Here is a 72,089-nt window from a genome sequence, read left to right as displayed (position 1 = left end):
TGGACTTATATTGAGGTATTCAACAATGCAAAACGTTTTCACCGCTTCAACGCTTTCGTAATTTTGTTGGCACTGTTGCACAACACAAGAGTCAATAATTAAGTTCTGCTAGTTGGTATTAAACGCTTCACAGTCACTCCAGTATCGCAAGGGTCACTTTGCACTTGAAAAATGGTACCCGCCATGAGGCGTATTTCAACTTCTTACAAAACCTATTTGAGTGCGAAAGATATGTGTGTGTGTACAGTCTTGCGGAAAATTATCTAAAAAAGGTGGTGAAACGAGTCAAAAGTAAATTTTTCGCCATCGGCAAATTGTGGTCCATTCTGCACTTTTTAGTTTGGCCTCGTGTCGGCTCCATAGCTTTCCCCTCGACTGTGATTGGCTGCTGTCATATATTATTGTAGCTAGCTGCCCTCAACGCTGACGTGACCCACGTCACTTGTCGGGTCCAGGTCAATCCGGGATTTCCGCTTGACTAAGATTCCACAAATGAAGCCTCCTCGTTAAACCCTTGTGTACTCAGCTGCATGCCGTTGTTCCCGAAGAAGGGGAATGGTTCCGCGTGTCTGTTTTTTTTACTTTTCTCCCATTGCAAACAGCCTTGTTGCAAGGCTATTTGTGTTACATTTGTAGGGATCTCTCCGGGCCTCGTCGTTTCTTGATGCAAAAAAGAAAACAGAGTAAGCCTGCAGCTCTACAAGCACCCCGCGCTTACTCCTCGACAGAACGGTTGTCCATATTTTTTTACGAATACGGCCGGAAAAACTGGACTAGATTGCCGTGGCATGACGGCGACCAATCTTGTAGTTTACAATACTAATTGTGAGTCTACGTTCTGGCGTTCGTTAGAGTTGGACCATTATTTGTTATGCATGGCTGTGCTCCGCACTTTCAGGGCACAAGGGAAGGAGAAACGGGATGAAGTAAGTTTATTGTTTTTAATATTTATTTATTTTTTAGTTTATTTATGTTCGACCTAACAATATATTTATTGAACCCTCAAGGCATACACAATTTTAGATGAGAAGTGCTTGCATATAATAAAAATCAGTTTAAATGAAAGCGACAAGTGTATCTGATATATACCACACAAAGAAACCCAATAAAGTTTAGGAAAAAAACGTAGAAGAGCAAGCGCAATAAAAACCGCTATAGGCGCACTGAGATCCTGTGGAAGAAAAAAAACGAAAGATAAATGTACTTCATTCGCCATACACCAACAACGTTAACATGTACAGACAAAAAAACGGGTCGAAGCACGTTTACAATAGACTGCCAAAAAAGGGGGGGGGGATAACACTACCGCCTGGTTACTCAACGGCAACCATAAAAAGACTACAGTAAATTTAAATTTGATAGTGCTTCCCGTAAACATTCGGGGTTAATAAGGCAAGCTAATGTAGCAGGCAGATGGTTTTACTGACTGCGGGTTTTCGGAAAAAAACGGTAAGGTAAGGTGACACTGTTTTGTTGCGGGATATGGACTTCAGGTGATGGTCAAAGCTTTCATATATATAGAAAATTCCTGTTGTATCCAGCATGATTTCAGTACCTGATTATTGTGACAAACGTTCTGATGTGGGCACAGACGGGACAGCTGTATACATGTAGCAAGGGGAGGTTGGTTCAGGTTAGATCTTATAGATGTTACGCTTGATGTGCGGTCAGAGTTAAAAGTATAAATTTCACACAGCAGTTTTCAACAGCTTAAACTTGGTTGGTTAGACTTCTACAGCCAGGACCTATTGTTGATAAAACTATTGTTTTAGGTCAGTTCGTCTTAACGCAACTTTATTTTCGTTTGATACTGTAGGAACGCGTAGACACTTTCGATGACTGCATTAAAGTTTAGGTGTAACAGAAACCATTCACTATTTTGTGTTCAAAGATAACTTCTCAAATGCTCGTGTTGGGGAAATATATGTTTCAGGAGAGCCATTATTTTATCTATGCCAAAGACAAGAGAAAAATAAGCAGAGACTTATTATTTCATGTTGTGCAGGTATAGTTTTTTTACGAGGATATTCTTCTGAGTGTTATTCCCGCGAATTCGGCAGTATTTAAAATGAAAATATCAGCATGTGTTTTAACAATGATATAAATATTACAGTAGATATAAACATACATATACTGATCTAATCCCGATCGCGTGTTTCAATTTCAGTTTCAGATTTTTATCCTTTTGCGTGTGTATATGAGCGTGCTTCACACATATAAGGCAGCGATTTTTATTGTCCCCATAGAAACCCATTCTTTATGTTCCAGGATGGTGATCACCGCTCGCCACTCAGAGGCAGGACATGGGCGCGGCGTGAAATATGAGTTGAGGTGGCCCATATAAAATTCTACTCTCCAACGGAGATGAACGCCCAATTGTCATGCTTTACGAACATGATCAAACGACACAATGCTTTCGGTTTTTAGGTTTATTTATTCTGCATGCATTCGCACACAATCGCAGACCAACGCATGAACTCCCTACGTCGATACACATTCCCATTGTTATCACGCAATTTTTCGAAGTTCACAACTACGGAGCTTCGATTTCAAGGAGGGCACAATCCGTTAAAAATGTTGTATAGAGTTCAAAAGTGTCGCGAACTGGGCCAGTTGGTACAGATTTATAGTGGTGAAAGAGCGCGCAAAAACCAGGGCAGAAAGAAGAGGACAACAACACGAGCGCTGAGTTGTTGTCCTTTTCTTTCTGTCTTGAGTTTTGCAGGCTGTTTCACCCCTATGTTGTATAGAGCTGCGGTAAGTTATTACATGCATTCCGAAAGTTTAAACTCGACCTCCTGTTTATAATGGTCGTTCAAACCCAGGCCTAATAGACACTGAGGAAGCTTGTGTTACGACAATTAAGTATCCTAAAAATTTTTGCCCTTGCACCCTGTTCAAACATTTCAGAACGTGGATGTCCCTCTCACTAAGCTACCCATCACGTATGTTTGCTTGATGAAAAATTGAAAAATTGCGATTGAACCGCTGTTTAGTGTGCAAACCGACTAAACGTCAAAATCACGGCACTGTCTTAGGCATTCCCCCATGAGACAAATAGTTTTTTAGAGCAAGTGGTACTCGCAATGGTTGGTTTTTAAAAGCCTGCAAATACCACATATGATTTGATGGCCTGGAAACCCTATGAACAAAGGTTGACGGCAGCAGTTCTTACTTGGGTGCAGCTCAGACGCCGGTGTTACGACGTTGGCGCTTTGAGTGAGGGGGAAATAACTCTCTTACAAAAATTCCATATATGGCCTATATATAAATTATATGTGGCCATATATAGCTATATATGTGTTCATATATGGCTACCACCTGCCATATATGGCGGCAAATAGGGCCATATATGGCGAGGTCGGCCCATATATGGCCCAGCCAACCCATATATGGCGACATGTACAGCCGTATATGTCCCGGCCAATCCATATATGCCGCCTTGTTCCGCCATATATGGCGCTAGATGTTTCTTTATATGAGATGAACAACACCTGTATAACACCATCAGATTTATGTATTACACGAAATGCAGCCAGATATGCGTCCCCTTACTAATATATACAATTGATTCACGCAGTTCTAAGGCAATATACAGGGTGTGCCAGCTATCATGAACCCAGATTTAAAGAAAGAACAATGGTGTTACTCAAAGAAAACCTAGTGCATAATATTTGCAGTACTGTGGAGAAGCGGACAGTATTTTTCCGTTAATGATGCTTAACTAAATAATTGTAATTAATTATCTAGCTCGAGAATTACTGTTCTAATCCCTGAAGTGCCAATGAGGCAATTGTAGGTACCCACGAGGGGCGTCTAACTGCGGTATTTTCAGCGACGAACTAGTTGCGTACTCATTTATTCTGACTGATAAAGAAAATCCGTGAAATATACAAAATACCCCGTGACGGCGCTTCCGCGTGCATTGTAAAGCAGCCTCCCCAAATAAGCTGATTGAAAGCAAATTCTTCCCATGTCACCCGCCCGAAGAGACAGTGCATCCCTTCGATAATGGCATGCTTGGAAGCAGCACCAACAGGGAGATTCGCGGAGCACGTGTGCAGATAAGATACAAACGTGTTCGCGATTTCTTCTTTATTTCTTGTGTTTATTTCATTCTGGCTAACTTAGAGGCAGCTTGTTTGAGGGCATTGCTTTACAATGCACGCTAATGCGAGCGGAGGTGCCGCCACGTGGTATTTTTTATATTTCGTGGGTTTTCTTTATCAGTCAATAAATGTGCACGCAATTAGTTCGTCGCTGAAAATACCGGAATTTAGATGCCCCCCGTGGGTACTTGCAAGTGCCTCATTGGCACTTCAGGGATTAGAACAGTAATTCTCGAGCTAGATTATTAATTACAATTATTTAGTGAAGCATCGTTAATGAAAAAATACTGTCCGCTTCTCCACGTCCGGCTGCAGGGTGCCCCTGCTGTCCTGCAGATTCGGCTTCCACAGCGTGTCTTTTTCCACGTGCGTCTCTTCGCCGACGAGTCGCTCGTTTTTTGCGTGTTTCTGTGAGTGTCTGCGCGTCTGAAAATTTTGGCAATGTCACAGGAAGTACGCTGAGATGCCGTGCAAGTGCTGTGTATGACGATGCCGCGACGACTACACGCGACGGCTACACGACTACACGACTACACCGCGACGACTACGCGAATGTACACGTGTTCAAGTTCCCGAGGGAAGAAAGACTGAGGCATGCATGGATACACGCGGTGCGGCGAGAAAGCCTCACTGTCACCGAGAATTCCAGGGTTAGCTTTTTTTCTCATTTTAGTATAGAATTGCGCTCTCATTTCAAGAGGATACGCCTGCACGTGTAACTTTTGTATGTCAAGCACCGAAGGCTTTGCTTATCGGAGGTAATATTTTTTGTAGGTTTGCGAATTTCACTTCGCGGATGCGGATATATTACCCGTGTAGCCACGCATACAGATCAAGCCAGTGGCCTTCGCTCTCGCGGGTACAACAAGTATACCCAAACAACTGTTGTCCGAGCCTCGATCGGTAGAAACACGCTAGAACCAGTGGAACCGGCGTTTGGTTCGAGACTCGCTTAAACTGGGTGGCGCGTCTGAAGCGTTCTATCAATCGAGGCTTTACGCTTCCGAATTCTCTCGAAAAGTTGCCGCGGCAACCCTACTTGTTTTAATAGAAGCACTGTTTTACAGCTCACCCTCTCCGTCCCCTTTTCCGCTGAAGAAAATTGTATTAACGTTAGGACTTCTCGGTAATTTGTCGTGCGCGTACATATGTGCTTCTGGTTGTAGCTAAGGCATTTCCAAAAGTTGTAAGACTGGTGACGCTTAGTTTTCTTCAGAGCTGTTATCCTGGAAACTCAGTGTTTACCTGTTTTCCTGCATCTATTTTTCAAAAACTTAGTGCGGGCCACCAGTTCACCGGAGGTACAGTCGAATGCTTTGCGCCAGTAAACACGGAAGCGCGCGCTGCTCACTGCATGCACAGCGCTTTGTTGGGATGCTGACGTGCCCTCGCAGTCTGTGCGCTTAGTTGGCACTCTACCTGAAACCGCTTTATCGTGCGGCTGCATGCGGCATTAGTTATGTCACGTCACGGAAGTTAACGCATTTTTTATCACTCAATCGGGCAGCGAAAGTAAACATTCTGATGCGTTCGCTGGGTAATTCACGGGAACATGAGAACGTGAATAAACCACAGCATCGCTTATTCGGCAAAACAGGTTTGCGTTCGTATTTATTTGAAGGATGCGGTCTTTATCTGGTGGCTTTTCACAGCTCGGATTAGGATGAAGTTTTCACAGTGTCCAAGCACGGAAGGGCGTTTTCTGCTTGTGCTGTTTTAGATGTCGGGAGTTTTTTCAAGTTTCTTCAAAATAATGTTTTCTCCTAAAATTTCTTTATTTTGCTTTTATATGCTAGCTTCCTAGTTCTGAGCCCCGTGCTAGCCAGATATTGCTTCATTACAGCCGATATAGCACACGGCCTAATGTTTCAGTTTTGTTGTGAAAAGAATGTGCCCCTGAATTGAAACGTGACCAACCAAAGTAAGTATTAAGTTCGCTACAGCTGAAAATCCGCTAAATTATCGTTCGTTATAGCGTCGTTCATCTGTACTCCACTGGGCATTTAATATAGCTCACACATCTTAAAATAATATCCACGGGGCTTTCACTTATACTTTAAAGAAAAGTCGGTGAATATAAATGCATGCTAATAAAATTTTAGTAGCACTACTGCCATGTAAAATCTGCCCGAGAAATGTGCCCCTTGCATGACATTGCTCTCCTGCTCAATTTTGTTGATGAATTTTCGGTCATTTCTGTTTCTTATTTTCGGTGTTAGAACTACAGTGGGGTGGAATAATGAGGTGCTTTTTTTCGCTCGTTACATTCTCCAGAAAGGGATTAAAAGTCAACTGTTTGCACATTCCAGCCATCCAGCAGACACCTCTCCATGCAGGAATTGATGCCGTTTTGGGCCGCTTCTTTCTTATCTACATCAGCAGAAAAAATGCTCTGTGGGCTGCAATTTGCATTTACATTTGACGAAGTGATTAGCTGAAGTGCATTTGTTTGAACCTCACACTGAAAAGTCCAAATTAGGAGTTCTTGATTTATAACCAGAAAATTGATAATATAAAAGTTGCATGAAGGTTTTAACATGGACCATGGTGACAAAATTGCAAGGAATTACCTTTCAGCATCATCAATAACAATTTCGCTCTGCATCCTGTTGTGAAGAGTGTAATGCAGAATAAAAGTATTTCCAAGGGGAAGAAATCGATTCAGGCCCTCTTGAGGTGGTGACAGTAATTTTTATAGAAATAATTTTCAGCATTAATGAAACAAGACCCTAACATTGACTACTGATAATTCTATTTGTTTCATTTCATTTGCAGGGTTTAGGAAAGCCACAGCTAAATACAAGAGGTAAATATAAATAAATGCAGAGAGAAACTTGTGCTTCCATCAAAGGGGGCCAAGCTGGCCAAGAAGAATGCAGCCACTAACCCGTCACCATAACAAAGCAACCTGCCGCCACCTTAATTCGCCTGCACGCGCAGCAGTTTTTGTAATAAAATGTGCAAGGTTTGCGATGAAGTGTTTGTCAGCACTTGGGGTACAGCACGTTTTGCTGCTGTTAGCTGAAGTTCATTATATATGCCATCCACCAGGTCACAAGCTCAATCCATATATAGCCATATAATATATTAGGCCACCATGTATGGCTTACCCATGTATGGCCAACCCATATATGGCCATGTCAGGAATTGGGCATATAAGGCCATATATGGCACATATTCATATATGGCGTCACCCATATATGGCCACGTCAGGAATTAGGCATAAAAGGCTATATATGCCCTATATGGCACACCCATATATGGCCATATATGCCCAATTCCTGACGTGGTCATATATGGCAATTTTTATATACGGCCATATATGACATTTTCGTAAGGATGCATCTGAGAACCACATTTTCTTCTCCTCTGAACTGAAACCTGCTTTTAATTTGAAATGTTGCGCTTCTCAGCGCGCGAATTCTGGGTTGATACACCGACAGACCATATACCAATACCAAACATAAGAGAATGGGGAAAAGTGGAATGTAGCAGTACTTACATAGGCAAAAGTGACTTCTTTAAGGATGTGTACTGGGCTTTTCGCACACGTGTTTTACAGACTGACAAAACCTAAGTCAAGATTGTAGCTGGAAATATATTATCGGGAATATATTACCACCCGTTTTAGGCAAGGAAAGTCCAAAAAAATTAGCAGTCGATTACATTGGATATGCCAAGATATACATAGCGTGAGCTAAGGTTCAGTTGGTTATTCTTAGTTTTCCTGGTTGTTTAGGATTAGCTGATTATCATGCTGACTACTGCTAAAACGATTTCTAGTCCAGGGCAATCCGGTCCAATCCAGTCGCGGCGCGGTGGTGGCGACAGCTCTGGCGCGCAGCTGTGCGTCGTGAGACAGTACTGCTCCTCGCTCATTCGCACCACGGCTCTCTCAGGAGACACGCGAAACTGCTCAACCTCAGCCAGTGTAGCTCACGCTACAAAAACGAGTGAAAAAAACCAAAAGAGCTCCGTTTCGCCGCCAGGGGTGCCCGGCTGCGGCTGCAGTTGGTGCCAGGACACATCGGGCTGAGAACAACGAATGGACGGGGATGGTGGACGCCGAGGGCCACGAGCTTCCACCTCTACCACGACAGGCCAGGCAATGGCAGACGACGCCCGCCTGCTCATCCAGCGACACGTGCGGTCCGAGAACCCGGACCCGCGTCTGGCAGCTTATTGTTTGAACGTGTTTCCTGAGTGCACTCCTGTTTGTGCCAGTAATACAACTGAATATTCAATTGTATGCATAATCACTGAAATTACCTTCGTCATGCCGTGTCGTGTAAATTGGTCAAGCCGCACGGCGTTTAAATGCACGTTAAAGAGCATACTGGCTCAATCAAGTGTGCACCCCCTTTCACCTTAACTCCACTCTTGGAGTGCGACAGCGTACCCGAATTCTGTCGGACAGTAGTTGTTATGAGGCACAAAAGCGAGCGGATCCGGAAAATTTCCGAACCATATTAAAGTATAAAAAGCAGAGACATGTGCGAGAACCTCCCTTTAATAGGCACACTGGATGCGAAAGTAGCCTTTGTAGACAAATTGTGTGTAGGTGTTTGTGTCAGATAGCTTTTGGGGTCCTTCCTGTGTGTTTTAGTAGCGTTGGTGGGGGGGGATTATTGATAACTCTTCTATGTTTCCCTAAATAGCCTTTGTTTTGCTAATACCAAGCAGTTGTTTGACAGCCACCTGGCGTCTCATCTCTTCTTGCCCTGCGTCTTCTTTTCGCACTGGCCAACATGACTATATTGAGGCTCTCCAAATTCACTGCCCTATTTCCTGAAATACGGCAATAGAAAGAGAGAGTGATGTTGAAAGCAAAGAAGGGTTCGGTGCACGTGGCGTGAGATGTGAAGCTAAGGGAGGTGAACAACGGGAGATGTGAAGATAAAACCCGAGAAGTCTACGTTGACGGGCGTTCAGTATTTGGCTGCTTCGGTGAAACACGGCGGCTGAATAAAACTAAAAACACAAGTGCGCTTCACTTGTGTGCGTAAACCCACGTCCTTTTCCCGCCTACCGTCAGCAATGTTCCGTGAAAAAAAACCAAGTAGTCCTATTTCAAGCTCTGGTTAAAAATTGAAGACTCAGTGAGGCTTCACCGAAACCTCCTACGTTGTAAGCCATGCACTACAAGGGCTCTGCTCCATAAACGGGCCGGAAGATGCATAAACAGTCTCCGTATATTAACAGAACACCACATACCCCCGAACTGTTTTGTCTGAAAAGTAAGCGACGCGGTCTGTACAAGTGCTGCTTCTTCCTCCGCTACTACAGTGCTGCTTTAGCAAAGGATTTAGGCCTGTGTGGTCAGCAACCTCGATGTATCAATTCGTCGCTTCATTCCGCAAAAACAAATCTTAGCAGATGCAATCAAAACTCCCATTTTTGATGATCATACAGGGTTTTATTTCTTTTGCCCGAGAAGTCATCTTATATACTACGTTTATCGATTGCTCGCTTCGCCGATAAGATTCTTGCCGAAATTTGCGTTGAGAAGTCGGTTCAGGAAATCACAAATCAGCATTTTTAACATTTTAGGTCAATTTTATTATACAACGTTTCTGTCAATTTCCTGCCCTCACGAAGCTTTCGGGATGAGTGGTGATAGAGATCTTATATCTCTGAAGAGGTTCTGTCTCAGCTTGCTTAAATAGCTTTACTGTTCTGATTTCTATCGAAACGTAATACTCCGCCAATCCTTTCAATATTACTCCCACGAACGTTTTTTAAATCGTCCATACATCTTTCAGAACGACCATCTTGCTGCTTATTGGTTCACCTAAATTATGTACTTAGTAATTGCTTATTATTTCTCCCCTTTTTATTAGAGGAGTATATACCAATGTTATTGAAAAAAATGTCCCTCTGGGAACGAAAATAACACTTTTGAAGACGCTTCTCCGGATCTCCGCTTTTCGAAAGGTAAAAAAGAACTGCGTTATGAAACCAGAGTCCAGATCTTAAGCAGAGAATATTTTGTGAAAGCTAAGGCTTAGTAAAAAGTACTGTTTGACTTAAAGGGGTCCTGAAATGCCTTCCGCCGATGCATGGATGTACATGTAACCAAATAAAGCAATGTATTAGCAATCTCCTCCTGCAAGAATTTTGTTAAAGCGATGAGTATTAGCTGAGAAATCGTAAATCAAAAACCGCGAATTATCGTCGCGCCGTATTTCCTCCTCCTTTCAACTGTTTCTTCGCTGTTGGCCTCCCCTCCCATGATGCTCCGCTCCTCAGCGGTGACGTACTTCCGCTATTGCGCTCCCACAGACTGCCGTCTGCTACGGGCCAGCTCTTTCGGCTTTTTCATCTCTGTAGACACCATGGAGACAGGCTGGAAAAGCGAACGAATGACCTGGCCGCATGTGTGCGGACTGGCCTTGCCCTTTCGCGGTGTACGTAGCTGCAGGGCTGCAGTTGGTATCGGCGGCGAACTCGCAGCCGCGTGGAGAGAATCGTGCGCTCGTTCCCTTTGGTGCACCGCGCACTGTTTATCCAAAAAGCGCGCTCTCAGATGTGGCCCCGCTGGTGCCGGGTGTTATTTTGCGGTGGTTGTAATTCCTACTACCGGCGGCATGTGAAAAAAGAAATTTTCAACCGACACGGAACCCGTGCACAAAACGCGCCGGATCGGATCGCTTTATCAGCGGCGATGAACGTGAAGGCGAAGAGCAAACCAACGCTGCACTCGATCAGCGAGAACCCGTGTTCTGACAAGCTGCACCCATGTGTTGCATTCAACACTGACGGGAAAGCGTTTGTTTGCACTTGTTTGGATAGTCGTAAAATGTCCAAACACTCCGGCACTCCCCTAGCAGATCAGCCGGCGAGACATTTCGGAAAACATTTGACAGATGGCGCCGTATGCATTAGTGTGTCGCTACGCAAAACTGATGAGACGCTCTACTAAAACTCCCATCGCGGTGTCACGTAGCGGGACGCAAAAATTTAGCGTTTAGCGTATGCAAGGCCACAAACGCTGTACTAAAACTCTATTAGCAGCAAAATAGCGTGCGTATGTGAAACCGTTTGCGTTTACAAAGCTGCACGCCGATCGCGTACGTTTCAAACCTAGTGACATCGTTTAAATACACTGGCAAGCACAGTGTAACGTAGTCAGATATCAACCGTATGCTCAGGCGACAAGCAAGAGCTTGTTTTATGTGGGGCGGAGATTGCGCATAAAGGCCCGTTCGCACTTGCGACGAAAGCGAGTGAGAGCGGCAGGAATTCCGTCGCTTTGTCGCGCGACGATCGTTTTTGTCGAATGGTCGGGACAAATTTTGGTTGCGCGACAGAATTCCCGTCGCTTTCGCTCGCTTTCGTCGCAAGCGGGAATGGAAAGTTCTGCCGCTGCCGTCTGCTACGCAGCTCGGAGGTAACCGCGCGATCTGCTCGGGCCGGATGAACGCGCACACTCCCGCACGGCAGCGCCCCAAGCGGCAGACGGCCGCGTACATCGCTCCTGGCGCCCGCCTGGAGCCCGCCCTCGGCACACTAGCCAGTATATTTCAGGCACTATAATGGAGGAAAGATTTTTTGCTTCCGATGAACCTAGTTCTTTGTCCCTGTGTTTTTAAATACGTGAAGTGGTTAGCACGTCGTCCTCACGCAGCTCTGTATCGTCGTAGCATCGCTGATTGTCCGAACGAAGCTTGCAGCTAAGCCAATGCAGCGACCGAAGCTGTGTGTGTGTGTGTGTGCATCGCCTCCTGTGTGTTGGGGACGCGTTCGTTTCGCGATGAAATGCGACATTGTATTTCTGCGGGTGGATAGTGCTTCCCATGGTCTGGATTATCTTTCTCGAACGACGTACCACTCAACCTCGCATGGGGTATGTGCAGTGTGTCTGGCTAAAAGCCTTCTCGCTTGCGCGCCAGAGTTGTGACTTGCTGCTCGTCCCCGCAAACCGGGTGGAGGTGAGTGCCGTATTTACGACGGGCAGGAGGAGGCAACTCATCGTCTGTCAATCGCGGTTCAGACTTGCAACGCATGTTGTGACGTTGCGTTCGTTCGAAACGCATCTCTGGATTGTTTTGAAGTTGCATAAAATGTACGCGTAAACCCGGGCATTCGGCTCAGGGCGTTCTCTGCGATTGCACCAAAGAAGTGCCACGGGACTTTCTTTATGGTACGTACTCACGTAAGATAAAATCCACGTCGTGTTATGGCCGTGTTGCATTCAATACAAACGGTTAAGCGTTTGTTTACACTTGTTTCGTTTGTCGTAAAATGTCAAAGCACTCCGGCACTCCGCTTGCAGATCAGCCGGCGAGCCGACGCTGAGCAGACGACTCATCTCTTTGCCGGAAGTGCGTGAAAAAGCCGCCCAATAGCAGGATGTCTAGCTCATGACGAACATCTGGGAATCGATGATGTAGACATGTGAAGATGGCGGCGTCCAAAAACACGAAGGAAAGGGTGAGAAAAAAGCGACAAACTTTGTAACAAAAGTGTGAGCTTTCCGCTGCGCGTAAAAGAGTAATACTTGGCACAGGTGACGTTGGCGACCCAATCTAGCGATTGCGCTAGTTCATTTAGTGTGCTCAAAATGCCTTTCAGGGCCCCTTTAACAATTTTTTACGTATATCGCACCTAACCAGTGCGTGCTTGAACTGCATCATCAATGCAACCAAATGATGTAGGTTGCATAAGATAGCACATTTGCAGACAGGCGAACACCATTTGCATGACTTGGGAAACACAAAACTTAGGCCCGGAAGACAATTGCGGAAGAATAAGAAGCAATTGTTTTTAATATTGCCATCGGCTTTGAAAACAACTTCACACCGCGCCTCCTGCCCCATTTTGTTTCAATATCTGCATAGTCAGACGCTGGCGCTCCCTAATCGCAGAGGTCACAAGTTTGGAAAGCGTGGATGCAAAGGGTCGTTTTCTTTTCTTGCAGTGATCTACGAATATGAAGCCAACTTTCGGGACTGCTTAGTCGTGCTTAGGCGAAAACAAAAACGACAGAGTGGGCCTGAAAATCAATTTTCTTGACGATGATTGCTGAGATGAAGGTATGTATTTCCGCCATCCGCGTGGACAGCAAACACGCCAAACTGTCAAACCTCCACGACATCGAATATACCCTGAACGCGACGTAATACATACCTCCCACTCCGCGGGAGATATGAGATGTACTACCAATGTTACGAAATGAAATTGTTAAATAAACAGTTTCGTGGGAATATTGAAAGTATACAAATCAATCCTTTGGAAATCTCTTTCATCGAGTGGTTCTATACAGAGCCGACATTTTAAATTCAAAAGCTGTTTGGTGCGGCCACACCAGAATAAGTTTGCTTCCGATAAGGGTTCTGCTACACCCATGCGGGTGGAGCAGAACCCACAAGGTTATTTTCTATCAACTGACTTAATCGGAGTTTGCGAGCTCCCTTACGTACCCTATACGTGATCCGTAGATATATAAAATAAAGCATACGTGTATGCTTTATTCCCGACTGCTACTAGAATCGCGACTACTACTGCCTAATATCACGGATGACCAAACGGGCCCACACTGTTCCAAAATACGTTTACTGGAAAACGCACCATTTTAGGTATCAGTTTGCAAAAATGCCTCGAGGATTAGTTTGCGGGGAAAACGAGTTGTCACGCAGGTGTTTGATATAAATGATTACCATATTGCCGCAAGATGTCAAGTAGTACGTCTGACATGGTCCAATAGTCAAGAAGCTGCGTCTGGTACTGTCATTCACTATACATTTCACATACCCGAGTGTCCGTAATGAGAAATTGGCATGATTTATTCGTTATCCTAGGATGAAGTACATAAGGGACTAGGTTTTTTATATTGTCTAAGCACAATCACATTAGGGTGGTAACAAAAACTTGTGCAGCAGAGACGTCAGCAGTAAAACACTGTATTGACAAAGATAACAAATTGATAGCCCCTAAGACCAATGCGACGGCAGGGACCACATATATAAATCCTGTGAACGTAGCAGTAGAAGAATAATTACAGTACAAGTTAGGTAGGAAGAAGCCCTGGCTTCCACAGAACAAACTGTGTTCTAAATTTTCGTTTTGGTTACAAACTGCTATTTTTTTCAGTAAAGTTTACTCATGCAATACCTCGAATTTGAACTTAATAATCGATGTTGGGCCTGGTAAAAAAGACGCAAACAATTCACTTTAAACTTGTGTCATAATGTTATGCTGAAACACCTCACCAGCTGTCTAATCGGCAAAATGGAGATTAGTATGACTATTTGCCTCAGCCTCGGAACTATTTTGGGTATTTCAGTGGTGCGCACAGAGATATTTTCGTTTTTTTCCCACATCCTGCGTTTGCACTTGTTTGGAAATGTAATTGGGGTGAACACATCAAATGGGAGGTTCAAAAATACCTTAAAAATACTGTCGAGGATCTTCATGACCGGTAAAAATGGTAAGGTGTAAAGCAATGCTGTCCAGTTGGCTAAGGTAAAATGTTCCGTGAATGCAAAAATGTATGTAAAATATGGTGTTTCCCCTGATCTAACCTTGAAGACGTCCTTATTCAGCTACAAAATAGTGTGGTTGCTGGGTGTTCAACGACAAGGGCTTTCACGCAATGCCATTTTTCTTAACATACACTACCTGGGCATTCAGGTTACCTGCTTCACGTTTGCAATATATTCAGTATTGTCCAACACCGAAGTACGTAGTACAGGGGGCGTCGGAGCTATTTTTTCTGAGAGAAAGAAGATGAGGCGATCATACTCACGATATTATTTATCATCATCATCATCATCATCATCATAATGGTTATTGTTAAATATATAGTATCTCATGACCATTTATTTATTTTAGTAATACTGCCGAGCTGTAGAGTGGCGCTACAACGACTAGTGTACATAATCAATCACAGTCAACCCAGCAACGCAAAATCAAATCAAACCCAATTAAATATTCATTCAACATTACAAATGACGCGGAGAGCAGTAAAAAATAATAATAGATTGATTGATTGTTGATTGATTGTAGCGTTTAACGCGCTGACGCAGCGCAGGCGATAAGGCGCGCCGTAGTGGAGGGCTCCGGATTAATTTTGACCACATGGGGATCTTTAACGTGCTCCAAAATTTCCTACGCACGGGAATTTTTGATTTTCGCCTCCATCAGAAAAGCGGCCGCCGCGGCCGGTAATGGAACCCGCGACCTCGTGCTCAGCAGCGCAACGCCTTAGCCACTGAGCCACCGCGGCGGGTAAAAAAAATCGAACATGGTTAAAACGCGAAGCGTTTTTCTATGGGGCATGCGTCAGGGTGAAAGACCAAAATCCAGACTTCTTCGGCCATGGCGGATGGCGCAATCGGATAGACGTCAGCTTCGTAGCGCGACTGACCCCGTTTCGATTCAGAACACGTGAAGCATTTTATAGCGAAACTTTAGTGTCATCGCTGATGGTGTTGTACGTCAATGCGCCCTGTAGGAAATCCAACTTTCTCTGACGAAGATGAATGGTTGTTGGGCAAGTGAAAGAAAAAAACGCTTCCCGTTTCCGGTATCAAACTTGGGCGCCTCACGTTATGAAGCAAGGGTATATCTGGTTGCTGCATTTCGACATGGTTGAGGCGAACGCCAAGCTGCAGCTACCGAACGTGCTGTACGCCTGAAACACAAACGTTGGGTGTACGGAGTGCAGACGCAAAGGTTGCTGTGGGTGTTCTAAAAAATTGGTGCGTACTTCCAGAGTAGCATATACTCACGGTAGTAGCATATACTACACGAACAAAACCAAATTACGGCTGCTGCAAAAACAAAAGAAGTAGAACATTTACATATAAACTTACTTTGAATTAGGGTGTGACAAATTGAAAAAATTGGAGTTGAAATCGACAAACAATTCAACAGAACGACGCCTCGGACAAATTATGGCATTCAAATGCTGCGTCACACCCTTCCTTCTCTTTTAGACAGCTTACCCAGAAATAGATTACATATCCATTCATGCTCCCTATCAGACCTGCGTACTGCTTGCTTAAACTTGAAGCCATAACGAAATGTATTGACCTCTTTTTTGTTGCTTTTTCAGAATGCTATTTTATTGCGTGTATTTCTTTTTTCTGCATTTTCATTGTTGCATCTGAATTGAATTGAATTTTTGAATTTGATATGCTCGCATGTGAATAAAATTGTGGCATTTTTTCAATGTTGCTATTCGAAAACGCTGTTTTATTACATGTTTTCGCGCCATGACGCTTTTCTCTGTTGTGCTCATTTTTGTGCTTTGTTTATCTACAAGATGGCGATTTTACGGTGCTATTTGCTATACCGATCTGTTCTTTTCCTTCAACATTGTGTAAACGTTATAGTACTTTGCGTTGTTATAATGCTTTGTAGCATAGTGATGTACTTTTTTCTATTGGCAATGCAGGGAAGATGGTGATTGCTACTTTTTAAATGCATGCTACTGTACTCGGTGGGGCTCAGGAACATTGTCGAGCTATCTAGAGCTTTTATTTTCGAGCCTACTGCTCCTTGGAATGGAATTAAACAATTAGAAATCGAACATAAAACCCGGGTCTTCAACAGCAACTGCCAAGTGTGGTAACTACAGCCCTAACCCTGTACCTCGGCATGACGGAACAAGAATTATCCGGATGCGTGCAGCATGACATGTGAACCTGACCGCACCGCAACCACGATGCACCACCAAAGAAGTATTCAGTAATCGCTGGGTTTCGCTTTCAAATGCGTTTATAGACTTAATTGACCGATAAATATGTCTGTTAACACTGAAAACAATGTAAATGTTCATTGCTGCATCAGAAAACTCCCAGCGGAGCCTCCACTCGTAAAATCTGCCATTTCAAGGCATTTTATTTCAGAAAGTGTTTTTTTTTTCTGCAGATTGGTGGCATCACAACTAATTTCCACGGAGCATCTGTTTTTTATTATTATCCTGGTCGAAAAAACTGCGAAATTCAGTTTTTTCTTATGCTTTTTTGTTTTATTCTTCCGCTCATCATTTCTATAGCGGGGGGGGGGGGGGATCGGCCAACCCAATATTCCATCGCAAGAAAGCTTCGCGTTCAACCGTTGTCGGTGTTATACGGAGGGGTGCATGATTATTTTCTTGGGGTGCTTGATGTGCCTTCGCTTATCATCATGATAATGATGTGAAACCCATTGCGCAAAGATGGATCCTCTGCATCCCGTTTGGCGCGAGGAATGACGACATCAGGCAGGCACTGGAAGCTTCACTTTAAAGGGCCAGTTAGTGACATCATGGCGACTGTGCACTCTACACGACGCAATGGCATCCTATACGATTGTATGCCTATATATTTATCAATCCAAAAAGGCAGTGTACATATAAATGCACAAACATTAAAAAGAAGCAACACATACTTCCTGTACATTTATATACACGCCTCCGAACCGCGAACTAGAACAGATGCACTTTCACACTTCAAAATAAACCCTTACACAATGCATACTTAACGAAGCAGAAGAGTTCATACAAAGATAAGTTGAAAATAGAAGTTACGTAATGCATTAAAAGGCACTTGTGAGGTAGGTGTAATGAATTTGTAGTGTTGCCGTTGAGTGATCGGGGAATTCGAAATTTACCCTTTGTGTTATGTTATTGGGGTAAGTGTATGTACAACAAATCATTTGTTTTATTATGCACGAATTAGTGTTTCCGTGTGTCTACTTTGACAGTGTTCTCAGAAATTAAAAGGTCGTAATACATGGATGCGTCTAGATTTCGTAGTATATAGCTGAACTGCAAATATTTCTGCTCACAAATTGTTAGAGCGTCAGTAATTATGCAATTGGTGCAATCTGCTTAGGAAAGCTTGGTTTTCTAAGAAATCTGAAAGGGTTAGCATAACGAGATATTGCTGATGCTGTCAAGAAAAGCTGGCTACTGTCATGATAGTATAAGTGCGACACTAAGGGCAAAGCCAATATACCACAGTTTTTTTATTGAAACCGCAAGCATCAAATATTTGAGACGGAAGATTATCCTGCCAAATGTTTTATACTAGGCCTTTAAAGTATGTATATGCTCAAGGCTGCGAACGTGAAAATAACTATTCATTTAGAATTGGGGGCATTCATAAAGGCGAAAATTGTTTAATAGTTACCAGCGCCATCAGGATTTCAAAGAAATTTCATGATGCTTAAGCATTTTGCCTTCTGCAAATAAACCTAAGTTTTTGGGAGCCGTGTGGCGCTCAGCAGAAGTATTTAGGTTTTCCTTGACTGGGGTATCCGTGCTACCCCATCTGTAAAGAAGAGTTAGTCATCGCTCCCTCGGTACCCCCTCTTCCTACGTCCCAAGGTCTTAAAGTGCACAATTTTTCAAACAATTTGATGTACGCATCACTTCAAGTCAACATTGTGCGAGGGACCTAAACAACGACTTTGACTGCTTCATAAACACAGGTCACATGTGCACATGTTCCGTCGATGCCGAATCCCAAGAGAGGTGAGGCTGTGACGCGTTTTTAATGTCGCACAGTCACTACTGAGGCTGGTACACTACATTTTAAAACCAACCCTGCAATAAAATCACTTTGAGATGAAGAACTATTAACAGTGTCGCTGTGTGCCTGATAGAAAAATGATGCGCGACCGTAAAAATAATAAAAGAATGCCTGACACGGCATGCATTTACGGTAACGTTATTGAAATTTTTTTATAGCCCCTGATAGAAGGAGGCTAACAACCCTTATTATTCACAGGAGAAGAGAAATCGGGCGACATTTGCGGGAAATAGCACGATTTTTTCTTTGCTAATTAAATTTTTTGTTTCTCGTTCAGGTATTTCGTGCCTTCGAAAGAAAACTAGCAATTTTTAAAGCACTCTTTTCGACCGACATTATTGACTGCCCAAACGTAACAGGTAAAGTGGATGACATATAGACAGGAAATTTGTTGTGGTTGAAGCCAATAGGATAAATTGGGGGCGCAGATATTTTTCATTTTATATCACCGGGGATAGCGGCTGCTGTCGTGCTCAGGAAACCGCCCTACAAGCCTGACGTGTATTGCTTTCCTCTCACGCGATCAAGGGACATGAAAATATTCTTGCTCCTAAACTGACTAAGGCGTCTGGCTTTTCAATTGGCCGTCGTCCGGGTGAAGTTCGTTTTATTAAGGTGGTCCTGCCGTATATAATGATGGCAAAAAGTGCACTCCATGCTTGATGTTCCAACTTTGAAATTATTTCTCTGTACAGGGAGTTGAATCATGAAGACTAAACACCACAAAGTGATTTGACAGTAGGAAAAAAAGTAAGACATGTTTGGCAATTACACCATGTTCATCTGATTTATCAACCAAGGTAAAAAGAACGGCCGCGGTGTTTATCCTCAGTTTTATCCTGCGGCTACATCAAAGTGTTTTTGTATGATGTTGGGCAATGTTTTGTTCCCCTGTACGCGACCTTTTATGCCGAGCAATGGAGAAGCAACCACGCTTCGCTAGGCTATATCACAAATCTTGGTTAACTGCCGCCTATACCGCTTCGCAAAACCACCGTCAATGGACTAGCTGCAGGGTCGGCCATGCGGTAACGCTGGCGCTGAGCGTTCTGTGCCCCATTTACCCCAGAGATGGCCGCGTGGTGGCGGCGGTCGGCTTACGGCGCAGTTCACGACCCCATGCTTTGTACGTGACCTTTCATCTGTCCTTCCTCCTTCAAACTCCCCGCGGCGGTTATCAACCAGGCTGCGCAAAGTCACACCCACTTTCGCCGGCAAAAGCACCACAACTTCCCTTTCCTCTTGCTCGCTTACCCTAGTTTCCTATGCTCTCCACGCCGATGCTGGGAGAGTGTATATACGACATTAACGCGTGCTACTCCTAGGTGAAAGATCCGGACACTCAATCTTCTCTCGCCCCAATTTTCCCAAAGTAGGGTTTTTTTTCGCACATTTGCACCGAGTCCGGCAAATGGCTCGCCGGCGAACGGACGGACGTTCCGCCTTGGCACACACAGCTTCCCTGTAAATGATGTGTTTAGCCAGTTTCGGCGAAACGTTTATAATGAGTTGTATGGCGTCTTCGTGCATGCAGCATTAGCAATTTGAAAGTAAGCAGGAATTTAAGAATCGTCTTGAGCCAAATTCAGATGCATGTGCCCATAACATATATTTTATATGACGTCGTCTAGCAAGCAGTGTTTTCGCGTTTGCATTTTGTGGTTTTCTATAACCAAGAGACGCTCTACTTCGCTGGTAAAAAATACCTTTAAATATCTTCTTGCTCATAACAAACATGCTACCAACTGTAGACAACCATTGTACCCGACTTAAACGTTCTTATGCCAAAGAAGCAAGATTACAAATACATCTCGAGGTGAATTTGTGGCAATGGAAATACAGCGTTGCAGCAGAGGCACAGAGATAGTGCTTTCTTTATCTTATAAGGACTGGAGTTGGCAGGAAAAGAATTCCGGAAGTTATGTTTCCGGCTTCGAATCAGTAATGTGCTCTTTCTGTAGACAGTTAACAATATTTATTATTTAAATTTCTTGTTTATTCTGCGTATACTTTTGAAGACATTTTGTGAAGCTGCGCATCGTCGCTTCACGGTCTCATTTCTCTAGCGGAAGTTTACTAGTTGCAATCCGCATAAAGTGTCTTTTATACTATGGTGAGAAAACAGGCACGAACTCACACCGAAAGCACCTCGTTAACATCCTCCCAACTCACGCAACTTCGCTGCACAGTCTCCTTCGCAGTGTAGAATGACAGGCGATTTTTAATCTCAACATTACCACGTCAGCTCACTAGTAGCCATTGCTGAATGTTTAGCTATATAGAAAAAAGAATACTACTTCAAAACGTCTTTTTAAACTTGCCCATCGTCACCTGACTTTAGGCATTGCTACATTTTCCGCGCCTAGATAACGCTTGTATGACATTTTTATTCCGCTGCTACCAAACTCAGCTCAAAGTGCGCGCCTTACTCTGCCTGCTTGCTTTTGTGGAACGTTAACAAGCACGAATATGGTTTCTGAGACTAATTGGTTTTGTTATAGTAATCCCTCGGTACTTCAGAACGAACACTTAAGGCTGGGCGCAGCTGGTGTCCTTAGCTTGTGTTGGTTCTAATGCTTTAAGAACACTTACAACAAAAAGTTCTACAAAACTGGTTTCTACAAAAAAGAAGCAGTCGCAAGGCAATCAAGATCCAGAAAAAGCAAATGCCCTTGATTAATATACGCATGAAATCACATTTCTGATGTCCTATCCTGGACTATCAATAAAACTATCACTAGAAGAAGACCAGTAAGTTTTCCGCATTGGTTGTATTATTAATAAAGTGAAAAGAGCCCTACAACTAACTTTGTAATCATTTCGCGAATGCATTTGAGCGAGTAAGCGAATCCTAGTGCTTTAAGTAGGTCAAGCATGCAAGTCATTCGCATTGCTCATTTAGACATGAAAGAGCGCAATTTCAATTTCAGTAAAGCAGAGATAGCATCAAAACTACACAGATCAAATGTAGGGTCCCTCTAACGGTTCGTGAGGCAGCCCCAAAGGTCATGTGGTGATCTCGATTCTTCCGGGTCTACGAAAATAACTTATTGTCTGAGCAGGCGCCGTAGATTAAATAACAAAGCGCCTCTTTTACTACAAAATAAAGTTGGTTAGACCAAGTGAGTAAGAGTTAAGCACAGTACCAAATAACTTTTGCGTTCGAAAGACTGCTATCAACTACCGTTTCTTCAGGGCTCACAGATGGTAAGTCAGGTTCACCGTTCAACAAACGAAAATACTGTATAACGGTCTTCCGCATGGCAGAAGGCCCTGCCGTCTTCCAAGGGCTCCTGGCTGCAGCCTAAATGTGGCAAGAATATTGAAGAGGGCCTCCAACCTCCGAATTTTTTTCGACCCTTTCTGGGCACTCAATGAAGTTGACCTGGATCTCTGTATCCCTTTCTCTCTCCCTCTCTTTCTTTCTCTCTGTTACAAAATCGCTTGACAAGAAATTCCGCAAGGGAGTTTTTTTTTGTCGTTAAGTCAGATTTTAATACCTGTTAGAAAACATTCATTGATATGAGCTCTAGAGCTTTGTCTAAAACCTCCTGGGCAGACAGAGTTGATTGCAGCCACAGTTCGCTTTGCCTAGCGGAACTTAAATCCCAATAAAACACCAGAATATAGATCTATAACAATGAGGAAAAGTGAAGTCGTGAAATGCTGCGTGAGTAATACCAAAATCAATACAATTTGAAAGAATAAAAGCAATATAGCAAGAGCGTTCGCACCTGAAGCAAAAACGCTGCCCTTGTATTTTTGCTTTGAAAAACAAACAAAATTGTGCGTCCGTCGTATTTTTTTGTCTGACCTTTGACAATTTTTCTTCTTTGTAGATTTTGGTTGGTATTGTGAACCTCGCAGACTGCTGATTCACGTTACGTTATTCAGTTTTTTGGAGAGGCTTCTTTGGCAGTTTTGCTGGCGCCTTGATCTTCCTTTCCATAGAACAGTTGTTCATCGTAAGGAACGTGTAGTCATTGATAACTAGATTTGAAAGACTGAAATAACCTTTTCAGATATAACATGTAGAAATCACTGAACCGTACTGCTTGTACATAGAGAAAAACAATTAGAGTTGTTAACGCGTACCTAGTTTTTACAATTGATACAACATATGGCATTGGTAAAATTGCCGCAGGACATAGTTGACCAAATGGACCGAAAATGCTTGTCGGGGCTACATTTCCGCAACCTCAAATGAAGAAATATTTGTCGTTGCGGAAAAACAAATTGTTTAAAATTATTTTTTAAGTAATTAAAATTCCATGCAATGGTTTACACGTGTTGAGCAAAACGAATTTTTTTCTATATCAAGACGAATTTACTTCACCCCGAAAAAACTTACAAAAATTACGCACACATAAAACAGCAAAGGTTCAAAGAAAACATCTTGGAAAACAAAAGCCCTCAAAAAACAGGAACCAAGGAAGACGTAGACAGCACGGCTCTTCCTTCGTCCCCGTTTTTTGAGCGCTTTTGTTTTCCACCATGATAAACACATACCAACTAGCCCAACTTTCCATTGTTCCTTAAAAAAAAACATTGAGATATCTGACGTAATAAGACGTCTTCAAGTAGAAAACAACCAACCCGAGACGAACAGCGTGCAAAGGCCAGGTGTTTGGTTCAAACTACGACTGAATTCACTACCGATACCTGGAAACGTCTAACGCCTCTATAGAAGTGCATGAACATATAAAATAGCAGCGTATAAACTAAATACGTAATCGGATGCAGAGCATCAATAAAGGCGGCAATATTCTGTCAATAACCGTATGAAAAGATCCATTGTTTTATTTTAAATAGTTTGCCCATACCTATTTAGGGAAAGTCATTATTAAAGGAGAGCGTTGAGGCTCCCCGTGGTAAATATATCATGTATTCAAACTCTTTTAGGGCAGGTTTCCAAAATAATTTGATTGTGACCTTCGCTTAGCGTGAGCACGTGGCGGCTAATGGTTTAGACGTTTTGAAAAACGACCTGCTTTTTCGCGGGTGCCACGCTGCCACCATAACCATCAGGGGGTAATTTATGAGCGACGGAGAGTTGGACGAAGCCGTGTCAGCTGCTCCCGACGATGTATTGCGGCTCTGCGGTTATCGCTAAAAAAATTCAAAATTGTGTTGGTGGTAATTAGAAACAATGGGTTTTCAGGGTATTGAGTACTGCTATTGTACTGCTGATGTAACTGGCTGGTAATGAAACTAGCACCACTCCCAACGGCTCGCATTGCGTACTTCAGTTAACGCGTTCTTACGAACAAGATGATTCATTTACATCCCCGAAGAAATAGTCACGCCAGGAAATAACTGTCACAAGTTACGCTGCCCACTGTTACCAGGTCCGCTGAACTGAAATTCTGTTACAAAATATTATACGAATAAGCAATTACAACACAAATAAAGATTTTTGAAATGTTAGGTAATTTTTATTTCCCCCCGTTTCGCTCATACGAACGTTTTTGCTTTCTACATAAAAGTGGTATACGATGTACACCACACGTGCAATTCGAACATTTCTGATGACGGGCCTGTTAGGGACGCTCCAATATTTTCAACCAATTCGTCAACCCTGAAATATGAAAGTTTTTTGTGGATCTCATTTGGGGTGGTCACGGCTCTGTTTTCGATTCCCGTTCTATTTATTGAGAGTAGTCTTGTATAAATATTAATTGAGAATTTTATTTGTGTTACGTGCACAATAACTGATTTCGAATGTCCTCACCTTTTTGTTGAGCAACTTAGGTACTGCAGAAGTCCATTGGACTAACGCCTTTACAAACCTAATTTTTTACTAACATCTAGGTGTGTGCTTTTGATACCGAGATAATTTGATCAGAAGGAGTGTGCCGATACTCGTAATGTAGAATGGAGGGCGAATAAATTTAAAGGGTAGACATCCCTTGGTAGTTTCCTTAGATAGGAGCGCACAATACTTGCTGCGTCAATCATGGAAGCTGCCACATTGGATGGTATAATTGCGTAAGGATTGCCACCGTAGCGTACTTTTGTGTTCTGTGTGTTGTTCAATATGAACACGTAAAATTATTAGTGTTGATATTCCTCTTAACAATGCAGTATACTTAAGCAGTACGTGACAATGTCTGATCTTCGTTCAGACTTTAAACCTGTATATTCGCCAAAATCAACGTTTCTCCGGTTTATTGCTGGCCCAGCCTCGATGACTAACTGCTAGTGGTGTTGAATCACAAAGATCGTTAGTTTTAACGGCACGCTTTTTAGTTCCGACGCTTGCCTATTTCCGTAGTGGTTGACTAGCATAGGATCTGGATGTTCAAAATTACATAGCTTCATGTATTTGTCTATTTGAGCGCTACCTAGGGTTGTTTTCCAGTTTTTATGCAACCACAGGTGTACTGCAGTACCTTCGATGACAAAAAAAATCGCACTGAAGGGTCCCATGGTTCTAACGAAAAGGAAACCCTGACACCTTACTCGCACATCTGCTGCCGAGTTCTACGTGACCATATACACAGCAAATAGTAAAAGCGTTTTTTTCTCTTACTCACGTTGTGCGTAATTTTTTACGCTCACATAATTTAAAACTACGATTTTCGCGAGCATATGGAGTTTCAAGTTCAATAGAAAATGTGAATTTTCTGTGCCGCCTGACACCTTAGGTTTGCGCGAAGCTGCGCATACAACTTTATAACGTTTGGCATTAACCTTCATGATAGAAAACGAATTTATTATACCAAGCGACCGAGGGATAAATTAAGCCTCGAATGCCCAGTGTATTTGGGACAGAACGCGTTTATCCTGTAACTAAGCAGTGTGATGGGATTGAGCCATGACGAATTGTGTTGCAGGAAACGCTGAAAAGGATTTAGGAGTAGCCTGATAAAAAAGAAGGCGAGGCGATAAAGAATTGAGGGGACGGATCTATCGGGAGGTAAGAAAATAGAATTGCGCAAAATACAACGCTTTGGCTCCAAGATACAGAAGTGCCCGCAAGCATCGACGTTGTGGCTGATCAAGACTCTTTCTTTATTTAAACATTACTTAACGGTACATCACCTACAGACGCAGCCTGTGACACATTATGCTCCGCGTGCAGATTTTATACGAATGTCCCAGCAGGACACGAATAAATAAAGAGGACACGTCAGCCGCTATGAGTCGCGAGCACATCATTCTCTCTTCCGGCTTTGTTTCATTGACGGATACACCCTGTTTACCCAAAGTACTTTATGCTTTATCAATTCTTTATCAAAGTTTATTCTTTTATGCCTTGCAGCTTCGATTGAAAACCTAATGTACTCGGTAAGGAACATTAAAAATATAACCTCTTAATGGCGGGTTATGGTTGCTGTTACAACCCAAAATTTATTTCATTCTAACGGCAACATTGTCTGCAGCCACAAAAAGGAGGGAAAACTACACGTGGGTAATGTTTACGACATACCGTCGTCGCGTGTTCGAAGTCGTCCGTACGGCCTGACGTCTTATGGCGTAAGTGAGGATAAACACCGTAAGTTTTGTTTATCTTCTATTAGAGCCGGTAAAAGGACGGCTTTCTGTGCCGGCATGTTCGCCTCGTGTATGTTGGAGAGGTTTCGGTTGAAGTTATATATATTATGAACCCGTATAGGACTTGCGATTTTCCTTAGTATTTGTGGCTGTACTTGGGTCAATACGTAATCTATGAAAGTGACCAATCTGCACTCGCAAATATATGCTCCGATCTGAATGGTCGATATCAACAGTCGTAGCTTTCTGTCACCTGTAGTTTGTTTGTGACTTGATCTCGCAAAAAGTGCGTTAAATAACCTACAGGAGCTAAATTTGTTCGTTTTGCATGTGTGTGAAATATAGGATGGCCGAACTCTGAATATTTTATAATCCACTGCATTACTTCAATAAATGCTCACAGGGTAATTCCGTTGTACGTACCACCTCTTCAATATTTCACTTGTCTCTGGTTTCACTCTTTGTAGAACCAGGTATGCGAATTCAAATTAAGTCGCATGGGTAATCGTTGTGGTTGTCATTTAAAGCTTCGCTTTCCAACCACCTTCACATGCTGAATTGGCGCACTTTTTTTTCTATTTCGCCTGTTGTGATTCACACTTTCGTGTTCGCATTTCATTTTTTATGACTACAACATTTGGCGTCGGAAACAAAGTTAAAAAGAAGAGAAGCGGCGCAGTAATTCTAAATTAAATGTATCTTCTGTTGCACACCGGTCAGTAGCCCTTCAGTGACTCACCATGCTTTATTGTCGAGTTGCTCCAACACAACTATACTGTAGAGCAAAAACACCGATAATAACTGAACTGATGTGGCACATATAATCGTGGAAGATGAACACGAACCATTACACGGCTTCAGCAGATGCCGCAAGCTGCTGGCCGCTGTAAAGAATCGTTTCGCTCGATTGGAGTGCGGCTCATGGATACGCGGGGTCTCCTATTTCACAGAAACAACACGCCACTACCAGAATCAACAAAATTGAAATGCAGTGGCTCAATAGCGAAGGTCATGCATGCACACTCAGCTATCTCGACAGCAGGCGCTGGCACGGAAGGGGTTTCGCGGATAGTTTCTGCACGCCACTAGTTTCGTCGGTTTTATTTTGTGGACGCCTGTACGTAATGTTCTTATACTTTCCATTAGAAAATGTTGAAATATTTGACAACGTTACATCCACGAAACGTTACTCTGAGAATGTATAACACGAAGTCGGAATGATGGTCGTTAATTGATCTTTGGACCACGCGAAAACCTGTCACTGAGAAAATGTTTTGACCGGTGTTGGCGGCCCGTTTCTATGCTCTCATGAAACGTTTTCTGTTCTAAAATTCTAGTTTGAAGCTTCAGGCTTCTATACATACTACGCGCAGGCGGTCGGAGGTAATCTTTCTAATACCAAAACCAGCACACGATTGACTGTACCAAGTTTTTGACGGTGCTGAATAGAACAGTAATAACTATAATCAAGAAGCCGAGACGAAGCATATTGTAATAAAAACGCCATTCTCAATTTGAAATATTGAATGCGCTGAAAGTAATGAAATCCTAAAAGAATACTACTTCGGCTTCGATGTCGCTGCTGGCTGAAGAAAGCCAGAAAAGTTTGTAACACTCACGAAAAACCCAGAATGTTCATCTATTGATCTCGCTTCGCGAAGGCCTAGGGGCTGCAGACAAATTCGATCCATCCGCTCAATCGAAGTGGTCGATACAAGCAGACACGCATGGTTCCTCTTTATTGTCCTCCTTTTATTTCTTTTTTTAATTGTTTAGAACCTCCCAAGCACCTGTTCATTTATTCAGCCTGTCCCTTTGGTCCAAAACAAAAAACTTCCGGTAGGATTGTGCATTAAAAGGAACTTGGCAGGTAGGATTGCGCATGCTATGATTTTATTCTATGAAAGAATGCTTTAAATCACTACCATCGGAACAGTGAGCGCCTGGTATTGGAAATGTGTATGCGTCAAAGCTCAAGCAGCGAAATGCATGCACAAAAGGTCTCTTTTTTACATTCCCTCTATATCAGGAAGAGTTTAAAGAAATCTTCCCGGCATGGAAGAAGGATCAATAATCACACTAAGAAATGTCTTACGCAAGTAAGTTTTAGTCACTGCCACACACAGCCCAGGCACATGCGACAGTGCAAATGGGGGACTTTTCCTTGTAATAGGTGTTCACACCATTCAATGTTCGCCGGTCACATCCGCCGTGATACCAATGGAAGCTGGGTAATGCACTGCAGCGGCTGCATTGAAATGATTAGGTGTGTGTGTCCGTCTTAGAATGTAAAATATCCTTCTGTGGCCTCTGGAAACAATAGAAATTCCTTCTTCTTATTTCTTTTGGTTTATTACTTCTTTAAAGGCCCGAAAGCATTACATCAGGATGGCAAATACATATAAAAAAGAAAAGGAATCAGTATAAAATAAATTCAACTGGGCATAAAAAATAAATACCGGTGACTGACATGCATCAGTCAGCACAACTAACGACAACAGAAGCAGGATCCGTGGATATCTCACCGCATGGTATAAAGTATTTTATTCAAATGTTTACTACATGGCTCGACTCGCAATGCACTCAATGTACGGAAATGTCTTACCGGCATTGAACAGTATTCAAGGTCGCCAAGTTGTCTCAAGGTGGGCTTAAAGAAACGAGCAGGCGCCAAATTCTACCTTACCAAAAATGCGATTTTGATTCGAAGAATATTCTTGAAGAATGCTCACTTCGAATGTACCCTTAAATTTTTTCACGCTATCAGTCAAATGCGCGAACTTGTCCTTTTTTTCGAAAAGAAAATGTCCTATTTTACCATAATGGGGTAGCTGTCATGTAGGACAATAGTGTTATCATTGAAGGCCATGAAAGACACGGATTTAGAAAAAAGTACCGGCAATAACAGCTTTCACCATTTTTGCCTGGTTTCCATTATTTTTGACATTATCAGCAATTTGTCAAGCAATTGTAAAACAAAACTAAAACGACTACTTTTCTTGTAAATAGTTTTCAAGGTTGCCTATTTCGATAGCTACAACCACTGTTCGTTTCTTGTGCTATACCTGAAAGCCATAAAGAGGAAGGCGTTGCAGTGAAGACAAGGCTGACGTCTCGGTGACCCTACCGCCCGAAGTCCTAATGTGATAACATGGCTGTGAATTGGAAAATGCACTACTACCTTCATTTTCGTATGTGGGATTAGTGCCTTCCAACATTTTGTAAAACAAGCAAAAACAATTTTTTGCCGGCATTTAAAATTTGAATTACCTCAGTATCTAATTACATGTCATCCTGTAAATCCCCAAATGCTTACACCGCAAACTCAATTACTTGTTTGTAAAGCTATAGGATTCCCATATTAGGGAAAACACACAGAAAGAAGCTCTTCGCTAGAAGTAAAAAAATTCAGGGTAAAAAGGGCTAATGCAGTATATCCAGTTCAAAACATGTTGCTGCGCAATGAAAACAAACCTCTGAGACATGGCCGAATGACCGTCGTGCCTGATATCAGCGTCCATGAAATAAAAGGTGGTGTTGCTGTCTGCAAGCTAGATGGTAACAAAATATTATCAGTGCGGTAGATACAGCTTCGCAATGAAAACGTTTTCGGTAACTTGTCTTGTTATCGGGATGTTTCATCACAAAGAGTATCACCAAATAATGCAGCTGGAAAGGCACAGTTCACTTCCCAATACTGAAAAACAGTTTGGAGTCATGCCGATATTACGACTAATTTTCTCCTATTGCAACTTTTCCGTGACAATAAAAAACTAGGAATTCCAGTTTCTAGACAAATATATGAATGGGCTACCATTGCTGTAGTGTAAAGTCATAGCACCAGTGCAAATTTCTACTGGCACTGTTCTTCAGCTTTCAAAGTTCTGCCTGGATGGCAGCATTTGTTTATACTTTACAGAATGAACTTGTGTAAACAACGTGGCCTAAAGAATGTCCCTTTACGTTATTGAGAATGAAGAAATGCCTCCATGAATCAACAGGAGTTTACTATACTACCTTGGTCACTATGGTTAAAAATACGTGCGGACGACCTCACGCACACGCGGACGAACATTTGCTGCATGACGGGGGGACGTCATTTTCTAGTGATAATTATCCCCCTTTTAGGATGCACACACTGACAGAATCAGCGAGATTGGAAATAAACACGATCTTGACACACCTGCAATCTTGACAGCTTTTCCGTTGCCCTAACGCCAACTTGCGCGGGGATGTAGGGAGGGAGATATAGAGATACAGTTTAAATAGTTTGACGTACGTGGAGTCTTCTTTAACAATTCTCCGGCTGCAGCTACATCCCCAGAAACAGCCGCGCTCCGCTATCACGGCACGTCCATCCCTGACGCTTGCAGATGCTGTTCGGTTGCGAGGATAAAAGAGGGCGTCAAGGAATATCGTTCTTGAGCTCGTGGCAGTGATAAAACCAGAGAAATTTTCCTCTTCGTTGTCTTGAATAAGCGTTACTGGCAAGCGTTTGCATGCGCAGATCATGGCATCGACGCTGCAGTGGGGCGCAGATGCTCCGGGCAAGGTCACTGCAACCTGAAAAAAAACTTTAAATTAATGCTGCACATACGCATTCTTCGTTTTTTTACCAAGTAATAAATATTGTTCTGTTATCAAGTATTCTCCTTGCGATTTCTGAAGGCACACAATGTGGTAAGCATCTTGCTTTTTGACAGGCAGTTCACACGCACGGCAAACTTGCACGAATCATTAGGGATATGTGCTACTAAAAACCAGATATCCCCTGTACTTTCATAGCTCCAGTTGTGGGATTGACGAGAGAACACCCCGCCCCGAAGTTTTGTTTGCCAGTTATCCTAACAAAGAATTTACATTTTTTTTCTAAAAGGATACAAATTTACCTTGTTTCCCATGCGGCGCAGTACATGTGTATGCGCCGTGAGAAATATTTACCGGTGTACCAATTAGTTTTAAGGAGTTTGATTTGTTATCGCATATTCGCGATGTTGCAGTTAGTATAAGGACATCCCTGGAATCCAATACATTATTTTCGCAATTTTGTTATATAATAAATAATTTTACACCGTGCTCATGCAAAAACACCTGGGCCAGCAGTATTTTTTATTACACTCAAGAATGGTATGTAGTGTTCTCACTCACTCTCCAGAAAAAGTCGGTTTAATACAGGTATTGCCTGTTTCAGATATATTCTCTCGGTAAGTACTTGTTCTTCAAAAAAATATCTAATGTTTGAGAAAAAAAATGGCCGCGTCGTTATTTAGATATGCTTGGATATGCAAAGCGAACGCTTAGCTAAGAATAGGTTGCTTTTCATTTCACTCAGTTAAGCTTCGATTTGGCTCTAATTATTATACTATTCGTCTAAAGCCTGCCTTTATCTGCGGTTGTGGTCCCCCTTTCGACGGTTTCCGAGCCAAACGGCTCGCCCGGCGTTATCCGCGGGGTTGTCAGACACCGCTTCCCAATGATGGCTCAAAGCCTAGAGCTTCAGCGCAACGCTCAGAGAAGACGGTCCGGCCTCGCTCTCAATCATGGCCAAACTCGCATGCCCGCTTCGAGTCACGTGATCAGGCACAAACCAGCTGTGGAGAGTGCATATGCGCCAAGCCGGCAGCGGCGTATGCAGCCGTGGGTGGAGCTCTGCCCAGCGAGTCTCTTGTTACTTTGCCAAGAATACTTCGCTGTTACGGTCAAAGAAAGCTCAGATTTTCGGCCACGGCCAACGCTGCCGATGAGATTAGTGAGCATTTTCTTTAAAATATGTATGGTGATAATTGTTTGATTGCACTAAATGTTCAGGAACATTCAACAAGCTCGTGATCCAATGACTGCACAAATGAAATGGCTGGTATTCCTCAAACTCTCCCAAATTTTTTCTCCTGTCATTTTTTCTTACACCTTGGAACGCGTATTTTAAAAGAGAGTTAAACATCGGTCGGGGCTTGTAGGTGGACTGCAATTGTTTTTTCCTACAGGTATTGCGGTACCACAATTTTATTAGCCAATCCTGTTGGGAAGTACTCACAGTTTTGTGGCGCAAAATTGTGGATCTGGACTTTGATTTTATAATTTTGATTGAATCTGCTACACGCCAGTTTCACTGGACAAGCAATCCAACTTCAGCATCCTAAAGAAAACAAGAATACTAGGTATGTTGTAGCACTAAATTTTGTTGAAACAATGATGCAACCCGTTATTTGCAACATCTTCAAGGTAGCGCACTTACACACGAACAGTAGAGAAAGAGACGACAAATCACAGGTCTGACTCAACTGGATTTAATAGAACAGACAAACATTTAAATACAACATCCTAAACCCATGCGACCCCACATCATATATGCGTCACAATCCGTCGTATTATTTCAAAAATATGACCGTCACAAACAAACTGCGTGGATGAAGGAGCCTGTTTTGTATTTTTGTTAGTTCATCATTTACACTAGTTAGTTATTTAGTTCATTGCGCTAATATAATAATGTTAGGTTGTTAAAACATAAGCGGTTTTTAGGAGGGGGCACCTACTCGCACGGGGCTCAGTAGGTTTCAGAGTGCAAATGCGAGCCTGCGTTCCACGAAACAACGCTACTATCTGTGCACAGGGACAAGCTGACCCGCGAGATAATAGAGGCATATATTATAAGAAAAAAGGGCGTGTGGTGCTTTAGTGTGCCTTGAATTTATTTAGTAGTAGTGAGTTTAAATTTTAAATCACTCTCTAGCGTTAATATAAAACACGCGCCTTCATCCACGCAGTTTGTTCATGCCTTTCACGTTTTCGAAACAATGCTATGTGTTGTGACGTATGTATAATATATGGTCACATGCGTTTAGGTTGTGGCATTTAAATGTGTGTCTGTTTTAACAAAAAACCAGTCGTTAGTCAGTGCTGTGGGTTTTCGTCTCTCTTCGTAGTGTCCGTGTGTAAGTGCGCTACCTTCGAGAGGTTCCAAATCAAATACCAACTAGCCCAGTTGTCACTTCAATGTAACCCGTTATACCGATTGAAGGCTAGAAATACCACTGTTATTGTGCGATTTCAGAAGGATTTTCAAATATTTGTCATTCATAACAGTATTAAACAGTATTAAAATTGTGGAAATAATGACCCGCTCCTGAAATTATGCTTCTTGTTTTCACAACATGCTGCAATGTAAGCTCTCTGGTTGCCGGCGTAGCCTTGTTGCTAGCAAACATCGACGCCAGAATACATTCCCAGAAGTGTGACCTATTGTGTTATCTATTACGCAGTTTAAATCCACTTTGTTTCAATGCAAAGCGACCTCAGCCACTTTTAAAGTGCAAGTAATAAGAGGTTTATAAATGAAACCACAATTATTTATGTTGTACTGGCACATTCGAAATAATTATTTTATCTAACTTCTATAGAAACGAAAAATGAAAGACTTTTCCGATTTTTGGCAAAGCAGTGGTTTTCGCAGCGGTCCGTGAGAGTAAAAACTTTTCTAACAAGCCGAGCATGCCAACCTGATCTAGATCGCCTAGCGCAAGCAACGTGAGCAGCAATTTTGTTGGCTTCGGCAGTCAGCGCACTTTGGTTGACCGGAGCTTTGAGCAGCAGAGTGTGACGTCGTTCTTCGCAAAGAAACCTTGCAATAAGCTAAAAGTGCACAAGCCGAGGGTAGCTTCAATCCTGTACGCGTCGACGAAGCCAGAGTGTAGGAAATACCCACATTATTTACAGGCCATCTCCACTATCGCCTCACGGAAATAGAGGCTCGATGAGGGCAGGTAGGTTTTCTCTTTCCTTCCTTCAGCCAATCGCGCAGATGCAATTTCTGGAGATGTCAAACGTAATTGCTTCCCATCCAACCTCTCCCCAAACCTACCCTTTCTGCTTTACAAAACATGGGTTCCATTTTTAGGGCTGGGGTGAAGTTTGTGTGATGTTTGTACTGGTTTTGAGCCGTGAGTTGAAGTGAAAGCGATGAAATGTTTGTGGGTGAAGTTTGCACAAAAGTGCCACAGGCTCTCTTTTATCTAGCGGCCATGACATCGACTTAGCGACGCGCAGTGCGGAAATGTATTGCTTCCAAGAATGGCTGTTTGTGACTAGCAATGACGAAAAAAAAAGCATCACTCGTTGTAGCGTGCGATATTATAGCTGTGTATTAATGCAAATGCTCGGTTATCCAGGAGAAATGCATTTACAAGTACAAGTTATTAGCAGGCAGCGGACACATTTAGTAGCTCGGACAAAAACCTGATGTATAAAGTCAGGGACACGTTTTAGTACACGTTTTAGTAGCGTACTTAAAATAGGTCTATTAACGCGTTCTGTCCCTGGTTTTAGATAAAAACCTCCGAAAGAGACGCTACATGGTGAACTTGAACAAACGGGCATCAATGTTTTTCATTGGCTCTCCTTTGGTTAGATTTATGCTCTCCGTGTTTGTTTCCAATGGGTCTGTTTATTTTCACCAACATGAACCACCAAGCTTTGCTTCCCACGTTACTGAACTTAGCCGTAGAAATATGTCTGAGAGATAATCTTTAACTCATGCAGGAGTGATTTGAGGATCCCGAACTTAGCCGTAGAAATATGTCTGAGAGATAATCTTTAACTCATGCAGGAGTGATTTGAGGATCCCATTTGCGTGAGCCGTCTCCTTTTTTCGCGGGTGTGAGGCAATTGAAACGGGATCTTCTCGGTGATGAAGCGTTCCTTTGTGGGTTCCTCAGAGCGTCGCACCCCCACCACCATGCATAGGATCAAGCGCACCCTTAATGATCTTGCTTTGTTCTACTGAACATCCAAAAATTTAACTTGGACTTTAACATTTTCTTTGGCCGTACCACACTAACTTGTAATTTTTCAAGCCTGCCAACACTAACTTTTCTTAGAGATCTAGCATGAACTCTGAAATAACTTTTTCATGTTTAACACTTTTTTTCTTTTTTACAATAACGTTTAAGTGGTTTTACGCGCTGCAGTGCCACCAATAACAATAGGCGCGAAGCCGTATAGGTGGAATACATTTAGCCACCTTGGGATGCAGTGATCGAGGAACATGGCAGTGACCATGGTAATGGTCGAGGAAACGCTTGAAATAGGGTTCAGATTGAAAGCAACAACTAGAAATCTAGCAATTGGAAAAAAAGGTCTACGCACACATAGACGAGCAGGGTAACATTACGCACAGCGTGGACGGGATAATAAAGGTAGCAGAACGATCCTACACCGGGTTGTAGGCCAGCGACTTGAGAATAGGGGAAACTATTCAGAGTAGAAGCTCAACTTCCGAAGTCCCACAAGTAGCTAAAGATGAAGTTGGAAGGGCTTTCAAATGCACGAAAATGGGAAAGGCTGCAGATAACAAAGGCATAACCGTGGTTCTTCCGCGATCTCTAAAAGGGGGGAATTGTCTTTCGTCGCTATCTCCGTTTATCACAAGCTTATCGGACAAGTATGAGGCAGAAATCAAACGAAAGATGGAAAACGCAGGCGTGCATGTGGACTCGGGCTTTTTGTCGCATAGATATTCGACTTGAGAAGGGCAGCGGCTGGCTTATCGTCCTATAAATCTCCTGCCAATGCAAACTCTTCGTGTTATGAATGACTGCTGCGGCGAAGGCGAGTGGAAAAATTCGTAACAACTGTATGCACATGAACTCTGTAATTGAAAAAACGAAGAGGAACTCTACTTGTTATTCATTTATGTGTACTGTTTGACCGATCCCATATTCTAGTGGTCTGACGGCTTTCCAAACTGCAGAGATGGAATTATTTCTCATCTAATAACTGACTGACAAATGCAGGTACAAACGTACGAGTTGTCTCATTGCATGCAATGGTAAATGGTTTAGACGTCATTTAACCCTTCAGCGGCGTGCAAAAAACAGAGCATCTGTAATAGCGTCAGTTCAAGAGAGTTAAAATGTGCTCCCGGTAACCCTGCCTAGGAAATAAGAGAGCAAGTGGAGCACGTTCTTTTATATTCTTGCCATTCACGTATTCCGTTGTAAAGTTGTTTTGGATTACTGAAAGATATTTTTCAAGATCTTTCCATGCTTAAGAAACCTCAAAACAAAATGAATACCAAAATTAAGGACCCAAGACATTTAAGTTTTATAGCTAGACCACCGGAAACCTCAATTGTAATCCTTAGAGTGTAGGTCTCCTACGAAGAATGGCACCCTCACAGAGCATATCACCTGAGGGATGTGCAGCTCCGGAACCAAACAGTTCTAAAAACCTTATATTAAGGGTGAGACATATTATGGGTCCACTTATTAGTACTTACGAATTCTCTCTCAGAGTGATCCTCGGCCTAGTTAAAGACCCTCACGCATCCCATAATCGCCCAACAAATATTGTCCTTTGTCTTTTAAGGCCGAGAATATCCCCCCCGCACAAACAATCCGTTAAGTGCGATTTTGCCGTATTTATTCTCTACGACTGCTAAGCCGTAGGAGAAGGCCCGGGCCTTATCCTAGGGCTTATTCTCTATGGCTCCTAAGATAAGGCACATGCTCTGACCTCCTAAGCCTGAAACTGCGTTCATAATCCCTTGCATACGGGTATTGCTCGTTATGTAAAATCTTGTTAGGCGTCGTTTTTTGTGGCTCTGTTAGTGCCGCATTCGTCGAAAGATAGGGGTGGTGATCCCTGTAACAACGGAGATTATGATGCTCTAGAAGTTTGAAACCTTGCACCTGTAAACCCTGGAATTGTGTGAATACTGGCGAATCCTTGGTCCAAGACTAATAAGCGAGAACTTTAGTTCGTCGCACACAGGGGCCCTATTTATTATATTTGTAGGGCAGCATGTTAAGCCTTACAGTGTTAGTGATCAATGAGGAAACATGCGGCACAAATAGGGTCATATTTGTTTACTTTAGAAATTAAGAAAAAAGAAGAGGGCAGAGTCAACTAACTACACGAGCTTCTAAAACCACAACGTCTACATTATTGTCACTGTGCATGGCTGTAAAAACAATAAGAGCTGCACAGCAAAAATTGCAAGGTGCATCTAGGGAATCTAGTCTACATGTTGAATATTCTGAGCATCGCTATTAAAATGCGCGGGAAGAGCAAAAAGCCGAGGACTTCAAAACAAAACTTGTTGTGTCAGGTATTCTTCGCGGTTAAGTACCCTCTTAGACAGGAATGGTGAATAAATAAATGATAACTAATATACGTAAGTAATAAGAACTTAGAGACTCCCTTCATAGGTTCGTATATGTGGTGCTCATTTGTGCGCTCTTGCGAATTTTGTGGAGAAATTATCCGCAATCGCGAAATTCGCCCTGGTGTCTCCACGGCTTGTAAACGCTACTGTTTTCGCTTTTGCGAAGCACATCGTTTGCAAACGTAATTACGCCTGTTCTTCGTGAGGAATGTTTTGCCCGCAATGCAAGGAACATCCTACCTCTTCGGCCGGGTATTTGAGCGTTTTCCTGCATAAATAGACTTTGTGGTTTTGTGTGAACTTCTTCCTACATAGTGACATATGCAAGCGCTGCAAGCAACCCTACGTCAGCCTGTTCACGCCAGTTATGTCCCCCAGCCTCCCTGTGTTACTGTAGCCGTCTGGAGCGGGGTTTCACACCAGAAACCTATTCCGACATCTTTTGTTAGGTTCCCATCCAAATCATGCTCAATCGCGCTCAACCACATGGGCAGAAAGGCGTGTCGCTGAAGCAATGTGTAGTGCAAAAAGCACTGAAGGACTGAGTGAGTGTGCGGAAACCCAAAGGCCATGAAGGCAGGACTAGCAGGCAGGATAAGAAGAGAACGGTGAGCAGCAGACTAAGTTGGTATCGAAATAAACAGCCTCTGATGGTTGCATTAAGTAATCTTTATTGAAGGAAAGATGGCGGAAGGAAGAGGGGAAAGAAATATGAGAACATGACAGGCAGAACCCTTTATCCAGGGCTCCAGCAGCTCCCGGTCCCGTCTTCGCTCGGCTGTTTAGGGACTTTTTTAACTGTACGTCAAGGCTGTTGAAGACCGCCTGCCATGATTCTCGTGAGGTAAATGATGCATTCCTTTGATTTTTTGGTCCTTTCCAGATGTGTGGCCAGAAACACAGGTTGTGGAAGAGGGTAGAATTTTTTTCCGCAATGCCGGCAGTCTTCCGTACAGTCAGGATTCCGTTGTTGGAAAATTGTCACACGTGATATTTATGAATCAAAGTGTCTGTTTGAATTTTTTGTAGAATCTTAGCAGCTCACACTGTGCAAGCAACGCCATATGATTGCATAGCCTGCAGACGGTGAAACGACGTAGTTAACCTAGGTGTGTTTTCTTGGCTGAAGATTTTACTAGTTTACGCCGCAGAATCTGCGTCCGCAGAGGGCGTCTCCCCGCTCAAGATACAAACATTTCGCAATTGACCGCAGTGGCGTACCGAGATGGCTCTGCTGCACGGGCGGTGTCGTAACGCAAAATGTGCAGGAAAATTTGCACCGTTCAAAACTATGGGCTTCGGGCAAAACATTCTTGGCTGCTGAATTTTGAATGCCGCCCCTGCCGGAATAGCTCGTGTCCTTCGTGCATGTCCATGCCTTAACCATTGAACTGCACTCCTCCGCATTGCGTCACCACTGAAAAGTTTCTTTATAGCAAAATAGCCAGTGAAATACATTTGAATTTACTTGTTGACATTTTACTCGGCGCTTGAACACGGTCATCTTCCCGGAACTCCCATTATATTTTATACCAGTGGGCACCATTTTTGACATGTAATATTTTGTTAGCTTCAAACGTATGTAGAAGAACACTATATTGCTGCACAAACACTGCTCAAGACAGAAAAAAAGTGGCCAGAACCCATCGAAACAAATTGCATAACCTGTACGTAGACTTTACTTAATGCTAAAAATAGAGACAGCTTCTGACCGTTAACGCAGCTCTAACACTTAAAGCACTACCTGATAGTTTAAAAATGCTCTTGAAAAAGAACACGATGTACTGTAGCTCAGGACAAAAGTTTCAAACTTCAGTATACCTTTGTTTATTATTCCAATTGAGTAAGTATTGTTGCAGTCGCAATCGCCTAGAATTTTAAGCACAGCCTTCTGTACGAAAAACTGAAGGTAGCATATATATGCTTAGGTTATGTGAGGGTTATTTCATGAAACATGCTAAGTATGCGTGCTGCAGGACCAGCTTCTATGATTTAGGTTTATATTGCATTATTAAGCAAGCGAGCGGAGGATGGTGTCCATAGAGGACTCATGCAGAGACCAAAAAAATATTTATCAAATATTTGCAAAGGGTTGTACCAAAGTTGGATCAATGTGGTTCTGTTAAGACCAGTTATGAAGTTCGTACAGAGCAGGCTTTTTTAAAATAGAAATAAAACGTAATTACGGTCATCACCTAATTGAAATTACGAAAACACTGATAATTGTTTTAAAAGCTTACTGATAGTGACCCATAGCGGGTTGATGGTGCGTTCGTCTTCTTTAAGTTATATAAAAACCTATATCAATGATATCAATGCCCAATATTATCTTTTAATAACTGGAAGATATTGCACGAAAGGCCATAGTTTCCCGGGACAAAAACTCAGCCCAGTCTAAATTGTCTCGGAGTATTGGACTATAATACCTTCAAATACTCTTTGAAATATGTAGGATGAGGCGAAACTGCTTTAAAATAAAGTTCTATATATTCTTGGTACCAAAGGCATACTTCGCAAATATTAGCTATTAGGTTGAGGTTGAAGAATTGAACTCGAAAGAAAAACAAAAAACGAAAACGAAATAGTGCTGCGAGTTAGACACGCCCTTCAGACCATCCCTTGCCGTCATTATGAGCAGAAACAATTTGGTGCAGGTTTTGGCTGTGATTTCATCACTTTTTATGTAGCATGCAATCAGCCTCCACCCGTTTTCAATGTTTCCAGGAATACCACTACCACAAAAATAATGCCCCACCAAATGATGCCCCCACGAGGAGTAAATTTAGCGGGCATGCAAATCGACGATATGAATGTAGGTAAGATGCGCTTTTTCTGCCGCGAATATTTTCGACTTTAGAAGGCAAGTTATTTTCAATGAAAATTTTATGAATTGGACCATACAGTGGCTGTTGCGCCTTAAGTGATAAGTGCAGTTGATCGGACTCTTTTGTTTCCGTCTAATTATCCGGGCATTGCCTTAGTATACATCTTTGAACCACCGCTGATAGTCCCAGAGTAGGCACGTTTTTACGTACTATGGAAAAAGAGTCTGGAAATTCTTGGCAAACATTGCAAAAGTTTTCGTTTGCATCTTCAGTTGATTTTGCGCCAACTCCTGTACTTTTTGCTGCCGTACTGCTGGCCTGTTTAATTTGATAAGCAATGACTTTGCCGTGATGTCAAATAGCAGGCCTGTAGTCATCCCGTATAGGTTTTAAACTTTTCATCTGCTGAAGCTTCCCTCGGCAATAGAATGCAATCTGCCGCAGACCCCTGACAATTCCTGCAAAAATGTACTTCGTTAAAAGCTGCTTTGAAGACACTTTCGTACTTGCCGTGTTTTTTTCTGAAACAGCGCTGGGTAATGCGCTGGGTAATGTAGGGCTTCAAAACAGCGACATTCCAAGACTACGAATTGGATATTCTCCGGCGAAGTCTACCCGTTCGTCTAAAGGGACAGTTGCCGATGTTAGAAGCGATAGGGTCTTCTTCAACAAAGAAATGGTCTGGGTGCTCTAGCACACGGCCCGGGTTTGCTTGACGGTCCGGGTTTTGTTGACTTGACTCGATCATCCGGTTTTCTAGAAGGACAGAATTACGCCCATTCTCAACACCTTTGCAGTTACAACCCGCGGGGACAGCACGTATATACAGTACATATCCTGTATGTCTCTTTGTCGCTATTCTCTTTGGGCTGTCATTGCAAGGCCGCCCTCTGGGTATTGTTGCGAGCTTCCTTTCTTCGTACCCTAGTTTGTTTTTGGAACTGTGGTTGCTCAAAATACTGAAGGGACAAAAAAGACTGCCAAAGCGCTAACATCTCTATTTGAGCCAAATTCAGATGTAATCGAAAAAGTCGGAGCCTCCCCCCTATAAATCCCAGAATATTTTGGCTGAGCGTGCTGAAACAAAAGACAAGTGTAATAATGGTTGCGAAGAAAATTTACTATTTAAAAAATCTCGTATACCAAAATGCCATAAGGCAAACATACAATTGAGTGAGCAGGAAACAATTTAAGAATGGCAGGCTATAGAGCCAGTAGGAGCTATGTGCCGGTCTTGACGTCTAGTATGCGTAATTATGCGAACGGCAATTAAACTTCGCCGTGTATATCTCGGACTACAAATGCGCTAGAAAAATTCTGTCAATTGAAAATGCGTAGAAACACGATTGCGTCTAACTTCTCAGTACAAACATCCCTGGTTACTGCAGCGACTAAAAAGTTAATTGTTCACTTTTAGGGTTTGAGCCATCTACATCAATTATTACCCCCTAATTATGTGTCCTCCTGGTCGCATAACCTCACTGTAGAGGTGGTCTTCGCCTAAATCTAGCGCCTATTTTTTTAAGAACCTGTCGACTTAACTTTATCACCCTGTATTTTCGCTCCATTAAACCTCATAATCAATTAAAAGAAGCATTTCACTACAGATTACCGAAGCTGTAGCTGCAGATCGCCAAATAGCCATTGTTTTTTAAATGTTTTCGTATCAAAATCATTGCGCAGTTGAGATGACTAAACAATACAGTGTAACCAAGGATTTTACTGACCCGCCATATGGATACCATGTTACACAGAATTTTGGCGCCATAACACGCGTACGCCTGCGCACAACAAACACGCATGTCATGGTTCTAAAACGTTAAAGTAAACGTCAGCACGAATTGCCTGGAAACATGTTTAGTGGGGGATTCATTTTCCTCTCAATTTTCACTTCGATGTTTGTAAAAGCGATATTGCTAACATTAGTCCGGCAGTGAGCTTACAAGTGAGCGGGAATAAAACGGTCGCCGTTAGCAAAGGACCCGGATAATTGGAGAATTATGGGAGAGGCCTTAGCCTTGCAGTGGGCGTAGTTAGGCAGGTGATGATGACCATGAGCTCATAAAATGTTTAACTAAATGACTCTTGCGAAAGAAGTTACACGCGCATACCTACCAAATTTTTCTGCGCACTAAATATGAACCACCCCCATGACATCTATACGTTTTTGCCTAACTCCCAGAAAACGTGGAGGTTGTCTATCTGCGTGGTTCTCTCAGATAGGGAGACGGTTCGTACGCACTATAATCACCTTATTTCTATCCCTTAACATCTCCATGTCGCCTTGTACGAAATATCGATGGAAGAAAATAAGAAATAAATGGGTACCTTGACGGCTACAGGCCTAATCGTTTGCTTCTGTGCATTTTAATGACTGCAGAAAAAACCAGGAACCGAAGAAACGGCAGTAGATAGAAATGGCATATTACCTACTCTGTAAATGTTGACCGAAACTTATCACGGCAATCATTTGCCAGCGAAAGTAAAAGCAATGCACATAACCGAGATAGATATGGCATGTAATGTGACAGATTTCGTTACTACAGTGTTCAAGCATAAGCTTCATAAGCATAAGCAATCGCTCAAGCATAAGCTTCTACATCTTGCACACATCAATATAAATCTAAACAGGACCTAACCTGGTTGCTCAGATAGTGCGGTAGAACGCCGAAATCATTATTTCGGTTTCATTCCTGTTCCCACGAATGTGCAGACAGCCTGATGGCATTGTAAAATGTCCAGCCGGATTCAGTTTCTTCAGCCGGAATAACTCCGCGTTGCTGGGACGTAACAGAAAAGCGGAGGAAAAACCCATCGCTAAGAAATCCGACTTCGTGTCAAGAGTAGAACTCGTAGTAATTTGTATTGACTCTGCTACCGCGCAGGCAATATTTCTTCGGTCCTGGTCCGTACGCAACAGAAATATACTGGCGAGGTGGATGTTTGGATTAGATGGTAATTTGGACCCCTTTGACAAAGCAATGGCATCCAGGCTAGTGATCAGAACGCAAGATTTTTCTCCGGTGTTTTCTGCAGACCAACGCAGATTAGGAAATGCAGAATCCGGAAAAGAAGGAACTCCTGGGCTTTCTTCGCTTCTGTGAACAAACACACTACATCGACACTGTTGCGCTGGGACTATCGCGTCTTTGAGGACGCATTGTTGTGGAAAAATTCTTGAAGCGCCCGGTAGCCCAAGAAATGTATATCGGAAAGTTTGCTTAGCCTACAAAATGTGGTAGTATTTGACTAATTTCGGAACCACTACGTAAACGTGTAGTTTTAAGTTAGCGCAGGCACGCCTCTTTCTGAAAATACAGATTGAGCCTTCAATCTTAAAAGTGTCTATCTTGAGGCAAACAAAACGACAGACCCACGAAAAAAATCAAGCTATCAAGAAAGAAAGAAATCTAGCGAAGAAGCAAACCTGGTGGTGAAAATCTAGTTCCATCTGTCATTATTGCCAGTACACGAAAAAGGTAGGTGAAAAGACAAGTGACACGCACCCAAGAGTACTAAAGCTACAGCATTCATGCGACTCCTTGTTTTACTTACTGTCACCGTGTTAGCGAGCGGATTGTCACAGCCGAGGAAGCTAATGGCTTTAGATGAGATGACTGTGCATTAAAAAGGGTTCCACCTGCCCTACTACAACGCCTCGCTAGGGAATTACAGCGAGCACAAGCGCATTATTCTTCTCAGGAAACCCCGCGTGTTTTGTCGTGAAGCTCCTGTTTCCGTTTTTTGCCAGCATTTATTCTGGAAAAAGTGTTTTTTAGTGTTCCTCCACACCAATACACCACTTTCCCCTTAGGCTGGCTATATATATATATAGATATATTTATATATATATATATATATGTATATATATATATATATATATATATATATATATATAGTAAGGAAATGAGGGGCTCGTTGAGGAAATACAGAAAGATAGGTCAGCAGTCTACAACGCCAAAGGAGGCATAGGGGTGCGGTTAGGCTCTTTTCTTTTCAACTACGGTTCATGAGGTAAACATTTTTTTTAATATACAGAAGAAAGAAAGAAAGAAAAACACGCGCCCAGAGTGGGGACCGAACCCACGCCTTTCGATTACATGTCGAATGCCTTACCAATTCGGCTGTCTGGGCGACTGTGTTCTCCTTCACTTTCTGGGCTATTTATATTTACTAGAAGTGTATCTGACGCTTGAGGGTGGTAGCCAGCGCCACTCTGACTACACGGGGAGAAGGGGACCTTCTTTTCCACCCCCGGGGCGTGACTCGAAAGTCTACAGCATGTCATGAGCGGGTAACTGGCGGGAAACTCTCTTATGCTACCTAGGCATCAAGGCTGCCAGAACCGAGACCCTCGCTACGCTTTCGCAGAATAATGTAGTAAGGAAATGAGGGGCTCGTTGAGGAAATACAGAAAGATAGGTCAGCAGTCTACAACGCCAAAGGAGGCATAGGGGTGCGGTTAGGCTCTTTTCTTTTCAACTACGGTTAATAAGGTAAACATTTTTTTAATATACAGAAGAAAGAAAGAAAGAAAAACACGCGCCCAGAGTGGGGACCGAACCCACGCCTTTCGATTACATGTCGAATGCCTTACCAATTCGGCTATCTGGGCGACTGTGTTCTCCTTCACTTTCTGGGCTATTTATATTTACTAGAAGTGTATCTGACGCTTGAGGGTGGTAGCCAGCGCCACTCTGACTACACGGGGAGAAGGGGACCTTCTTTTCCACCCCCGGGGCGTGACTCGAAAGTCTACAGCATGTCATGAGCGGGTAACTGGCGGGAAATCCTCTTATGCTACCTAGGCATCAAGGCTGCCAGAACCGAGACCCTCGCTACGCTTTCGCAGAATAATGTAGTAAGGAAATGAGGGGCTCGTTGAGGAAATACAGAAAGATAGGTCAGCAGTCTACAACGCCAAAGGAGGCATAGGGGTGCGGTTAGGCTCTTTTCTTTTCAACTTCGGTTAATGAGGTAAACATTTTTTTTAATATACAGAAGAAAGAAAGAAAGAAAAACACGCGCCCAGAGTGGGGGCGCGTGAAAAAAAAGGTTTACCTCATTAACCGTAGTTGAAAAGAAAAGAGCCTAACCGCACCCCTATGCCTCCTTTGGCGTTGTAGACTGCTGACCTATCTTTCTGTATTTCCTCAACGAGCCCCTCATTTCCTTACTACATTATTCTGCGAAAGCGTAGCGAGGGTCTCGGTTCTGGCAGCCTTGATGCCTAGGTAGCATAAGAGGGTTTCCCGCCAGTTACCCGCTCATGACATGCTGTAGACTTTCGAGTCACGCCCCGGGGGTGGAAAAGAAGGTCCCCTTCTCCCCGTGTAGTCAGAGAGGCGCTGGCTACCACCCTCAAGCGTCAGATACACTTCTAGTAAATATAAATAGCCCAGAAAGTGAAGGAGAACACAGTCGCCCAGATTGCCGAATTGGTAAGGCATTCGACATGTAATCGAAAGGCGTGGGTTCGGTCCCCACTCTGGGCGCGTGTTTTTCTTTCTTTCTTTATTCTGTATATTAAAAAAAATGTGTACCTCATTAACCGTAGTTGAAAAGAAAAGAGCCTATCCGCACCCCTATGCCTCCTTCGGCGTTGTGGACTGCTGACCTATCTTTCTGTATATCTATATCTCTATCTATATCTATATATATATATATATATATATATATATATATATATATATATATATATATATATATATATATATATATATATATATATATAGATGCAGCGATGGCGTAGAGGTAGAACACCCGCCTCGCGTGCAGAAGGACCGTGGCTCGAATACTGCTGCCGGACAATTCCCACCGGATTAAAAAAAAAAGAACCCGCGTATTGATGGAATTGCACAAAGGGGCTTGGGGTGTGGCCTGACCCCGGCGACCATTGCCGGTAATGCACTCCCTCACCAGATCAGGATTGGACACCCTGGTGTAGTAACGGCCACAACCTCCCATGAATACGCCAACTAACCCTCGGCCCTCAGTTCCCAGCGGCTGCGAAGCAACTGACCATGGCGGCGGTCAGACCTGTTACGCAGCAGAGGGTGCTAAGAATCCCTGGATCCGGACAGGCCGCCAATGGAATCTGAACCTGGCAACGTTTAACGCGCGAACCTTATCTAGCGAAGCAAGTCTCGAGGTGTTGTGCGAGGAACTAGAGGGCATTAAATGGTATTTAATAGGGCTTAGCGAGGTTAGGACGGCAGGCGAAGCCTTTACGGTGCTGAAAAATGGACACGTCCTATGTTACCGTGGTCTAGAGGACAGAAGAGAACTGGGAGTGGGATTTCTAGTCAATAAAAGCATAGCTGGCAACATAGACGAATAATATAGCATTAACGAACGGGCAGCCGGTCTTGTAATTAGGCTCAATAAGAGGTACAAGCTTAAGGTGGTACAGGGCTACGCGCCCACATCCAGCTACGACGACCAAGTAGTGGAACGCTTCTATGAAGATGTGGAATCGGCAATGGCTAAAGTAAAAACACAGTATACCGTAGTTATGGGGGACCTCAATGCTAAAGTAGGCAAGAATCAGGCTGGAGACAAGGCAGTTGGGAACCATGGTCTGGGCTGTAGAAATAGCAGGGGGGACCTACTAGTTGAGTTTGCAGAACGGAATAACCTCCGCATAATGAATACCTTCTTCTGTAAACGGGAGAGTCGGAAGTGGACCTGTAGGAGCCCGAATGGGGAGCACAAAAATGAAATAGAATTCATAATATGCGATAACCCTGGCGTCGTGCAGGATGTGGAAGTGCTCGGAAGGGTAAGGTGTAGTGACCACCGTATGGCAAGATCTCGAATTAGGCTAGATTTGAGGGGGGACCGCAACAAGCTAGTACGAAAGAAGCCGATAAACGAACTGACAGTAAGACGTAAAGTAGAAGAATTCAGGATCACGCTGCAGAACCGATATTCCGCCTTTAACGAGGAAGCCGAGCTTACGACACAGGAAGCCAGCGACAACCTCACACGCATCATCACGGAGTGTGCAATAGAAGTCGGGGGCACTATGGCTAGACAGGATACTGGTAAACTTTCACAGGAGACGAAAGATCTAATCAGGAAACGGCAAACCATGAGAATCTCTACCGCAGCTGACAGAATAGAACTACCCGAGCTCTCGAAGTTAATCAATAGGCGTAAGACAGCTGACATACGGAAGTATAATATGGAGAGGATCGAATACGCTGTAAAGAACGGAGGTAGCCTGAAAGTAGTGAAGAGACGTCTTGGCGTGGGGAAAAATCAGATGTATGCACTTAAGGATAAGCACGGCAATGTCATCACAAATAGGGATAAAATAGTCACAGTGGCCGAGGAGTTCTATAGGGATCTGTACAGTAGCCGGGACATACAGGATACTGCCGAACGAGACAATAGTTCAGAGGAGATAGACATCCCACCAGTAACGACCGAAGAAGTAAGGAAGGCTTTGAAAGAAATGAAAGGGGGCAAAGCACCTTGTGAGGATCAGATAACAGCAGACCTCTTGAAGGATGGCGGAAAAATTGTACTTGAAAAACTGGCAAACCTGTATACGCAATGCCTAATGACCGCAATGGTACCGGAATCTTGGAAGAACGCGAACATCATCCTAATCCATAAGAAAGGCGACATGAAGGACTTGAAAAATTACAGGCCGATCAGCTTACTGTCAGTCGTCTACAAGGTATTTACGAAGGTAATCGCTAACCGAATCTCTGCAACCTTAGATTTCAGTCAACCTAAAGAACAAGCAGGGTTCCGTAAAGGTTATTCAACAATGGACCATATTCACAAGATCAATCAGGTGATAGAGAAGTGCGCTGAGTATACTGAACCCCTTTATATAGCCTTCATAGATTATGAGAAAGCATTTGACTCGGGCGAAACCCTAGCAGTCATTCAGGCATTACCGAACCAGGGGGTAGATGAGCATTATGTAAGAATACTAGAGGATATCTACAGTGGGTCTACAGCTACCATCATCCTCCGTAGGGAGAGCAGTAAAATACCTATAAGGAAGGGTGTCAGACAAGGAGACACAATCTCTCCAATGTTATTCACAGCATGCTTACAAGAAGTATTCAGAACGTTGGATTGGGAACAGGTGGGAGTAAGGAATAATGGCGAATAACTCAGTAACCTCAGATTTGCTGATGACGTTGCCTTGCTAAGTAACTCGGGGGACGAATTGCAAAGCATGCTTTTCGCACTGGGCGAACAGAGTAGAACCGTGGGCCTGAAAATTAATATGCAGAAAACTAAAGTAATGATCAATAACCTCGGGACAGCACAGCAGTTTGAGATAGATGGCGAGGCAGTGGAAGTGGTAAGCGAATATATCTACTTAGGCCAAGTTGTGACCCCAGATCCCAACCATGAGGCAGAGATAATTAGAAGGATCAGAATGGGGTGGGGTGCATATGGCAGACATTCTCAGATAATGAATAGCAGCCTACCATTGTCGCTGAAGAAGAAAGTGTATGACAGCTGCATCTTACCGGTACTCACCTACGGGGCAGAAACTTGGAGGCTCACTAAGAGGGTTCAACTTAAATTGAGAACGACTCAGCGGGCAATGGAGCGGAAAATGATAGGTGTAACATTAAGGGACAAGAAGAGAGCGGAGTGGGTCAGAGAGCAAACTGGTGTTAAAGACATATTAGTAGAAATTAGGAAGAAGAAATTGACGTGGGCAGGGCATGTAATGCGAAGGCAAGATAACCGCTGGTCATTAAGGGTAACAGAGTGGATCCCTAGAGAAGGCAAGCGTTGAAGGGGGCGGCAGAAAGGTAGATGGGCAGATGAGATCAAGAAGTTTGCGGGGATAAATTGGTCACAGTTGGCACAGGACCGAGGTAATTGGAGAATAATGGGAGAGGCCTTTGCCCTGCAGTGGGCGTAGATAGGCTGGTGGTGATGATGATGATATATATATATATATATATATATATATATATAGCGAATCAGAATTGGAAATGAGGGGCTCGTTGAAAATAACACAGAAATAAGGGTTGGCAGTCGAGAAAACCTCGGAAAGCAAAGGGGAGGATGTGGTAGATCATTGAAACAGATTAAGAATTTGGAAAGAAAGAAAGAAAGTGAAGAAAAAATGCCCGCCAGGTGGGATCCGAACCCACGACCTCCAGAATACCGGTCTGGTGCGATAACCACTACGCTACCGGCGGGGCGATTTTCCCATTCACTTTCTGGGGTATTTATGTTAGGTATGTTTGTTTCCTGTGCTTGGGGGTGGTAGCCAGCGCCATTCGGACTAATCGGGGTGAAGGGGACCTTCTTTTTAACCCCCGGGTCGTGACTCGAGTGTCTACGACATGTCCAGAGTGGTCGACCAGCTTTGAACCCTCTTAAGCTCCCTTTGGCAACAAGACTGCCAGAACAGAGGCCCTCGCTATGCATGTAGCGAATCAGAATTGGAAATGAGGGGCTCGTTGAAAATAACACAGAAATAAGGGTTGGCAGTCGAGAAAACCTCGGAAAGCAAAGGGGAGGATGTGGTAGATCATTGAAACAGATTAAGAATTTGGAAAGAAAGAAAGAAAGTGAAGAAAAAATGCCCGCCAGGTGGGATCCGAACCCACGACCTCCAGAATACCGGTCTGGTGCGATAACCACTACGCTACCGGCGGGGCGATTTTCCCATTCACTTTCTGGGGTATTTATGTTAGGTATGTTTGTTTCCTGTGCTTGGGGGTGGTAGCCAGCGCCATTCGGACTAATCGGGGTGAAGGGGACCTTCTTTTTAACCCCCGGGTCGTGACTCGAGTGTCTACGACATGTCCAGAGTGGTCGACCAGCTTTGAACCCTCTTAAGCTCCCTTTGGCAACAAGACTGCCAGAACAGAGGCCCTCGCTATGCATGTAGCGAATCAGAATTGGAAATGAGGGGCTCGTTGAAAATAACACAGAAATAAGGGTTGGCAGTCGAGAAAACCTCGGAAAGCAAAGGGGAGGATGTGGTAGATCATTGAAACAGATTAAGAATTTGGAAAGAAAGAAAGAAAGTGAAGAAAAAATGCCCGCCAGGTGGGATCCGAACCCACGACCTCCAGAATACCGGTCTGGTGCGATAACCACTACGCTACCGGCGGGGCGATTTTCCCATTCACTTTCTGGGGTATTTATGTTAGGTATGTTTGTTTCCTGTGCTTGGGGGTGGTAGCCAGCGCCATTCGGACTAATCGGGGTGAAGGGGACCTTCTTTTTAACCCCCGGGTCGTGACTCGAGTGTCTACGACATGTCCAGAGTGGTCGACCAGCTTTGAACCCTCTTAAGCTCCCTTTGGCAACAAGACTGCCAGAACAGAGGCCCTCGCTATGCATGTAGCGAATCAGAATTGGAAATGAGGGGCTCGTTGAAAATAACACAGAAATAAGGGTTGGCAGTCGAGAAAACCTCGGAAAGCAAAGGGGAGGATGTGGTAGATCATTGAAACAGATTAAGAATTTGGAAAGAAAGAAAGAAAGTGAAGAAAAAATGCCCGCCAGGTGGGATCCGAACCCACGACCTCCAGAATACCGGTCTGGTGCGATAACCACTACGCTACCGGCGGGGCGATTTTCCCATTCACTTTCTGGGGTATTTATGTTAGGTATGTTTGTTTCCTGTGCTTGGGGGTGGTAGCCAGCGCCATTCGGACTAATCGGGGTGAAGGGGACCTTCTTTTTAACCCCCGGGTCGTGACTCGAGTGTCTACGACATGTCCAGAGTGGTCGACCAGCTTTGAACCCTCTTAAGCTCCCTTTGGCAACAAGACTGCCAGAACAGAGGCCCTCGCTATGCATGTAGCGAATCAGAATTGGAAATGAGGGGCTCGTTGAAAATAACACAGAAATAAGGGTTGGCAGTCGAGAAAACCTCGGAAAGCAAAGGGGAGGATGTGGTAGATCATTGAAACAGATTAAGAATTTGGAAAGAAAGAAAGAAAGTGAAGAAAAAATGCCCGCCAGGTGGGATCCGAACCCACGACCTCCAGAATACCGGTCTGGTGCGATAACCACTACGCTACCGGCGGGGCGATTTTCCCATTCACTTTCTGGGGTATTTATGTTAGGTATGTTTGTTTCCTGTGCTTGGGGGTGGTAGCCAGCGCCATTCGGACTAATCGGGGTGAAGGGGACCTTCTTTTTAACCCCCGGGTCGTGACTCGAGTGTCTACGACATGTCCAGAGTGGTCGACCAGCTTTGAACCCTCTTAAGCTCCCTTTGGCAACAAGACTGCCAGAACAGAGGCCCTCGCTATGCATGTAGCGAATCAGAATTGGAAATGAGGGGCTCGTTGAAAATAACACAGAAATAAGGGTTGGCAGTCGAGAAAACCTCGGAAAGCAAAGGGGAGGATGTGGTAGATCATTGAAACAGATTAAGAATTTGGAAAGAAAGAAAGAAAGTGAAGAAAAAATGCCCGCCAGGTGGGATCCGAACCCACGACCTCCAGAATACCGGTCTGGTGCGATAACCACTACGCTACCGGCGGGGCGATTTTCCCATTCACTTTCTGGGGTATTTATGTTAGGTATGTTTGTTTCCTGTGCTTGGGGGTGGTAGCCAGCGCCATTCGGACTAATCGGGGTGAAGGGGACCTTCTTTTTAACCCCCGGGTCGTGACTCGAGTGTCTACGACATGTCCAGAGTGGTCGACCAGCTTTGAACCCTCTTAAGCTCCCTTTGGCAACAAGACTGCCAGAACAGAGGCCCTCGCTATGCATGTAGCGAATCAGAATTGGAAATGAGGGGCTCGTTGAAAATAACACAGAAATAAGGGTTGGCAGTCGAGAAAACCTCGGAAAGCAAAGGGGAGGATGTGGTAGATCATTGAAACAGATTAAGAATTTGGAAAGAAAGAAAGAAAGTGAAGAAAAAATGCCCGCCAGGTGGGATCCGAACCCACGACCTCCAGAATACCGGTCTGGTGCGATAACCACTACGCTACCGGCGGGGCGATTTTCCCATTCACTTTCTGGGGTATTTATGTTAGGTATGTTTGTTTCCTGTGCTTGGGGGTGGTAGCCAGCGCCATTCGGACTAATCGGGGTGAAGGGGACCTTCTTTTTAACCCCCGGGTCGTGACTCGAGTGTCTACGACATGTCCAGAGTGGTCGACCAGCTTTGAACCCTCTTAAGCTCCCTTTGGCAACAAGACTGCCAGAACAGAGGCCCTCGCTATGCATGTAGCGAATCAGAATTGGAAATGAGGGGCTCGTTGAAAATAACACAGAAATAAGGGTTGGCAGTCGAGAAAACCTCGGAAAGCAAAGGGGAGGATGTGGTAGATCATTGAAACAGATTAAGAATTTGGAAAGAAAGAAAGAAAGTGAAGAAAAAATGCCCGCCAGGTGGGATCCGAACCCACGACCTCCAGAATACCGGTCTGGTGCGATAACCACTACGCTACCGGCGGGGCGATTTTCCCATTCACTTTCTGGGGTATTTATGTTAGGTATGTTTGTTTCCTGTGCTTGGGGGTGGTAGCCAGCGCCATTCGGACTAATCGGGGTGAAGGGGACCTTCTTTTTAACCCCCGGGTCGTGACTCGAGTGTCTACGACATGTCCAGAGTGGTCGACCAGCTTTGAACCCTCTTAAGCTCCCTTTGGCAACAAGACTGCCAGAACAGAGGCCCTCGCTATGCATGTAGCGAATCAGAATTGGAAATGAGGGGCTCGTTGAAAATAACACAGAAATAAGGGTTGGCAGTCGAGAAAACCTCGGAAAGCAAAGGGGAGGATGTGGTAGATCATTGAAACAGATTAAGAATTTGGAAAGAAAGAAAGAAAGTGAAGAAAAAATGCCCGCCAGGTGGGATCCGAACCCACGACCTCCAGAATACCGGTCTGGTGCGATAACCACTACGCTACCGGCGGGGCGATTTTCCCATTCACTTTCTGGGGTATTTATGTTAGGTATGTTTGTTTCCTGTGCTTGGGGGTGGTAGCCAGCGCCATGCGGACTAATCGGGGTGAAGGGGACCTTCTTTTTAACCCCCGGGTCGTGACTCGAGTGTCTACGACATGTCCAGAGTGGTCGACCAGCTTTGAACCCTCTTAAGCTCCCTTTGGCAACAAGACTGCCAGAACAGAGGCCCTCGCTATGCATGTAGCGAATCAGAATTGGAAATGAGGGGCTCGTTGAAAATAACACAGAAATAAGGGTTGGCATTCGAGAAAACCTCGGAAAGCAAAGGGGAGGATGTGGTAGATCATTGAAACAGATTAAGAATTTGGAAAGAAAGAAAGAAAGTGAAGAAAAAATGCCCGCCAGGTGGGATCCGAACCCACGACCTCCAGAATACCGGTCTGGTGCGATAACCACTACGCTACCGGCGGGGCGATTTTCCCATTCACTTTCTGGGGTATTTATGTTAGGTATGTTTGTTTCCTGTGCTTGGGGGTGGTAGCCAGCGCCATCGCACCAGACCGGTATTCTGGAGGTCGTGGGTTCGGATCCCACCTGGCGGGCATTTTTTCTTCACTTTCTTTCTTTCTTTCCAAATTCTTAATCTGTTTCAATGATCTACCACATCCTCCCCTTTGCTTTCCGAGGTTTTCTCGACTGCCAACCCTTATTTATATATATATATATATATATATATACGTCAGAAGATGATGCAATGGGCCCGGTGAAAATACTGTAGAGCGAACAGACGAACGGGTAACAAACTTTATTGACGTTCCGGCCTGGGACAGGACGAAGGCCTGTCCAAGGCCGAAACGTCAATAAAGTTTGTTTCTTACCCGTTCGTCTGTTCGCTCTACGGTATATATATATATATATATATATATATATATATATATATATATATATATATATATATATATATATATATTCTTAATCTGTTTCAATGACCTACCACATCCTCCCCTTTGCTTTCCGAGGTTTTCTCGACTGCCAACCCTTATTTCTGTGTTATTTTCAACGAGCCCCTCATTTCCTATTCTGATTCGCTACATGCATAGCGAGGGCCTCTGTTCTGGCAGTCTTGTTGCCAAAGGGAGCTTAAGAGGGTTCAAAGCTGGTCGACCACTCTGGACATGTCGTAGACACTCGAGTCACGACCCGGGGGTTAAAAAGAAGGTCCCCTTCACCCCGATTAGTCCGAATGGCGCTGGCTACCACCCCCAAGCACAGGAAACAAACATACCTAACATAAATACCCCAGAAAGTGAATGGGAAAACCGCCCCGCCGGTAGCGTAGTGGTTATCGCACCAGACCGGTATTCTGGAGGTCGTGGGTTCGGATCCCACCTGGCGGGCATTTTTTCTTCACTTTCTTTCTTTCTTTCCAAATTCTTAATCTGTTTCAATGATCTACCACATCCTCCCCTTTGCTTTCCGAGGTTTTCTCGACTGCCAACCCTTATTTCTGTGTTATTTTCAACGAGCCCCTCATTTCCTATTCTGATTCGCTACATGCATAGCGAGGGCCTCTGTTCTGGCAGTCTTGTTGCCAAAGGGAGCTTAAGAGGGTTCAAAGCTGGTCGACCACTCTGGACATGTCGTAGACACTCGAGTCACGACCTGGGGGTTAAAAAGAAGGTCCCCTTCACCCCGATTAGTCCGAATGGCGCTGGCTACCACCCCCAAGCACAGGAAACAAACATACCTAACATATAAATACCCCAGAAAGTGAATGGGAAAACCGCCCCGCCGGTAGCGTAGTGGTTATCGCACCAGACCGGTATTCTGGAGGTCGTGGGTTCGGATCCCACCTGGCGGGCATTTTTTCTTCACTTTCTTTCTTTCTTTCCAAATTCTTAATCTGTTTCAATGATCTACCACATCCTCCCCTTTGCTTTCCGAGGTTTTCTCGACTGCCAACCCTTATTTCTGTGTTATTTTCAACGAGCCCCTCATTTCCTATTCTGATTCGCTACATGCATAGCGAGGGCCTCTGTTCTGGCAGTCTTGTTGCCAAAGGGAGCTTAAGAGGGTTCAAAGCTGGTCGACCACTCTGGACATGTCGTAGACACTCGAGTCACGACCCGGGGGTTAAAAAGAAGGTCCCCTTCACCCCGATTAGTCCGAATGGCGCTGGCTACCACCCCCAAGCACAGGAAACAAACATACCTAACATAAATACCCCAGAAAGTGAATGGGAAAACCGCCCCGCCGGTAGCGTAGTGGTTATAGCACCAGACCGGTATTCTGGAGGTCGTGGGTTCGGATCCCACATGGCGGGCATTTTTTCTTCACTTTCTTTCTTTCTTTCCAAATTCTTAATCTGTTTCAATGATCTACCACATCCTCCCCTTTGCTTTCCGAGGTTTTCTCGACTGCCAACCCTTATTTCTGTGTTATATATATATATATATATATATATATATATATATATATATATATATAAATATATATATATATAGTAGCGAATCAGAATAGGAAATGAGGGGCTCGTTGAAAGTAACACAGAAATAAGGGTTGGCAGTCAACAAAACCTCGGAAAGCAAAGGGGAGGATGTGGTAGGTAATTGAAACAGATAAAGAATTTGGAAAGAAAGAAAGAAAGTGGAGAAAAATGTCCGCCAGGTGGGATCCGAACCCAAGACCTCCAGAATACCGGTGTGGTGCGATAACCACTACGCTACTGGCGGGGTATATTTCCCCTCCACTTTCTGGGTTTTTATGTTAGGTATTTTTGTTTCTTGCGCTTGGGGGTGGTAGCCAGCGCCACTCTGACTAATCGGGGTGAAGGGGACCTCCTTTTTAATCCCCGGGCCGTGACTCGAGTGTCGACGACATGTCGAGAGTGGTCGACTATCGTTGAACCCTCTTAAGCTCCCTATGGCACCAAGACTGCCAGAACAGAGGCTCTCGCTATGCATGTAGTGAATCAGAATAGGAAATGAGGGGTTCGTTGAAAGTAAGACAGAAATAAGGGTTGGCAGTCAAGAAAACCTCGGAAAGCAAAGGGGAGGATGTGGTAGGTAATTGAAACAGATAAAGAATTTGGAAAGAAAGAAAGTGGAGGAAAAATGCCCGCCAGGTGGGGTCCGAACCCACGACCTCCACAATACCGGTCTGGTGCGATAACCAGTACGTTACCGGCGCTGGCTACCACCCCCAAGAGTGACGCTGGTTACCACCCCAAGGGCAGGAAACAAAAATACCTAACATAAATACCCAGAAAGTGGAGGGGAAATATAGCCCTACCGGTAGCGTAGTGGTTATCGCACCAGATCGGTATTCTGGAGGTAGTGGGTTCGGATCCCTCCAGGCGGCCATTTTTTCTCCACTTTCTTTCTTTCCAAATTCTTTATATGTTTCAATTACCCACCACCTCCTCCTCGTTGCTTTCCGAGGTTTTCTTGACTGCCAACCCTTCTTTCTGTCTTACTTTCAACGAGCCCCTCATTTCCTATTCTGATTCGCTACATGCATAGCGAGGTTCTCTGTTCTGGCAGTCTTGGTGCCATAGGGAGCTTAAGAGGGTTCAACGCTAGTCCACCACTCTCGACATGTCGTCGACACTCGAGTCACGGCCCGGGGGTTAAATAGAAGGTCCCCTTCACCCCGAGAAGTCACACTGGCGCTGGCTACCACCCCCAAGCGCAGGAAACAAAAACACCTAACATAAATACCCAGAAAGTGGAGGGGAAATATAGCCCCGCCGGTAGCGTAGTGGCTATCGCACCAGACCGGTATTCTGGAGGTCGTGGGTTAGGATCCCACCTGGCGGGCATTTTCTCCAATTTTTTTTTCTTTCCAAATTCTTTATCTGTTTTAATTGCCTTCCACATCCTCCCGTTTGCTTTCCGAGGTTTTCTTGACTGCCAACCCTTATTTCTGTCTACATATATATATATATATATATATATATATATATATATGTAGCGAATCAGAATAGGAAATGAGGGGCTCGTTGAAAATAACACAGAAATAAGGGTTGGCAGTCGAGAAAACCTCGGAAAGCAAAGGGGAGGATGTGGTAGATCATCGAAACAGATTAAGAATTTGGAAAGAAAGAAAGAAAGTGAAGAAGAAATGCCCGCCAGGTGGGATCCGAACCCACGACCTCCAGAATACCGGTCTGGTGCGATAACCACTACGCTACCGGCGGGGCGATTTTCCCATTCATTTTCTGGGGTATTTATGTTAGGTATGTTTGTTTCCTGTGCTTGGGGGTGGTAGCCAGCGCCATTCGGACTAATCGGGGTGAAGGGGACCTTCTTTTTAACCCCCGGGTCGTGACTCGAGTGTCTACGACATGTCCACAGTGGTCGACCAGCTTTGAACCCTCTTAAGCTCCCTTTGGCACCAAGACTGCCAGAACAGAGGCCCTCGCTATGCATGTAGCGAATCAGAATAGGAAATGAGGGGCTCGTTGAAAATAACACAGAAATAAGGGTTGGCAGTCGAGAAAACCTCGGAAAGCAAAGGGGAGGATGTGGTAGATCATCGAAACAGATTAAGAATTTGGAAAGAAAGAAAGAAAGTGAAGAAGAAATGCCCGCGAGGTGGGATCCAAACCCACGACCTCCAGAATACCGGTCTGGTGCGATAACCACTACGCTACCGGCGGGGCGATTTTCCCATTCACTTTCTGGGGTATTTATGTTAGGTATGTTTGTTTCCTGTGCTTGGGGGTGGTAGCCAGCGCCATTCGGACTAATCGGGGTGAAGGGGACCTTCTTTTTAACCCCCGGGTCGTGACTCGAGTGTCTACGACATGTCCACAGTGGTCGACCAGCTTTGAACCCTCTTAAGCTCCCTTTGGCACCAAGACTGCCAGAACAGAGGCCCTCGCTATGCATGTAGCGAATCAGAATAGGAAATGAGGGGCTCGTTGAAAATAACACAGAAATAAGGGTTGGCAGTCGAGAAAACCTCGGAAAGCAAAGGGGAGGATGTGGTAGATCATCGAAACAGATTAAGAATTTGGAAAGAAAGAAAGAAAGTGAAGAAGAAATGCCCGCCAGGTGGGATCCGAACCCACGACCTCCAGAATACCGGTCTGGTGCGATAACCACTACGCTACCGGCGGGGCGATTTTCCCATTCACTTTCTGGGGTATTTATGTTAGGTATGTTTGTTTCCTGTGCTTGGGGGTGGTAGCCAGCGCCATTCGGACTAATCGGGGTGAAGGGGACCTTCTTTTTAACCCCCGGGTCGTGACTCGAGTGTCTACGACATGTCCACAGTGGTCGACCAGCTTTGAACCCTCTTAAGCTCCCTTTGGCACCAAGACTGCCAGAACAGAGGCCCTCGCTATGCATGTAGCGAATCAGAATAGGAAATGAGGGGCTCGTTGAAAATAACACAGAAATAAGGGTTGGCAGTCGAGAAAACCTCGGAAAGCAAAGGGGAGGATGTGGTAGATCATCGAAACAGATTAAGAATTTGGAAAGAAAGAAAGAAAGTGAAGAAGAAATGCCCGCCAGGTGGGATCCGAACCCACGACCTCCAGAATACCGGTCTGGTGCGATAACCACTACGCTACCGGCGGGGCGATTTTCCCATTCACTTTCTGGGGTATTTATGTTAGGTATGTTTGTTTCCTGTGCTTGGGGGTGGTAGCCAGCGCCATTCGGACTAATCGGGGTGAAGGGGACCTTCTTTTTAACCCCCGGGTCGTGACTCGAGTGTCTACGACATGTCCACAGTGGTCGACCAGCTTTGAACCCTCTTAAGCTCCCTTTGGCACCAAGACTGCCAGAACAGAGGCCCTCGCTATGCATGTAGCGAATCAGAATAGGAAATGAGGGGTCGTTGAAAATAACACAGAAATAAGGGTTGGCAGTCGAGAAAACCTCGGAAAGCAAAGGGGAGGATGTGGTAGATCATCGAAACAGATTAAGAATTTGGAAAGAAAGAAAGAAAGTGAAGAAGAAATGCCCGCCAGGTGGGATCCGAACCCACGACCTCCAGAATACCGGTCTGGTGCGATAACCACTACGCTACCGGCGGGGCGATTTTCCCATTCACTTTCTGGGGTATTTATGTTAGGTATGTTTGTTTCCTGTGCTTGGGGAACACTTTCTTGGGAAACACTTTCTTTCTTTCTTTCCAAATTCTTAATCTGTTTCGATGATCTACCACATCCTCCCCTTTGCTTTCCGAGGTTTTCTCGACTGCCAACCCTTATTTCTATATATATATATATATATATATATATACATATATATATATATATATATATATATATATATATATATACAGAAAGAAATGCCGGCAGTCTACAACGCCAAAGAAGGCATAGGGGAAGGTTAGACAATTTTTTTACCGTTAGTGACGTTACATTAATATTAATTTTTTATTAATTACGTGAGAAAGAAAGAAAGAAAAACACGCGCCCAGAGTGGGGACCGAACCCACGCCTTTCGATTAGATCTCGAATGCCTTACCAATTCGGCTATCTGGGCGACTGTGTTCTGCTTCACTTTCTGGGGTATTTATATTTACTACAACTGTATCTGACGCTTGAGGGTGGTAGCCAGCGCCACTCAGACTACACGGGGAGAAGGGGACCTTCTTTTTCAACCCCCGGGGCGTGACTCGAACGTCTACAGCCTGTCATGAGCGGTCAACTGGCGGGAAACCCTCTTATGCTACCTTGGCATCAAGGCTGCCAGAACCGAGGCCCTCGCTAAGCTTTCGCGCGATAATAGGGTTTGGAAATGAGGGGCTCGTTAGGAAATACAGAAAGAAATGCCGGCAGTCTACAACGCCAAAGAAGGCATAGGGGAAGGTTAGACAATTTTTTTACCGTTAGTGACGTTACATTATTATTAATTTCTCTGGCGTTGTAGACTGGCGTTGTAGTTTCTCTGGTTGTAGATTTCTCTGGCGTTGTAGACTGGCGTTGTAGACTGCCGGCATTTCTTTCTGTATTTCCTAACGAGCCCCTCATTTCCAAACCCTATATATATATATATATATATATATATATATATATATATATATATATATATATATATATATATATATATATATATATATATATATATATATATTTATATGTATATATATATATATATAAATATCTAGAGAAAGATAAACTCACAAAGCGCGCAGAAATAGTATAAGTAAAGAGTCGGATACACAGCAAGAACAATAACAAACAATGTTTACTTATGTAGCGGCAACGGGACTTGCCTTCATCAGAGTAAAGTTACATGATTTTACAGTAAAATCATGTAACTTTACTCTGATGAAGGCAAGTCCCGTTGCCGCTACGTAAGTAAACATTGTTTGTTATTGTTCTTGTTGTGTATTCCGACTCTTTACTTATACTATATATATATATATATATATATATATATATATATATATATATATATATATATATATATATATATATATATACATAAGGTTTTGGTGGCAAGCGTGTCCTCCTGGTCTTGCTGAAATACGACTGCAATTTTGTACCAGCTAAAAATACATATTGGTGGAAAGCAATAGAGGGGAAAATAGGTTTGTTGAAAGACGAGGACGTCGGCCAACGAAACAACTCTTCAGACTCTTGCTTCCCAATAGTACTTTGAATTAATCTGTAGTCACTTATATCTTCAGATCGGCACATTCCTGTAGCGGATTATTAAGGAACGGTTTAAAAGAATATACACATGCGGCAGTGCCTATTCTTTAAACCAGTGGATTAAGATGATCATAAATACATGATAACGTGCAGCATTATTCTGTGTGCAAGTCGTCATTAGGTTAAGGCTTATTCTTGGGACCGTTCCACGGTGTAGTTGGTTCTTACTAGTTTAAAGCAATTTATAAGCTACCAAGCCACACCTATTTATATACATATTCCGTTGAATCGACCTAAGAAACTTACACCAAAAATTCCACTTAAAAAAACTACATTTTTTGTGATACTCGGTGCTAGGCGTTAGCGCCAAAATCCACAACTCTACCATTTATCTACGGCAGCTGACGATCGGTGAATTTTTCTTTCCAGTAGTTCATAACAGGACATAACATTGTGGTATAGAACACAAAATAAAGCTCAACACTATTCAGTGGTGTGGTCTACAGACTAGGCAGTGCGAATGCATGCTGTTGCGGCGCGGGTCGCCACAGGTGCTAACGCCCGCGGTGCGATCACCTATACGCAGTGAGTATTCGACGAATCAACCAACCAATACCTTAGAGCGCCAACACTAGCAGCGTAGACCACATAAAACCTGCGTCTGTTTTCTGATTGCTGTGAGCCTACTCTTAAGACTACTGACGTGGCACAAACCCACGGTGTAATATCAGACGAAAATTTAGAAGCGAAAGCGGACGCTACTTTCGCATGATATGACGCTATTGGTGTGGCCAAATCCTCTCTGTTTCATAATAAAAGGTTTTATTTTATTTCACCTCATATTGAACCGCATTTTGTTCACGATGAGCGTCTTTTGCGGCTGTTAGCCTCTGCCAATTCAATGAAAAAATATGAAATACGCCAACACGGTAGACTTAAGGCGAAAGCACGGATTCTAACCGACAAGTGGAAAAAGAGGGAGAAGTCGTCTTCCTGAACGCCCTAATAAGAAAAGCAACAACCCGTGCATCCCCAAGAGCAACAACCACGAAGGTACTATCGGCACAAATCAAGAATGCTAAATAATCACAGGCTTGACAGGGCGCGGAAATGACCCGGACTTTGCTATTGCTATACACATCAACAGAACAGAATCTTCTAGGCGGACATAGTTGATGCATTAGCGCCGCGGCTCCCAGGAGCAAAGAGACGCAGAACGGACATAACTATTCCCAGTTCCAGCCTCCTCTGTAGCGGGGGGCAGGGGATCTGCCAACCAAAAGTCCCCAGTATAAGCCTACGGGAGCACAGCTGTGTAAGAGGTCAAAGTTCAACTATTGGCCACCTACTGAGAGACAGTTACTTAATACAGGGAAGAGAGGCAGACTCCGCTGCCACACACAAAGCTCACGACGCAAATCGAGTGCGGGTTCATTTCTCATGTGCTAACACTGAACCGGACGTTCCCAAAGCATTACGGAGATTTTTGTCCAGTATGTGGGAATTATCACGCTGAAACACATGGTCGCAGAGTGTGGATAACCTGAAATCCTCTTCTATTTCTCGCTCCTCTCTCACCCCATTAACCGCAACACCTTTTCAGAGATAGATGATCGTCTTGTCGATGCCCGCGCCAGAGTATCGGGTCATGGATTCCAGGGCCGAACGCCATACGCCGCAAATAGTTTGAAAATAAAAGAAAAATAGCCTTCGCCGGGTGCGGATGGTTTTCTTCAGTATTTTAGCTGCATGCGCAACTAGCCCCATCGTCATAGGTAGGCTGTGATACGAGAAGGGAACTTCGAAGGCTCAAACGCCAGCACTGTGTCTCCATGTCAGTTATCCGTGTGCCTGTCCCGTCGGAGACCGGCGCCGTGCAGCATTGGTGGGTTGCGGGTCCCCACCCTATTTACACGGCACCCGGCCCACCATACACGTCTTTGAATAAAGCATATTCTCTCGGTGATCTCTTTCTCTAGAATATAAAATTACGTGCTTAGGGTTCTCGGGATTTTTATCTGGAAGAAAACGCTTTCTGGATATTAAAATATTAAGTGCTTTTTTGCCAATACATACATTAAAACCTGATCACTGTGCTGATCACTGTGCTGACAAACCGTCCATTCAAATACCGCACGCTGGCACCGATATCGAGGAGAATACAGCAAAAAAACCCTGACCCCATTACGTTAGCATTTAAGCAACCCTCGGGCACTGTGGCTTGCTAACTTTATGTGATGCAGAGGCTGAACGGTATGGATCCATGAATAATAGTATTCAAATGCACCAAAGCTAACGGCAGTTTCATGGACAGCTGCCATGAGGCAGTGTGCTATAATTCGTTAATGGTTTTTATTGCGTTTTTATGTGAGCAGTCGAAAGCTCTGCGAAAACAAAAAGGAACACTGGTAAGTCTGGAATCCATGATATAATAATGGGTTATTAATCAATTCAAGGCATAACGATGAGCCAGACGTGCAAAATGAATTCGATCTATTACAGCATGCCCCCGGTCTTATAGATCAATTTATCGATTCGTTCCTCGGCAGGGCTTCGGCATTCAATAATTGCGCATTCCTAGAATAACAGAATTTTCTCTCGGTAATTCGTGATCGCTTCGCTATATTGCTCCCTCAAAGCATTAAGGTTTTCTATTTGGGGTTGTTTTGAAGGCAAGCACCATGCAACCATTCTATTTGGAGCAATCTTAGCGCAGGCGACTATTTTTCTCCGAGCCATTTTCATGCTTGTGATTTCTTTACGCATGACGATAGCACTATAGAATAACAGAACATTGTTCATTGCGTGCAAAATGCATCATATATATCTGATGACAACGGCATTGTCACAATAGGGGATGATAGAATTCTGGCAGGCCTATTTTTGGACCTACAGGATCACGTATCTCTGAAAAGTTTGAGGACCCATGACAACAAAATTCAAATTGTGTTCAGCACAAAGACAGCGCTGTCGTCCCAACAATCATGCCAATTTTATCAAAAAATTTCAAAAATTGTGTTAATATAAAAAGTTGAAAGACTGGTGCGGAATCCCCAGCCGCTATCAGTTATAGTCTGTGTCAGGTCACAAACTTTGTTCGTGCGATAATCTTTCTTACCTGCTCTATACTGCAGGTTGTGTCCGTACAACAAACCCACAAAATTAAAAACTGATAAGGATTCAAAGAAAAGCTGTCAGATTATTGCGAAGTTTTTTCTGTTAGATTTGCCTTCTCACCTCATACAAGCTAAAAATATCCCACCCCTTCAACTGCGAAGGAGAAAAACTCCGGCAGGATTTTCTCGTTCAACTTGTGAACCACCAATTGGTGATTGACGTCACACCGTACCTTTCTACTTTTTTATCGACAGACGCGCCATCACCAACCCAATATTCACTTACACCCTATTTTGATAGAACTGGCCCAAGTGAATAATCTTTCGTACCTCACACAATAGCTGAATAAAATTTCCTTGCAAAGTCTATAAATTGTCCGTAATTTGCTGTTTTGTTTCTATGTATTCATGTTCGCATTCTATTCCTTGCTTTGATTACTGTGTAAGCACTCACGATGCATGAACTTTCAATGGTAACCACTGTGCAATAAACAAATAAGCAAAAAAGAATTTAAGGCTATTTCGTTCTATTTTGTTACATTCTATAGCTACGCTTGAACCGCAGCGATGGCTGAGGGCGAAAAAATAGAAGGATAACGTAAGGGCTGTGTATGACCGATGACTACGCATAGTATTGAAGAAATGACAAGGCCAAGCCGGAGTGACGGCTGGCTGCTTTATGCATTGCATATATTTTGTACCTCGCTTAGTTGGTGGTACTTTTTCCTTTGTGTGTTCCAGGTGTTTTATGTCAAAGGCCGGCAATCAAGAAAAATAGCAGCGTTGACTCATAGGTACAGCAGTCGCCTTGTACGGTGGCACCGGGTTCGTATCCGCGTAGCGCGGGCACCTACCGGTTTCGTTATCGGTTACAGGCGTCGCTGGTCGAGTACGGACCCACGAAAGGGAAATTCCTACCTTGAAAGCTGCCTTTACCTTTGCGAGGGGCCCCTGTACCTTGACGATCTGGCGAGTCACCCGGCCCTCTACAACACCAATTTACACGGGGGTGAAAGAGTCTGCCGGCATGTCCTCCCGCAGACGGTCACCATGTATATCGTGCCCTGTGTCTGTATAAGTCACCATGTACATTTGTGTTCCTTGGTCCCAGCAAGCGAAGGTGGCAAATAGCTACAAGCGGCTTCCTGGCCTGGCGCTCGGTCGTTGTGTGGTAATATAACGCTTGGAGAAATTTACCCCGCTTGTACGAGAAATCGTCCCTAGGATATTGGACAGCTAGAAAGTGCAACATTTTATATAAATGCGTGATTTACATGCTGAAATATTTCAAGCAAGCTGTACGGTCTGCGCTAATTCATTTAGGATCAGTTGGGGCTTTGTGGGTGTACCTCTTGAAGCTTTTGCTGTTTCCTCGGTACCGCACCAAGAATTTTCGCGTTACCCTTACAGCATTCGGTACTTTTTACAGGTAACACATGATGCCTTAACCATCCCGTACCCATAATAGCAGGTTTTATCGATTAGGCGAAAAATGGCAGGCGAACGGAGGCAATCAATTGACCGTTCTATCTCGGAATTTACGTTTACTCAGTACACTCTAAGAAATCAGTGCCGGTGGGCGTCACGACAACGCCCCAGAACGACCATTCAGCGCGCTTAAATTTGCGAATTTGCCGAATGACGAGGCCCAGCATGCGATTAAAGTGAAAACTAGGATCTGTGCTGCGACAACGGCGCAAGGCGTAGTCATTCGCCAATATTCGCACATTTAGGTTCGCTGAATGGTCGTTCTGGGGCGTGTCCTGAAGCCCGCCTGCACCGATTTTTCTGAGTGTAGTGTTATGCCGGAGCACGATAATGCTCTTATCGTATTCACAGGTGTGCCGACACATAGCTGTTTGGAACGAGGGATTTAGGTATTGGCAGACATAGGAAAGTTATTTTCCCTGCTCTCAAAGGGACATAAATGTCCGCATACTCCTTTCTATAAACGTACGTCTTAAGGAGTGTATTGAGGAGCGCTTGTAAATAGCCCCAGAAGATGCTGGGGCTGCTTACGAGCGCATCGAAGATCAATTTATGTTATCACATGTTATTAGGTGTAAAAAAGGGAGCGAAGCTTAATCTATTTGATATTCAAAATAAAAGGAAGCGCTGCAAAGCCAAGATCCCTCCAGGTAGCATATGTGAGTCCTCCCAGCAACTAGACAAAAATAATATTATCCAGAAGTTAAACCTCGCAAATGGTAAGTTTTCGTAGCACTGGAATGCAGGCAGAAATGCATGCACGAAGCATGTTGCAGCCTCAGTGTTCACTGTAAACATCAACATTGGGACCAACTACGGGCACGTATTGCACTTCTGTAAAAAAAATGTTGGGTTATTCTGTTGGGGTCTGCTGTAACTGGCCAGAAAAAAATTCACGCGCACGCCTGACAACAATACAGCCTTTTGCTTTCGCTCCTTATATAAGCGATACAAAAAAAATTGTTGACACTCCTCGAAAATTAATTCCGAAGAGATAAGCCTGCTATGAAGAAATATACCGTTACGTAAATCCCACTTATGGAAAACAATGAACCCCTTTCACAATATAGCGAACGGCGCTTGTCCTGCTGCAAATAGGAAAATTCTCCTTGATAAAATATTTTCTGGACTCCCTAAACTTCCAATACGCCCCTACGAAATCACCGTAAGCCTCTTACGGTAAGTCACCGACGGCTATGAAGGTCGTAACGGTGTCAATCTTGTGAGTACATTTGTTGCGCAGGCTATACGTTGCCTTCTTTGTCTGTTGCGTTCTGCTGACCGTTCCACTCAGAAAAACCATGAGTCTTCTTTAGGTATGCCGTCTCTCAACCCATTTTATCACATCTTATTTTACTGACAATTTTTTGGAGACGGGTAAATACCCAAACCCAGTTCTGTGGCGAAGCATTTCGGGCTTTTGCTTTCTGACGCTTACATAACAGCAGCTGACCAGCTGATACGCCCTTCGCCACCGACTTTGTTGAGTGGGAACATAGTTAAGTGGGTTCACGCTAGTTCAAAGAAGCTCTAGTTGTCGTGCTAAGCGGGCACGCTGATAAGAGGCCAAGTTGGGAACAGCAGGCTCTTTAAAACAATAAGCTCTGGTAGTTACGGAGGTGGCCTTCAAATTTCGAAGAGCTGCTGTACCTACCCAAGTTTTGCCTTCACTGAAAAAATAAGTTCTACGCGTGACAGTGTGAATCTGAGTATAAATTAATCACATGCACACTATATATTTATAGCTACGAGGCCTTTTTGGACTATACTTATCTCGCTGCCCGTATGCCCTTGAAATATACAAACCTATTTGAAACGTTTTCCCAATGAGGACGTGCTCCTTTTCAATGCCTGTATCACTGTACCTGCGCTCGGAATATTGAGCCTTTCGTAAAGCATTAAAATGGAAGATTCCGTCTGGGGAACGTGGTCTTTTCAAAGCGCATGTATTTGTGCCGTAGGTTGACAGAAACGATAAAAAAAAACTTTATTGTGGCTACGGGTGGGACCTCTTCCAGGTTGACTTCAGTCCACCTCCCGCGACGGCAGGATTTTTGTAGTTCTCTGCAACATCTTCGACCTCCTGGGTAAGTAAGGCCTGGATCGGAAGGCCTGTGCTGAGCAGCGCAGCCTTCCACTGCTCCTCGTTTGTAATTTGGAATAAAATAGGTGCTTTTTAAAGCTTCCTTGGATTGTTCTCGCCGGGCAAAACCACAGGCGATACGTCTGCGTATGGATGGCATAGAGGGCATTCGTTATAGTGCAGCTCGGGGTAGCACAGTGATAGGAGGGTGGGGTCGGGAAAGCTGATGCTTGAAATTGGCGCCACACTACAGCGTGGTGGCGCGAGAGAAGGGTTTGGGTGACGGGAAGCAAGCTCTCGACATCGGTAGTGATGAAGCACCCATCCGTAGTTCGAAAGACGGTCCCTATAGGAGAAACATTGAGCAGGTTCCGCAGCAGATTTCTAAAAAAGGCCACAGTGAAACACCGCCATATTTTACAACATTATCCGGTTTCACTGTAAAATTCTTAAAATTTTTCTCGGCGTAATGGAATTGATAACTTGTGCTCCCTCGTTAAATCCTGTTAAAGTAACCCAAGCTCTGCCCTCTGTCCATTGCACTAATTTTGTGGAACAATTACGAATTCCTTTTCAGCCTTAAGAATTAAGGCCACCCTCCTCTTAATTAAAATCAAGGCAGCTCTACCGGCGAAATATTGCTGTCTTTAGGAGTACCGTGGGCACATGTGGGCACAAGGTCCGACCGCCGCCGTTATCGGTTGCTTTGCAGCTACTGGATACTGAGGGCCGAGGATTAACTGGCGTATTTATGGGATGTAGTGGCCAATACTATACCAGGGTGGCCAATCCTGCTCTGGTTAGCGAGAATGGTCGCCAGGATTAAGCAACACCCCAAGCTTCCTTCTGCAATTTCATCAACAAGCGAATTTTTTTAATCCGTTTGCAATTGTGCGGCACCTGGATTCAAACCACGGTCCTTCTGCACGCGAGGCAAATTCTCTACCTCTACGCCATCGCTGTCCCTCAAAAAACATAGTAAATGTTTGATTTCATATAGTTAGCTGTAACGTGATTATTCTCATCTGAGCACCCATGAAACGACGAATGGTTAGGCCAAGCCTGCTAGAACACACTAATAGAATCCCAACCAGTAGATCATTTCAATGATGGCAAAATGTCAAATATGCCTCCAGGAGGTGTCGCAGGCAACAGCAGGCGGCGGTTTTCTCCAGTATATATAGAATATCATTTGCAATCGAAAAACCCAGCATCCACGAATTTTTAATAAAGGAACACTGTAAATATCTCTTGTCTTTTCTGTCCTAAATTTCCAGTCTTAAATTTGCCCTATGTCTTTTTCTTGCTCAAGAAAGTTGAGAAGTATGAACATATAAACTTGGCTTAGCGTTTAGATTTAGCTGCGAGTATATAAGACTATTGCGCGATATGTATGTTGTTTTGACCGGGTGACTGAATCGAGTCACAGACAGGCAGGCAGGCAGACATACAGACAGGCCAAAATTTCTAGGTTTAAGTAGCCCAAGAAAGACTACTGTCTCTAAAAATAAAACAAAACTTCGGCTCCACCAGACATTCGAATCCTGCGAGGCGAAGCATGACCGTTTCAGTCTAGTAGAGAACAGTGGCTAAGCCGTTTCAGCCAATCACCTTCAGCAGGCACTACTACATACAAATACCAGCCCCTTGTATTCACGGGCCACAAGGCAATTTTTGCCCGGGTTCACGGATATTCTGTTCTTTAGAGTTTAAATCTCTTTTTCTTTCAGATTTTTTGTCATTGGAAACAGGGCGTTGTGGAGACGTGCCTTTAGGGTCGGAATGCCCCATTAAAGTTACTTTTCTCGAAACTTCCACGACGGTTTCTATCGCTGCAGTTGTGTCTTCTTTTTCGCTGAAATAAGCTTTCTAGGAGGCGTTTTTTGAGAAAGGGCTTTTTTGTAAGAGGTAAGTGCACACACGCGTGTACCAAATTAGGTGTAATCACAGATTTTCTTTGTATGATGACTTCCATCAACTTGCTGTTTTACCATTTTTTTTTTGTTTTCGCGCGTTTGCTTTGCCTTTTTACAATTCTTCTGAGTATCTCAGCCATGAATATCTGGGACTTAGTCGGGCCCAGTTGTTCCTGCGCGTGTTTTATGATTTTTGAATCTAAACACCCTGCTCAAAAGATCGTTACAAAACAAGTGCATTTTGTTGGAGCCACAAATGACGACGTAGGCGTATACAGCTACTGTTACGCAAAAGGGAACTCCTGCGCATATTGATCCCGCGGAGAGTAACATACTGCGACATAGATGTCGCAACATGATATCTTAAAACAATTCACGTCGTTTTGAAAATCCTCAAAAATTAAATGAACTTGCTTCTCTTCGCTAACTTGTTTTTTTCTTGCGCACCCACCTTATCTTGAATATAGTTGCCACTGACTAGATAAAAGTGTAGAAGTAAAAACGACACTAAAATAGCCTTGGCATACTTACATTGCCGCCGGCCGTAACGCACGTGTGCCGACTGCCCAGAGCCCGAGACCCTGGAGCACCTTCTCTGCTCCTGCCACCAACACGATGCCCCGAGAGGAGAGCTTCGGGCCGCACTCCAGCGCCTTTGGCTGCCCATCCACACCCTGATGGACCTGATTTTCCCGGCGGGCCCCAACTCCATCCAGCGGGAAGCCTTCCGAATTGTCCTGGCCTTCCTCGAGGAGACCGAACTCATCAAACGGCGGTAGCCCAATGCCTTCCGGCCTGCCTTAATCACCCCGTCTCTCTTTCTTTCTGTCCCTGTTTATCTGTCGCCATTTTTTCTCACCTACCCCTTTAATTCTCCCTGTCCCGTTTCCCCTGAGTGGGTTGTATGCTGCTGCACTCAAAATAAGTTCAAATTTCTCCAGTCGACTTCTTTTCCACTTTCTAATTCAATAAATCACTCACTCACTCACTCACTCACTCACTCACTCACTCACTCACTCACTCACTCACTCACTAACAAGAACCCATTAAAATGAGAGCGGTTTATTTAGTGCTCCTGTGTAGAGAGAATGTGAATGACAGTTCCAGGTACGCCACCCACTTGCTTCTTCCGAACAACGCCGTTACGCAGTTTTTGACCCGCCGCGGTGGCTCAGTGGCTAAGGCGTTGCGCTGCTGAACCGGAGGTCCCGGGTTCGATTCCCGGCCGCGGCGGCCGCTTTTCTGATGGAGGCGAAAAGCAAAACCGCCCGTGTGTACGAGATTTCGGCGCACGTTAAAGATCCCCAGGTGGTCAAAATTAATTCGGAGCCCTCCACTACGGCGCGCCTCATCGCCTGCCTTGCGTCGGCGCGTTAAAACCCTACAATCAATCAATCAATCAACCGTTACGCAGTTTCATGCCAACTTCCATAAAATATTATTCATAATCTACAAGGCTTACTGCGAGTAGAATGTCTTCGGCAGTTGAAGACAGTCCACATAATCGAGAATGCATTGTAGGCTAAAGTGAAAGGCTTAAAATCTAAACCCATTTCCACCCGTTCTTAAATCTACTGGCACTGCGGGACTGCGGGTTGTATTTATGAAGATGTTATTTAGCTTCGGCTTCGTTCTTATGCCCCATTTTAGAGTCCCTTTACCAGCTAACCGTCCTATAAATTGTTTCCAGGTAGTTCCGGCAAAGTTACATTTACAGCCTTTTTCTCTAATCATACCGCATCCGTACATCGTCCTGTTTTGACAGCAGACGTTGTTCTGCAACATTTGCAGCTTCACTGTGACCGTACCAATGGTGAAAAATAAATTAAACTCGGTGTAATGATAGAGCCGTCATACTCGCTAATTGTCATCTAAACTGTATTTGGATACTTCCGATAACACACGATTTATACCAGTTTTTGGTAGTGATGCTTTTGCCAAGGATGGCCTTGCGTCACTGTGTAGCACACAATGTGGATCAACCAGATTACCCCTGCCGAACACGGCCATGCGTCACTATGTAGCACAAAATGCGGATCAACCAGATTACCAAGACCAAGCTTACACCTATCCGCCTAAAGTTAGCTTTACCTCTAAGCACTAAACGCATTGCTGGGAAGACAATATTTAAGAGGCAATATAAGCTGCTTTATACCGAAATATGAAGGCCCTATAGCCCTGCATTTTATATGATTTTTTTTTGGCTGCGTTAAATCTCACGGCAGCCGTCAGAATTACCTCCACAAAATTCTCACGGAGGTTTCTTAAAAAGGTCGCTGCCGTAAAAATGACTGAATAATATTGTCTCCCACTGTAAACTAACAATACCTAACCTCACCAAACCTGACGTAACGTAATTGAACTTATCATAACCTATCCAAATCCTGCCCAATTCCAACAAACCTAACGCAACCCAGCCCAAAGACACAAAACACATCCTACAATAAACCTACTCCAACGCAGTGTAAAAGTTGTGCGCATCAATCTCTTGATATAGTAATAACCAGAATAGACGAAAAAAGCAAAATCACGAAGAGCGAAAACTTCCCATATTCCGAAAGCTTAAAAAAAGGCAAGCTTTATCAATGCCGGACTCGATCTTGGGCCTTCGTGTTCAAGAGCAAGTGCTGTACCACAGCGCCACGGAGTAGCTGTAGAACGAATCTTTTAGGGAATATTTTTTCCAGAGAACATTCTTGTTGCGTGTTTAGCCAATTAGACGCGACTGCCGTGAGGAATGTCGGTCACGGTTGAAGTGATGATAACCATTACCATTTTTTATACTATGAAGCGGCTTTCTCGTGGAGGAGAAACTAGCTCCAGAAGGAGCGTGACATGATACCAGCAGAGACAGTGGTCAGGGCCAGCTACAGAACATGTC

The 72,089-nt window shown here is 44.0% G+C and overlaps 1 non-coding gene across 1 annotated transcript; it reads left to right on the top strand.

Annotated features, from left to right (window-relative positions):
* Nucleotides 1–70,368: 70,368 nt before the first annotated feature.
* Trnas-gcu (transfer RNA serine (anticodon GCU)) lies at nt 70,369–70,441 on the top strand. The gene has a single exon. It is a non-coding gene; the product is annotated as a tRNA-Ser (tRNA).
* The last annotated feature ends 1,648 nt before the right edge of the window (nt 70,442–72,089 follow it).

This window comes from Haemaphysalis longicornis, unplaced genomic scaffold (genome assembly GCF_048455015.1).
Source record: "Haemaphysalis longicornis isolate Haplotype H1 unplaced genomic scaffold, Haemaphysalis longicornis Haplotype H1 scaffold_5, whole genome shotgun sequence".
NCBI lineage: Eukaryota > Metazoa > Arthropoda > Arachnida > Ixodida > Ixodidae > Haemaphysalis > Haemaphysalis longicornis.
The sequence above is the reverse complement of the archived record's forward strand: the minus strand, read 5'-3'. Positions and strand labels throughout refer to the sequence as shown.